Below are 72089 nucleotides of genomic sequence, written 5' to 3' on the forward strand. Positions count from 1 at the left end.
GTGGTACACGCAGAAAAAAGGTCGAATGCACCTTTGAGGATTTTTTAGTCTTAGACTGAGACATGGTGTACACTAATGCCAGATACCCAGGGTCTAGCCTAAGGAAGCGAGGGCGGCGCTGCAGGAGAGAGCTGACGGTCTCCTTACCCTGGTCCTGTGTCCCACAGAGGAAGAGGGAGGCGGCAGGACTAGGCGACAGCCGGCGTGCACAGCGCTGCACGTGGAGGACGCTGCAGCTGGGAGACCTGGAGCTGCGGTGTGCAGAGAGGATCCAAGATGGCCGCCGAGACCTGGGGGAGAGATCTCGCACACAGCGAGAAGCGCCAGGACCGGGGGGCGGCGCCGCGCGATGACACGAAAAAGGGAGCGGAGCCTATCGGGAAGCGCCAGATCCCCGGCCGGCTAGGCCGAAGCCGGGGACTAAATTTGCGGCTTCGGCCCGGCGCGCGGCCGCTGATGGCCGGGACAACAAAGGGGCCCAGGAATAAAGTGTGCCACTAGTAAGGGGGAGCCCTCCGAACCGCAGAACCGGCGACCACCCCCCCCCCATTCCACAAGACACTTACCCTGAAGGAGCAGCGCACCAGGGGCTGAGGTAGGAGTGTCTGGGGTGCAAGACAGGGACGGTGCAGGGGTTGGGAAGCCTCCATCCACCAGCCCCAGAAAGGGGGGTGGAGAGGAACGGTCCACCACCTGAATCAGCCGCATGCAGTGGTGATGCAGGGTGTGCTGCACGGACGCCTCTGTACAGCCGAGGGTGAAACCTGGTGGACAGGGCAGATGTCCGGCAATAAAAAGGCCTGGCTGCAGAAGAGGGTACTGGAGGTAAAACACCAGTGCTCGTCTGAACAAAGAGGGGAGATCGGCGCCCTTTTAGGGAAAAAAACCGTCGCCCAAAAAGAAAAAAGTCAGCTCAGGCAGTGGCTCCCACGTCGCAGGAGAGGATACGGAGAGTTAAAACTCCCGTGCTCGCCTGTTGTTGGTTCGGGGGAGATCGGACCATGAAAGAATCCGTCGCCCCCTTCGTCCAGGTAGAAATAAAAAACAGTGTGCCTCCTACGGACACTAAGCTTGAACTGGGTCTCTGGAAGCCAGCATGAGGGTGTATACTGCAGGGGAGGAGCTAACCTTTTTTTGTCTCAGCTTAGTGTCAGCCTCCTAGTGACAGCAGCATAACCCATGGTCCTGTGTCCCCCAATGAGGCGAAGGAGAAATATGAACTGCATTACTGCTCTTGAAAATAGGAAAAAACAAGAATACTTAGCGCATAAATTGGCCAATTCATGTGTACCTGGCAGCCATGATAAGGTGATTCTCGTTGCTGGGAACCTGCCTAAAGTGAATCTTCTCTTGGGCTAAAGCCTACATTTATATGGGAAGGTAGGCTCCTGCTGTAATTAAAAACACCTGAGAGAGGGGTGGAGCGCTCACTCCGAGACCCCATGTACACAAATATCAAGACTGACCGGCAATTCCAAACAGAAATCAGGTGTGTACAGGTGATTACCAAGAGTAGCCATCTACATATATAACTAACAAATAAAGTAGCACTTTGTAGCGATATAGCATGGTTCTATTTGACACTGCGCAACCTTACCTGTGGTGCGAGTTTATGAGCCGCAACATGTCAATCTTTCTTGCGGAGACATTAGTCTCCGCAACAGAAATTTTCACAATAGAATGTATTGGATGAGGTAAATCTGCATAGCTTAGTAATCACATGCAGATTTAATTGTGTGATTGAACAAAACAGGATTTTTGGTTGCTTACCGTAAAATCTGTTTCTTGGAGCCTCCATTGGGGGACACAGGAACAATGGGGGTGTATGCTGCTGCCACTGGGAGGCTGACACTATGCAAATAAAAAGGTTAGCTCCTCCTCTGCAGTGTACACCCCACCGACTGGCATTATACTCTTCAGTTAGTGAGAACGCAGTAGCAGATAATGAACAAGATTGAAAACCATAAACACAAACTTGAGAACTATAAACGTGAGAACAGTTATAGAACATAAAACAGGAAAACATTGGGAGGGTGCTGTGTCCCCCAATGGAGGCTCCAAGAAACAGATTTTACGGTAAGCAACCAAAAATCCTGTTTTCTCTATCGCCTCTCATTGGGGGACACAGGAACCATGGGACGTCCCAAAGCAGTCCCACGGGCGGGAAAAACAGACTTCCATCAGGCCAGAGGACTCACCACTGCCGCCTGCAAGATCCTTCTACCTAGGCTGGCGTCCGCCGATGCGTAGGTATGGACCTTGTAAAATTTGGCGAACGTGTGGATGGAAGACCAAGTTGCCGCTTTGCAAAGCTGTAGAGCGGAAGCCCTGTGGTGCACCGCCCAGGAGGCGCCGATTGCCCAGGTAGAGTGAGACTTAATCCCAGGAGGGGGCACTCTGTTCTTGACCCGGTAAGCCTCCAAAATTGCCATTCTGATCCAGCGAGCAATAGTCGCTTTAGAAGCCGGTTGGCCTCTGCGCGTGCCATCAGGAATGACGAAAAAAGAATCCGTCTTCCGGAAAGTGGACGTTCTATCCAGATAGATCCTCACTGCCCTGACGAGGTCCAGCTTGTTCAACGATCGCTCCAGAGGATGAGTTGGAGCTGGACAAAAGGAAGGTAGAACGATGTCCTCGTTGAGGTGGAAACCACCTTAGGAAGAAAAGAAGGTGGGGGCCGGAAGACCACCTTGACCTGGTGAATGACCAAAAACGGAGGACGGCAAGACAGGGCCGCCAACTCGGAAACGCGGCAAATAGACGTGATGGCCACAAGAAAGGTCACCTTCCAAGATAGAACTGATAGGGAGATTCCTCTAAGAGGCTCAAAGGGTGAAACCCTCAGAACGTCCAGTATCAGGTTTAAATCCCATGCATCCACAGGGGCCCTGTACGGAGGGGCAGCGTGGGCTACTCCTTGAAGGAAGGTCTTAACCTGTGGCCGAGAAGCTATAGTCTTCTGAAAGAGGATGGAAAGCGCAGAGATCTGACCCTTCAGGGAGCTAAGAGCCAGGCCCGAATCCAGTCCTGCCTGAAGGAAGGCCAAAAGAGAAGGCAGGGTAAAAACCATAGATGGAACGCGGTTGGACTTGCACCAATGGAAGTAAGCCTTCCAGGTACGGTAGTAGAGGAGCGTGGTGCGGCAGCCTGTAAGGGCCCCGCGCCGGAAAGAAAGCAGAGGGCCGCCGTTGCTAAATGGGGGGAGAAATGCGCGCCTACGAATGTCGCAGCGCAATACAACAATCCCGGCCGCGCCACTGCATGGACGCAGGCGATGACCAGGTATGAGAGGGTCGCCGTCTGGGAGCCCCTATCAAGACCCCCCCCTCCCCCTATAAAAGATCTGGGATGGGATGGGGGAAATACTCACATAAAATATCCCACGCCGATACTAACCTGAAAGGAAGGGTATGAGACGTCCAGGGAGCTGATGGATGTCCTCGTCTCCTCAACCGACAGGCTCTGGTGGGCGAGTGGGTGGGTGACGGAGCCAGGACCGAACTTCTAAGCACGCTTGTGTGCTAGGATCTTGGTCCTGGTGAGGGATCTATGAGGATACGGGGTGGCAGTACACGCCGTACTCATAGTCCGTATTGGACTACAGGTGTGACTGCTCACCCTGTATCCCTCCGGAAAACCTGAAAAGGAACGACGCACATTGAGGTAGATAAGGGTCTAATGAAAGACCCGTGTCCACCTCCTACTGACACTAAGCTAAACTGAAGAGTATAATGCCAGTCGGTGGGGTGTACACTGCAGAGGAGGAGCTAACTTTTTTATTTGCATAGTGTCAGCCTCCTAGTGGCAGCAGCATACACCCATGGTTCCTGTGTCCCCCAATGGGAGGCGATAAAGAAAGCTCTATTTCCTGATCATGGGCATGTACCTTTCCTGTTTGGATACAGCATACAGTGGGGCAAAAAAGTATTTAGTCAGTCAGCAATAGTGCAAGTTCCACCACTTAAAAAGATGAGAGGCGTCTGTAATTTACATCATAGGTAGACCTCAACTATGAGAGACAAACTGAGAAAAAAAAATCCAGAAAATCACATTGTCTGTTTTTTTATCATTTTATTTGCATATTATGGTGGAAAATAAGTATTTGGTCAGAAACAAACAATCAAGATTTCTGGCTCTCACAGACCTGTAACTTCTTCTTTAATAGTCTCCTCTTTCCTCCACTCATTACCTGTAGTAATGGCACCTGTTTAAACTTGTTATCAGTATAAAAAGACACCTGTGCACACCCTCAAACAGTCTGACTCCAAACTCCACTATGGTGAAAACCAAAGAGCTGTCAAAGGACACCAGAAACAAAATTGTAGCCCTGCACCAGGCTGGGAAGACTGAATCTGCAATAGCCAACCAGCTTGGAGTGAAGAAATCAACAGTGGAAGCAATAATTAGAAAATGGAAGACATACAAGACCACTGATAATCTCCCTCGATCTGGGGCTCCACGCAAAATCCCACCCCGTGGGGTCAGAATGATCACAAGAACGGTGAGCAAAAATCCCAGAACCACGCGGGGGGACCTACTGAATGAACTGCAGAGAGCTGGGACCAATGTAACAAGGCCTACCATAAGTAACACACTACGCCACCATGGACTCAGATCCTGCAGTGCCAGACGTGTCCCACTGCTTAAGCCAGTACATGTCCGGGCCCGTCTGAAGTTTGCTAGAGAGCATTTGAATGATCCAGAGGAGTTTTGGGAGAATGTCCTATGGTCTGATGAAACCAAACTGGAACTGTTTGGTAGAAACACAACTTGTCGTGTTTGGAGGAAAAAGAATACTGAGTTGCATCCATCAAACACCATACCTACTGTAAAGCATGGTGGTGGAAACACCATGCTTTGGGGCTGTTTCTCTGCAAAGGGGCCAGGACGACTGATCCGGGTACATGAAAGAATGAATGGGGCCATGTATCGTGAGATTTTGAGTGCAAACCTCCTTCCATCAGCAAGGGCATTGAAGATGAAACGTGGCTGGGTCTTTCAACATGACAATAATCCAAAGCACACCGCCAGGGCAATGAAGGAGTAGCTTCGTAAGAAGCATTTCAAGGTCCTGGAGTGGCCTAGCCAGTCTCCAGATCTCAACCCTATAGAAAACCTTTGGAGGGAGTTGAAAGTCCGTGTTGCCAAGCGAAAAGCCAAAAACATCACTGCTCTAGAGGAGATCTGCATGGAGGAATGGGCCAACATACCAACAACAGTGTGTGGCAACCTTGTGAAGACTTACAGTAAACGTTTGACCTCTGTCATTGCCAACAAAGGATATATTACAAAGTATTGAGATGAAATTTTGTTTCTGACCAAATACTTATTTTCCACCATAATATGCAAATAAAATGATAAAAAAACAGACAATGTGATTTTCTGGATTTTTTTTTCTCAGTTTGTCTCCCATAGTTGAGGTCTACCTATAATGTAAATTACAGACGCCTCTCATCTTTTTAAGTGGTGGAACTTGCACTATTGCTGACTGACTAAATACTTTTTTGCCCCACTGTATGTAGGTTCATTCTGTGGCTGATGACAACGTAGGACAACACTTTAACCCTTGGATTACTGTCAGACCAGGTGATGAGTATATTGGGTTAATTTGATTAAAAAATGTGTGTTTTATTTCAAATGAAGTGTTGTGTGTTTGACACTTTACTTTCCGGTTTAGTAATGAGGATGTCTTGCTGATAACTCTTCATTACTAAACCTCGGGTGGTTTGGTGTCAGCAACAGCTTCTGACAACCCCTAATCGCATTAGCTCAGAAATTAAATCACAAAACTTTTTTTTTTTTTTATGTGCTTACTTAGCTATAAAACCGCATGCAAAAACACACATTTTCCTTTGCATTTTTGCTGCCAACAAAGTCCTAGAGATGCACAAACATTGTCGTTACAGGATAACCTGCAGCAGACCATCTGTGGCTGCCTCCAGCTCTTATTCACCATCATAGAACTGTAAAAGCACCAACTGTCATCTCCTATCTAAGTAAAAACTAAAAACCATTTATAAAAAAAACCTTTATTAAATCAATATTGTCATCTACATTGCACAATCCATTGCAAAGATCTTGACAATTCAGGGTCCATACAGTTTCTACACAGTTGCAGTCAAACTACATAACAAAGACTCATTTATAGAAGCAAAATAGACAAGGGCTGCAAGACGGAAACTGAAGGGGTAGAATTCTGAGCACGAGCCTAAAAAAGTCCCATGTTGAATATCAACAGAAGTTCTGATGTATCTGATTGACTATGCGTACAAGTCTTCACGGTCAGCTGAGTAAACTTCTCCTTCCTGCAACAAGGCGAAGTTCAAGAAGTGCGATGGGCGATGAACTTCATGGTAAAATTCCTTGGGGTTAGCGAGCTGTAGTTCGTACTTCATGTTGGGATCGTGTCTGACACCTAGGGATTAAGTGACAATGTTGAAATCCATATCATGCACTTTATCCCACTTGTATAAGCTGCATCTTCACTGAATACCAAGAATGCACAAGTACAAAAACCTACCCATGAAGTTGTAGTTCCACGATCCCTGAGCTGGTACCATGAAGAACCCAAGGAATCGATCAGACAGCAGCATCTGCACTCTTTCATAGTGAGAAGGCAGGTAGCCTTTAGGATTGTTCCCTTTATCAGTGTTTTGCCTTCCCCACTCATAACCACTCGGTGTAAGTTTGTAAGCGGTCAGGGTGCAGGATCCCGGGGTGAAGCTGTGGACACACAACAGTCATGTCAGAAATGTCCTCATTTAGGAAATTTCAGGAAAAAAAAAAAAAAAAAAAAACTTTGGTTTTGGCATAAGGTGGAAAAACAGACACAAAAAAAATATATCACTACGACACACCTGCATGTTATAATAATGGTCTTCTCTCCATCCCAAGCTGGATTGTCAGCCATAACTTTAGCATGGGTGGTGACATCTTGTGGTGACAGCTGTGGAGACTCATTTGGCTGTGTGTGAACCCATCCCAGTGGCTCCATTTCCTGAAAAATTTTAAAAATTGTTCATAGGAGCAGTAATTAAAAAAATAAAATACAGAAAAAAAACATGTTCCTTAACCCCTTCCCGACCTCCGCCTTACTATTACAGCGGAGGTCGGGTCCCCTGCTTTGATGTGGGCTCCACCTGAGCCCACCTCAAAGTCGCGACATGTCAGCTGATTCACCCGCCGCTATTAACCAGTTAAATACCGCTGTCAAACGCTGACAGCGGCATTTAACCGGCGCTTCCAGCCAGGTGGCCAGAAATGATCGCATCACCGACCCCTGTCACATGATCGGGGGTCGGCGATGAGTCAGGATGGGACCTCTATGGTTACTGATGCCGGCCTGCTGTGAGCGCCTCCCTGTGGTCGGCGCTCACAGCACACCTGCATTTCAGCTACATAGCAGCAATCTCATGATCGCTGCTATGTAGCAGAACCGATCGAGTGGTGCCAGCTTCTAGCCTCCCATAGAGGCTATTAAAGCATGGCAAAAGTAAAAAAAGTTTTAAAAAATATGAAAAAAAAAAAAATATATATATAAAAGTTTAAATCACCCCCCTTTCGCCCCATCCAAAATAATTAAAAAAAAAAAAAATCAAACCTAGACATATTTGGTATCGCCGCGTTCAGAATCGCCCGATCTATCAATAATAAAAAAGCATTAACCTGATCATATACGGCGTAGCGAGAGAAAAAATTCGAAACGCCAGAATTACGTTTTTTTGGTCGCTGCGACATTGCATTAAAATGTACTAACAGGCGATCAAAAGAACGCATCTGCACCAAAATGGTATCATTAAAAACGCCAGCTCGGCACGCAAAAAATAAGCCCTCACCCAACCCCAGATCACGAAAAATGGAGACGCTACGGGTAACGGAAAATTGCGCAATTTTTTTTAAAGCAAAGTTTGGAATTTTTTTTTTACCACTTAGATAAAACGTAACCTAGTATGTTTGGTGTCTATGAACTCGTAATGACCTGGAGAATCATAATATCAGGTCAGTATTAGCATTTCGTAAACCTAGCAAAAAAGCCAAACAAAAAACCAGTGTGGGATTGCACTTTTTTTTTGCAATTTCACCGCACTTGGAATTTTTTTCCCGTTTTCTGGTACACGACATGCTAAAACCAATGATGTTGTTGAAAAGTGCAACTTGTCCCGCAAAAAACAAGCCCTCACATGGCCATATTGACGGAAAAATAAAAAAAGTTATGGCTCTGGGAAGGAGGGGAGTGAAAAACGAGAACGCAAAAACTGAAAAAGGCAAGGTCGTGAAGGGGTTAAATTTACCTTTAGATACTCATGTTGAGGCAGTTGACTTGGCAAGTGAACAGTCTGGTGAGTTCCCCACTGTGGCACCATCACAATGCATCGGATTTCCTTCACTTGAGGGTTATCAGGTGGGCTCACGCCATACAGATAGCCAGCAATCTTTAAGAATATAAATGATCATATACAAATAAAACACTTTTGCTACTAAAAGGCAGCTAATCATGTGAGCTTAAAAAATGTGAATTTATCAGAGTAGACAAGTATAGTAAATGACCATCTGTTCTACACAAATAAATCCAGTATTCTTATATTTTTGGAACTTGCCAGAACAAGGACAGTGCCAATTATAGGGCATTTAAACTAATGCATAAAATAGGTCTTTGAAATATTACTATAACAGAGTTTATTTTACACACACATATGTGTGTATGGTCTGACCCAATAGTCTCTGGCTCGCTTATCAAACCTAAGCTGCAGCGATTCAGAGAAAACCTGTACATGATGCTTTAGGATAACAAGTTTTAGAAGCAAACAGAAGCCCTATGGTTAGAACATATAAATCTATTATATACGGTTCTTTCTGTAAGTAACATTTACCTGAGCTCGCAGGTCAGAAATGCAGATGAATTTCTTCAGCACATTCTTGGGCAAGATGTAGGTGTAGCCAGTTTCCTTGATGTCATCTGATGACACATAGATGTGGTTGGTCCGAAGGTGAAGGTTAGCAGCAGAAATTGCTCTGCAAAAAAAAAAAAAAAAAAAATTGATAAGAATACCAATAGAGTGAAAACCAATACTGGTGACATTCGGATGGAAGGGAGTGCACTTTCATTTGCAAAAGATTTCATCTTTGGTATCTAACACCAAGAGGTATTTATTGCTTGTCATTTACAATTTCTATTTCAGAAACCTAACTATGTTCTAAATACTTAAAGGGAATTGGTTACCAGGTTTTTGCTACCACATGAGAGGAGCCTGATGTAGGCAAGGAGAAGCTGAATCCATTGATGTATCACTTAGATTACTGGGTGCAGCCGTTCTGGCAGGAGAGCTTTTACATTTAGAATGAAGCAGAGCTGAGGAAGCTAACCCCGCCCACACCAGGCTCTCCATGTAGAAAGTCCATAGACAGTGAGCTGTTTATCACAGGGGGGTGGCGTTGCCAGATTAATGCAATAAATACTTCACAGTTCATTAACAACAGCACACAATTTGACAAGTCACACATGAATTCTGTGTTTCAGCGTCTATCTCCTGCTGTCTTCAAATTACAAAGCAAAATCCTGCTGACAGATTCCCTTTGACTTTCAATAAGCTAGTCTATTGAAATTGTAATATAGTTATTAGCACAAACTTAAAAATGAACATCACGTCACGTGCACATATGCAAATGTGCTAACTCTATGAACAAAAGGGCTCCTATCAACCATGAAGGAAAAAAATAATCAAGATCATCCAATTATTCTTAAATTATGCATGTGACCCACAGCTAGATATGGCAAATTGCAATTATACGAGGATCCGGTCTCATGAACAAATTAGCTCAGAGAAGCCGGAAACACATGCACATCTGTTACATAAGAGCAGTAGAATTACATAAATCCTGGCAACGAGGGAAAAAGGCCTTAATGGCAAAATTATGTTGAAACCAAGAAAATGATAATCTATTACCTGACTCGCCATTCTGTCTTGGATGAAAAGGTCTGGGTCTCATAGTTGCTGGTGGTAGAGGTGATGATTTCATCTCCATGCTTGTTGACGGTGCGGGTCTGGGTAGCAGTGAGCTGAGACTGTTCTTTGGTCTGCTTCTCTATCTCCGCAATCTGCTGCCTCTGCTGGGACGGGGCAGAGATTTCCATACCCAATATGATATCTCGGATTTCAGACTGTGTTAAAGAAGCCACATTTACACTGAAAAGAAAAATGGGACACACTTTTCGTTAAAAAGTCTATAGAAAGGCTTCATTATTTGCTTCAGCCTAACAACTACACAAAATGTCAGGTCTCTTTTAGAAAGATCTGGATGCACACAACAGAGCAATAGATTGCACATGTTGAAAGCCAACATGCCTGATCATAAGATATCTGGCTAGTCTCTACAAAATAAGCAGGTTCACCAAATGTGTCATTTTAATAGAAGTAATTCTTACTTGTTCTTCTTGCCGTAGTCTGCCAAGATGAGATCCTTCAGCTGCACTTCCACCTTAATCCATTCCTCATCTGTTAGTGTGGGCCAGATATGATGAGGCTCAGTAATGGTTGTCTTGTCTGGCTTTAGGATCACCTTTGCACGGTCATTGTTCACATGCAGTGCTCTCAGGATCAAAATCAGTCGAGAGAAAGCCTGCAGGACAAGCGACAAGAATCAGATCACTGGGAAAGTATTCTGCAGCAAGACCTGATCTGTCATCAATTCGCATGGCTTCAGGACCAAACTACATTGAGCTCTTATGTGCCCACAAAAGTACTGCTAAGTACCGTGTATGAAGAGATAGTCTTCAGCCAGTCGTCGTAGAGATTGAAGAGAACCATTTGTGGCTCTGTGGCCTTCAATATCAGGTCTCCAAACTTCTCCACCTTCAGACAGGCTTGGAAAGGCAACTGCAGCTCAGATCCTTTGATTACAATATTAGGGAAATCCAGTAAATGTACCTAAGGTTCAATGGAGGAGAACACCGAAACATCACTCAAGTCCACAAGCAAATAAATGCTTAAAACCTTTCACAAAATGAGAAAGGCTAGAAAAGGAATGTATTAGATGTCGAATTGATTTTCTTACCTCAAGAGGATCCAACATGCCCTTTCTGGTGACAATAATTTGCTTGGGCTGCTCTTCCACCGGCAAGGAACGGATCAAAGCGGCAACTTCTTCTGCAGTTTTCCACTTGGCGAGCTGCAAAGGAAAAGTGTCACAGTAATTGTAGAGGGCTTACGGTAAAATTATAATATAAATATATATATCTTTATTTATTTATAGGATAGCAGGAGTAATTTTCCAACTTGACTTGAAAACATACCTGACCCAATCGTTTCTGTCCTGCCCATACGGATGTGTGAATAATTTTCAGGAACAGCTGCCCTGTCCTTGGGTTAAAGATGAAAATTGCTCCATTGATGGGTTTTGTTGTTAAGTTGCCTTCAAAGGTCTAAAGACAGAACAATATAAGAAAAATCAGAGATTTTTTGCCTGTCACACCAAGGCTAGAAAATTTCTACGAATCTTGCCGTATGCCGTACCTTGTGAATTGTTACTCTGTACACGTTGGTGTCATCCACGAACCATATGATTTGATTGGAGAAGAGCTCGCCATAATTCTGGGAGGACAAGTATGGCTCAGTCGGCTCAGAAGAATACAACTGCAACCCCTTACGGATGCGCTCACGCAGCACATACAAGGCAGGGTTAGCCTTCATGATCTTGGCCATGGCTTGCTGTATCAGTGGTTTTCCTCCCGGGAACCAATTTCCATAGGCACTAGCAAGACAAAGAACTTTTCTGTAACATCCAAATATAGCAACACTTCGGGATGGTTTGTGTGCAAAATAAATTAAAAAAAATAAAATAATGGTCAGAGATTCTTACCTATGGAGGTTATATGCCAGGTCAATGGCAATCAGGACACCGGTGGGCGATGGGTAAATACTCATGTTATCAGTAGTGTAGTCCAAGAACTTTGCACGAGCATACCGCTCAATATCGTGAGAATCATAGTCTCCCCATCTCAACTGGATATCAATCCAGTACTTCTGTGTCGTGGTGCTGTCCATTACATCCCTACAAGGAGGAACAAGTGTGTTTAATACAAAATTGCTAGAAGTAATTGTCTTATCCAGGAGTTGTGGGGGGTGTAAGGAGAAGGTAAAAAGTGGGTTGTACAGGATCAGAAAAACAAGGCTGCTTTCTTCCAGAGACAGCCCCACACCCATCCATGTGTTGTGTATTGGGTGAGAAGCAAAATCACAAAACATGGACACGTGTGGCACGGTTACTGTTAGGGGGAAAAAACAAAACGTACTTTGAATCAGCAAGCAGAGATGGTCTGGACACATTCCACTTGTAAGAGGCAAAAAGCAAGATATCCGCACAAGAGGAGTTCATCTTATAAGACTTCCTGGGGTGGATGGTTTCCTTCTGAACAGTTTCAATTTCCAGAGCATCAAGTTCCTGATCAAACACCTGAAACACAACAGTAATAGGAAACAGAAGGAATCAATGTGGTTGCCTCAGACAATGGATCACGAATGAAAACGATACAAGACATTTTCAAAATCACAGTATTTTTTTTAAAGGGAATCTGTCACTAAGATCAACACCCCATCACTCACCACATATGAATATGCAGGTCTTTGAAATGTAAATATATGGACACCTTTATATCTCCTATCTGTTGCTGCATTTTCAAGTAATTAGTGTTTTCATGAATCGTGCTAAAGCATTTGCAATGCGATTTGCTGTAAGGCCGCTTTTCTGTGTTCTTGAGATTCTGTTCTTCGCTGGCATTAAGTGCTCTGGGTGTGACAAAGCACCCAACAAGCCACTATAGATTTGTTTCCTCAGCAAGCACCAGTGTCTTTAGCTTACCTGAAAGCACATGGTGCGCCTTCAGGTGCCAGAAAAGGAAGAGACAAAGCGAGCCATCAATCAAGCTAAATAGGCTGGTGCTGGGCAGGAAAACAACCTCAGGAGGCAGAGGGCTGGGCTAATAAGGTGCTCTGTCACACCAAGAGCACTTCGCGTTTTCATTTATACAAGAATAAGGCATTAATTACTTGGTAATTCAGCAACAGATAGAAGATATGAAGGGATCAACGGATGTACATTTAAAGATTTGTTTTCCAATACTTATGGCTTGGGGAGAGGAGTGAGGAGGATGATCTTACTGACAAACTGCAATTACCATAACTGTTTTTTTTGTGAAAAGTGTTTAAACACAGCTGGAAGAGCGTATCTGACTTACTTGACACAGATCCATGACAATGCTTTCATGGATCTTCTGCCACAAGTGGGCTCTGAATATCTGAATCAATGAGATCTTCAATGTTGGAATCTTGCCATGCATGAAAATGCCAGTCAAATCCAGTTGGACCTGGAATCCAACATACACCTGGAATGTAGAAACCACATGTCACATCTTCAAATACAACAGGTACAGGCATTTTAAAAAGAACCTATCCGTTATTTCACGCTGATCAGACCACAGGCAGCATGAATCAGAGGCCGGCGACATGGCTGCAGCCAGGTAAATACTTTGAAGAGTAAGATAAACCAGCTCACCCCAACTGAGTGTCCTAGGAAGCACGGAACTGCAAAGGACCAGTAGTGGAACAGAAATGGAAAATGACGATCCAAGCTTTGTTAAAGAATGCAATGGATGTTCGAAACGTGTAGCCGTGTCTACACCCATGATGGCATCTTTTAAATCATTAAATTTTTGCCTTTGGAAGCTGGATCATCTTTCCATTTAAATAGTTTGAAGACCTTGCTGAGGCCCATAGAAATAGAGGAGACTTGTCTAGTGGCGTCCCTGGCCGGCCTCTCCTTGCATTGGCATAGTTGATTGTCAGGTGTAGCCAATGTGTTAACATTAGGAGAGACCAGTCATTGAACTGGAATGGCGCAGGACAAAGCCAGCTGGGAGCGGCGCTGAACTAGTCCTATAGTCCCCAGCAGGGAGATCTAACCATGTTTACTCTGAAAAGCCTGCAGCCAGATTGATGCTGCCTGTGGTTTTGGCAGTGTGAATTGACTGACAAGTTTCTTTAACATTTTTTGCACGTACATTGGCTCTGTTGATTGTGGGTGACCACCAAAGAGTAAATCTTCTGTTAGGAATCTGATTCAGACCAGATCTCTGAGCATTGGTCAGCTTCTTCCACTTCATAGATTCTTCAAAGCCACTGGCTTTTTCCCTGATGACAAAAGAAACAAAAAACTTTAGGTGCTGAAGAGTAGCATTTCAGAAAGTATTTAATATATAGACAGCACTGAACATAGAAAACAGTTACATGCAACGTTCAGATTCACCAATGACCATAGTAAATAAGTCAAAATCAGTGAGGTCTACAAGAGAAATTTTCTATAATGAAATGCCCGTTCCTTACCAGAAGAGACCCTCCCATGTAGGGAAGTAAGTGCCTTTAAACAACGTGTGCTCCAGGATGCCTTCCACTCCTCCGAGGGCCTGGATCATGTCTGTACGGTAGTTATTCAGATTCCAAAGTTTCCCGTCGTGTCTTTGATGTGTCCACCAGAATGGGTTTTGTTTCAACACCTAAGGAATAAGGAGTACGGATAAAATATTAAGCTCAGCACAAACAATGGCCAAAATATTGCTAACTACATTGAAACACATTACCTGGTATTGTTTGAAATCTGTACGGACTCTCCAGCCTTTGTCATAAGCCAACGTGTGCCTGTCCTTCTGGAAGAGTGTGTTGATGCGTGGGATACCTCTATCCCATGAATCCTCCAAATCTTCCAGGGTAAGACGTCTGTAACAAAAGGAACATATCTCAGCTTGCTGAACTGCAACCACAGAACGTGTCTGTACAATTATGGAAGGGTAGACGTACCTGTTCTGAGCAATGGCTTCCTGCCTCTTCAGAGCATATTCAGCCCATACTCTCTGAGAATCGATAAACTCACTCTCCCAGGGCTGGATGTAGCGATACAAGTTGGGAATGAGCTGGTCCTCTTCATGACTCATACCTGAGCGGAAATGGGTGATTCCAACATCTGTCTGTTTAGACCACCTGTATAGAAATGCAGGAAGAGAGGATCGGGAAATAATTCCACGCACTGGAGAATAATAAATCTATATAAATAAAAGATACCTAATGACTTCTTCGTACTTTACCTGAGGTCAGATTGTGGGATAAGCACGTGCCCCATAGACAACATCCCCAAACCACCAAGCTCTTTGGGAGTGTAGAAGACCACTGGTGGGAAACGACTTGGCATTTTGGAGTTCAGACCAATCTTAATTCTGGTTTGAATTTTGTTCTCACATTTCACCAACAGATCAAGCAGCTCCTGGGTATTTACCACAGCCTCACGGAAGTAAGTCATGAGCCCGATCAATGCAGTGTTCCATTTATTCACAATCTGGAGAAGAATGGGATGGCAATCATCAGCGGGAGAATTGTTAAGTTACCCACACGCAAGAAATGGCAAATTATCTTTCTGCCAATGCCCTACACAAAAACACCACCAACATTTGTCCATCTAAAACCATAAATTAATTTTGGTGCATATATATTAGCTGGAATCCAGGCAAAAGTGGACAATAAGGCAATTAAATGGAAGGGATATTCCCAAACCACAAGGTGGCCTTTAATAAATAGATCTGCACATTATCATAAGAGTTACTCCCATCTCCAAGATCCTATCTTAATATGTAGTAGGTGTAATATTAATACTGTAAGCATATACCTCCAATTAGAAATGTAGTATAGTTCTTCAGATTCGTTATGTTGCTTACCTCCATGTAGGGCAGGAGCTTAGGTATGTATGGTTACAACCTCTAAGAGCAGTCTGTCACTATATGAATGGTCGTAACCATGCATACCTAAGCTACTGCAATGCCCTACATGAGGTAAGTGAGATCGCAAATCAGAAGAACTATACTTCATTTCTAATTGGAGGTATTCGCTAACATTAATATTACATTTACTACATATTGGGATAGGATATTAGAGAGGGGGGAATACCCCTTTAAATTTGTGCCAATGTAATTCATTTTTAAATTTGCACCAATTTGTACATATCACCCCCTAATGATGCCCATCCTGTCTTTTTCCCATCCAATTGCAACTGGATCCATCCTGCTGTAGTTCTTCTGCCCCTTGTTGATCATGCACAGTGCTGGCTCCCAGCATAGCTCTGACATGGCTCCACCAGTGACACAGAATATACTCTACATTTACAATATACTTTATTCTTCGGTGCACTACTCAGCCACATACATCATAATAGCTCCATGTGGTTTTACATAATTTGATCTGTTAGTTCTGCACTCCATTCTGCTGTGTCCCCACAATAAAGCTTGAAATAACCATAGTGGAAACAGAGCTGAGCTGCTTTTACCGAGTTCTATAGACAAATCAATGAAATAAAACTGAAAAATGACACTCCGTTGATACACATGGCAGAGGATTATCGTCTGCCATGGGCATCAACAGAGCAGCATTTGTAGTATTCCCATCATTATTATATTACCTGCAGATGAATGTGCTGGTTTTCCTTTTCTACTGCCTATTACTGCTGTAAACTGTCAACTGAACATTGCACCTGCCGTGTTGGATTATGTAAAGCGGATATCCCTATTAGCAATGTTAGTGAGGTTCCCACCCTTCTTGGTTTTTTTATTCCAACATTGATCAAGTTTTACGTATACTCTAGATTTTTAAATCGAGACCAGTGGCAACATCTTGTTGCACATTTTCAGGCTAGACACTCCAATTGTATAGAAAGAGCAAATGTCTGCTCTCTCTGCCAGAAGTCACATGTAGGTGAACATTAAACTACGCATCTAAAACAAATCATTTGCACAACACACTATTCCCCAAAAACAATGCAAAGTTCATTTATAAAACGCCAACCTTGGTAAATGTCGTTGAACCTGAAGCCATGAGAATCTGCCGCACTCTGTTGTGAAACCTCTGCATGGATTCATCATCAACCCGCAAGAAACACTGGGCAGTGCGCTCTTTGGTCACCTACAAAGATAGTCAATAGCAAATTTATTCCTAGAAAAATACCTCATACCTCTCTTCATTTCTTTAAAAAAAAAAAAAAAAGAAAAAACACTATTCATACCTCATTCTGCAAATTCCAGACACCGTCCTTATGAGTGAATTCCTCATAACTTGTACGACACTTGGGGAGAATCCTGCACTCAAAGCCGCACATATTGAACAACAGATTGGGATTGTCTTTACTGTACACGGACACAAAACTGTTTTCCCACTGTACGGTTGTGACAGAACGAGGCAGGCGGTTTTTAATGTCCCAGAAAACAGCGCGACCACTAGAAGAAGAAATGTAAGGTTGAATGATTACACTGCAGGGAAAAAAAAAAGTGGGTATAATTAAAGTACATAAAAACTTACAGATTGACATCGTGCTTCATGAGCCGCATCCTGGCATCTCGTGGCCAACATTTCTTATTATTGTAGCCCACAATGTTCTCGTTGTTGGGATCTGGATGCTCTGTAAGGTATCTCTGGATGAGATCTCTGGCCTCGTCAGCAGAAAACCTACGAGGGAAATACATATTAGCATCTTAACAATGAAGATTATCTAGTTCTTGTTAAAAATATTGGCCAACCTTCACACTTACCGGAAAAATATGTGAATGCGATCAATGTATCTGCAATACAAGCGAATAGGATGAGCGGCTTCTGTGGCCACATCTTGGAAGCTTAGGAAGTCGTTTGGCATCTGAGGTGGACCGGCCATCTCGCTGGCTCTGTGCAAGCCCAGAACTAACAGGTCCATCACCAAGCCGTAGTACTGCACAATGAAGGAAGCAAACTGCAAGCCACGAATGATGCCATACGAGTTTGTGTGATTCATGTCCTGCACAAAACAAACACTTGTGGTGAGAGCCCTTCAAATCCAAGATCATTATAAGAGGATACAACATTGTGATCACAAATGTCGCAGATATCTGTTTCTGCACATGATGGAAGATCCATACTTACTTTGTAATTTATCACCACGTTATTTTTTGCAGTCATGTAATCAGCAATGTTGTGATCCACAATGAGACGCAGGAGACGATTCAGCAGAGTCAAGTCGATCTTTTCATACATCTTCTCAAACCGTGACTCAAGCATCACATTGCATTCTCCTTCAGTGGTGTCCCACACATCCTGCAGGTTGTTGATACCTAAACGAAAAAAAAACATTAACATGATTTATGGGATTAAAAAAAACTGTACAGTTTATAATTAGTGTTGAGCGAACATACTTGGATAAGGTTATTCGACCATGCTCAGGTGCTACCCGAGTGTCTTCGGCATGCTTGAATAGTATGCTTGAGTCCCCGCAGCTTCATGTTAGGCAATCCCTGCATGTATTGCGGCTGTCTAAAAGCCGTGAGACATGCAGCTGCGGTGACAAGAATATTCATCGAGCACACCCAAGACACTTGGATAGCACCCGAGCATGCTCGGAAAACCTTATCAGAGCATGTTCGCTCAACATTAATTATAAATACATAAAAACTTTAGAACTCTAACACAAACTAACATTTTTCATACCTTGACACCATTTGTACACAAGCAATGGAGGTGGCTCTGTGTCTGCAGGTTTGATCCAAGGAGGGAAAAGACGTCTTTTGTCAGCTTCGTACCAGAGGTATTGATCCAGGTAAGCGTCTGTGATCTTCTCCAGGGGCTCCACATCATAAACTGGGACCAAGTGACTGTAAAGATCCATGAATTCAATCCCCACCTATAAAAGAACACAGAAAGGGTTAGGGCAAAGCCTGTACTAGTGTGAATTGGATAAAGAATGAAAAGGGATATTTATTAGCAGATTGCGAGGTAACATCTAGAATATGGGATCCAGTTTTGGGCTCCACATTTTAAAAAGAAGATATTGGGAAGTTCGCGTCAGGTCAAAGGTGGGCAATTAGATTATTACAAGGGATGAAAGGCCTCCCATATGATCAGAGGTTGGAAAAGTTTGGCTTGTCCAGCTTAGAAAAAAAGACATCTCAAACGAGATGTGTGGTCAACACAAGGGACTGGCACATGACCTATTCCTTCCAAAGATCAGAGGGACATTCATTACATATGGAGGAAAGGAGACTGGCAGCTAAATAGGAAAGGGTTATTTACAGTTAGAGCAGTCAGACTGTGGAGTGCCACAAGCGCTAGTAATGTAATTTACTATATCGGCATTATAAAAGCGCTAGATACTTTTCTCAACAAGTGACACCATGGGTCATAAATAATCTAGCGAGAGGTTGAAAAAAAAGACATGGGTCTATGTTACTATAAAAATTAAAAAGTGCCGATGCAATATTTAACCCTTCATGCAAGTAGTCATCTAATTGCCTGGTGATACAGAACTGAACTTTACCTCCTTGAAGGCTCTTTGAGTGAGCAAGTGACGCTTTATCCTAGACAAGGCTTCATGAGGATTGTCGTAAGCTTGTTCGATTAAGCCCAGCTCTTCTCTCTGGGACTGATTTAGACGGGACTTCACACTAACATGAAAAAAAGCACAACACAAGCATAACTCAAGTAAGAGCCATTACAAACCTTAAAATTAAGCAGCTTTAAGCAATCCATATACAGCCATTTTACCTGTACGCCTCCTTCAGTCTCTCCAGAGCAAGAATGAGAAGTTTGGTGTCATGCTTGTATGAAAGCGGAGGGAATGGAATAGGAGAAAACCTCCTGCTCTCCAGCCAGTGGACTGTGGTGGTGTACACAGCTACAGCCTCTTCTGCGGTGATGTATGGCCCATCCTGCAAAACAGGGCAAAGATTAGCACAGATACAGCAAAAGTGATGAAACAGAAATATATTGGGGACAGGTGCTCACCTTCAGGTAGTTGTGCTGTCTCTCTTGCTCTGCTTTGAGATAAAGTCTTGTCAATCGGCCCAGATTCTTTTTGCAAACAGTTTTGTCCACAGTGGCACCGCGGCGAATGCGCTCTCGGTTGTAATGAGCAGTATTTGTCCACCAGTCGGCTTTAGCCTTCACGTAACGCAGAATCATATTCTCAATGGGTGTTGGAAGACCTGGCACCTACAAGAAATAACACCAAAATAATTTAATTCAGAAACTAAGCAAAAAAAGGTCATTAACACGCAAACAGATACATTTACAGGATTATTTTTTTTTTTAAATAAAAAAGGTAAAACAATGTTGCACTCACTTTCCAAGGAATGTTTGCCTTCCAGCATCTCCAGGCTTCACTCAAGTGCTGCAAGATGGTCCTAGCCTTGTTCTGCTTAATGCCTTCTGGCATCATGTCCAAGATGTCATGCATGACAGCAGCTCGGAGTTCAAGGTCAAAATGAGACTCTACTCTTTGTTTTGTCACAGTTTTTGCTACACCTTTAGAATGACGACCTGAAGAAAAAACATCACAAAACAGTCAATTAAAAAAAATAAAATAATAATAATCATCAAGACAATGGTTTCAATTCACTGATCTTTGTCACCAGTATATAAAACCCAATACTGACTGGGCACTTCAGATCATCAAGTCAAACTAACTGCAGATCCTTGGACTCAAACCCAGGGTGGGGAATCTTTTCTTTATCGCTTCATTGGGGACACAGGTAACCATGGGTGTATGCTGCTGTCGCTAGGAGGCTGACACTATGCAAAAAAGGAAAATAGCTCCTCCTTCGCAGTATACACCCTCCGACAGGCACCAAGTACCTCAGTTTGTGCTTCGTGTAGGAGGCGGACCTGGATCTGTTCCCACATCTGCAGCTAATCCCTTTTTTCCTTACAGGTATTGTTGTGTTTTATTAACATTTTCCCCTTGTCTTTCAGATACAGCTTCAGGGAAACATGGTGTAATTTCTCACCCTGCCTTCCCATATTATGCGACTGAGCGAGCAGTGTGGTGTCACCCACACAGGCTCGCAGGCAGGACACTATCCCCCGTCATCTTCACGGGTGCTCCAGGGCTGATTCTGGTGGCTGGTCCTCGCCATTTCCCTCCTGACCCCTCTCCTCGGAGAGGGCTGAGAGGAAGACGGTGGTCACCAGCGGTGACCTCCCGCCTTTTCTGAAGGGGTGGATGCCGTCTTCTACACTGTTAGGAGACTGTGTGGGAAGAAGGATTTTCGTCTACAGCGACCCCTCTCTACAAGGGCCCCTGGACGATCCTCACCTCATCTGCAAGTGGAGTCGGACATCTCTCAAGGTACCAGCAGTATGTCGCGCATTATGCGCTCCGTCCCTACAGCGGATCTGAGGCGTCCGCGCCTTTTTGTTTTCACATAGCGTGTTCCCTTCGCGGGTATGTCGCTGCCCGGCACCTTCGCCTGCTCTGCCTCACACTTTACCCGCGTCACGACGCCACACACAATATGGCATCACTGAATGACAGCGCCCATTTTTTCTTCACCCCCCCTCCTTCTGTCCTGGCCAGAGCCACGCCCCCGCACTAGGCGCGCGTATTTATCGCAGGATTTTTCCCCATCACAGGATCTCCTGTCCCTGCCCGCTGCACTATCCGGCGGCATAACCAATAGAAGGGGCCCCTATTCCCTTATGCCGTGAGACATGGCCAATTTTCATGCCGAGACTAGGACTTTTGTTGATGCCACATACAGATTATTTGTTTGCACAGGTGTACCAAGCGGCCAATTCCTGATTGTAGCCTGTGCAAACAAATAATCTGTATGTGGCATGTTCACACAGAAATGCAGAGCATATGGCTCAAAGCCATATAGCAGGCTAACCACTGCGGTCTATGATGTATCCTGTGTGAACAGAGGCCACAGTTCACCAATACCTTGCTATATGGCGTCATTAATAGGCTTTGAGCCATATGCTCTGCATTTCTGTGTGAACATGCCACATACAGATTATTTGCTTGCACAGGTGTACCAAGCGGCCAATTCCTGAATGCAGGCTGGCTGCCTTATTGGTATTATTGCACCTGTGTATTTGCCATCTTTATTTGGGTCCGCTGCACCTTGGTTAGTGCAATTGTTTGGAGGCCCTGGACAGGTAAGCATCTCTGCCTGTGTACTGGGGGATTATACGGATAGACAGATTGAATCCTTGGCTAAGTGAGCCTTTGAATCAGCTGGCATCTCTCTCTGTCCTATATTTGCCTCCACCTGGGTATCAAAATCCATGTCTGCCTGGGCAAGAATGCTTTGTTAGGGTATTCTAGGTTTCTTTGGATGAGATGCCAAATCTGGTAGATCAAGACTGCCCATGCCGGCAAATGTCTCGTGACCGCTTCCTTTTGATGTGGCTGGTTGTTCCGCCACGGCTACCCGCAATATCGCTGCTATACGCCACATTCTCTGGTCTCTCTGGTTTTGCCTTCCAAGGCCCTAAACCTTTTGGATCCAAGCTGGATCAAATAATTTTGGATGTCCCGGCGGGAAAAGCACCTCGCTTCCCCGGTCCAAGTCTAAAGTCCTTTTAATAGAAAATGGTTACCTCAATTGAGACAAATAGTGACTTCTGGCTACAAAATAGACTTTTCTCCTCCAGGAAGATGTTTCCTTCTGTCTCGCCCGCCAAGACATACGTCACAGGCCCCAGGGGTTCTTCAGGCCGTCTTTTTCCCTACACCGCACAGGAATGATCGTACCCGTCCCCAGGAATCAACGTGTTTTTTTTTGGGGGTTCTACTTTATTCTTTTCATATTTCCAAAGAAAGTCGGGCCGCCCCTTCCGTTTTTTTGACCTCAAGCGATTGAAATGTCATGTTTGGATCTGCCTTTCATGACCGAGTCCCTACGTTCAGTAATCACTTCCATGGAACCGGGACAATTTCTTCACTTTCTTGTTTGTGTTCAGCATCAGAAGTCCCTATGGTTTGCGATCCAGGAGGATCTTTATCAGTTCACGGCCCTCCCTTTCGACCTGGCCTCTGCTCTCAGACTATTCACATCATGACAGAGGTCATGGACATCCTTCATTCCAAGGGGATTCTCATATTTCCCTACTTGGACGATCTTCTGATCATGGAACAGTTCCGCCGAGACTGCGACCAGAGTCTTCAGTTTTCTCTGGACGCTATGGTCCATCTCAGCTGAATTATCAACAGAGAAAGGTTCTCCCTCACCCTTGTCCAGCAGCTGGTGTTTCTAGGTTTAAGGTTCGAGACGACCAAAGCAGTGTCTTCCTTCCAAAGGAGAGGTTTTCATCCCTCTTCCAGGGGATCCGTACTCTAAAGCGACCTTCTCTCCCCCTTGCAGGAGAGTTCTAGGGAAAAGGATTGCCGCCGTGGAAGACCTTCCTTTAGCCCATTTCCATACCCGTCCTCTTCTGCTGGCCTTCTGGTCGTCTTCAAACAAGAGATCCGGCTCCCGGAAGGTCCCGTGCTTCTACCTCTCTTGGTGAGGCAGTCCCTCACTTGATGACGCTATCTGCATCAGTCTTATGCAGAAAGTTCTTCCTTCCTCTCCGGTGGCTGGCCAGTCTCCTCAGTTGGGGAGCTGTTTTTTCTTCGTCACAGCACAGTGTCGCTGAATGGCCAAGCAGGCCGCTCTCTCCCATCAATCTCCCAGGGATCAGGGCAATTTCCTTTGCTCTTCGCCACTGGCATACCCTCCTTCCGAGCCAGCCGGTCCGCATACAGTCGGACAACACCAGCACATTCGGGGGTAGAAAATCAGGCAGCTGATTTTCTGTGCCATCAGGTCCTATCTTCAGGCGAGTGGTCCCTCAGCCCCGTCATCTTCACCCAGATATGCAGAAATGGGTCTCCCTGGATGTCGTCCTCATGGCGTCTCGGATGAACCACAAGGTTTCTTGGTTCAATGCCAGGTCCCGGAATCCGCTAGCCATCTGTTATGAGGCTCGAGTAATATTGTGGTCACAATTCCAACTGCCTTATTTTTTTCCGCCTCTCCCTTTGACCCGAGAGTCATGAAAGGCTTTAAGGCAGAAGGGTTCCCTGTCATCCTGATAGCTCAACTGGCCAAGAAGTGCCTGGTGAACATACTCATGGACACCCCTTGGAAGCTTCCAGGCCGTCCAGATCCTCTCTCTCAAAGCCCCCTCCTCCTACAGAGTTCATAGTCTGAGTTTAACAGCATGGCCGTTTAGGCCGTAGTCCTGAGGGAGACTGTTTTTTTCCATCAGGTCACTCAGACCATGTTTAGGGCCAAAAAAACAGCATCCTTGCATATCTACTACAGATACTAAAAGGCTTTCTTCTAGTGGGAGTGAGGACAAGGGTTTGGTTCCTATGTCCTGTTCACTTCCTTCCATTCTTTATCTTCTACAAGTGGGTCTGGACTCTGGTCTATCGTTCTGTCATTTCTTTTCCAACGAAATCTGGCTTCTCGTTCCCAGGTAAAGACCTTTCTTCAAGGAGTCGCCCACCTGGCACCTCCTTTTCGTCTTCTGGTAGATCCATGGGATTTTAACCTGGTCTTTGGCGTCCTCCTGCTGAGCCCATTCAAGACATCACGTTTTCTCTCCTGTTATGGAAACTTGTCTTCTTAGTTGCATTACGTCCATCAGGAGAGTTCCCGAGTGAGCGGCATTATCCTGCCGTTCCTCGTTCCTGATTCTACATCAGGACAAGGTAGTTCTCAGGCCTGTTCCTTTCTTTCTATATAAGGTGGTCTTTTCATTTCACATTAATGAAGACATTGTCCTTCTCTCTCGGTGTCTCTCTCTGGTCCATCCCCCTGGAGAAGTCCCTCCACAAGATGGATCCCGTCAGAGCTATCCGAGTCTACTTTTCAAGGACTGATCCCTTTCGTCAATCTGATGCTCTGTTCGTCATCTCTGAAGGTCGCCGTAACGGACTCCCAGCTTCTCCGTTCACTATTGCCGTTGGATTCGTTCAGCAATATTGGAGGCATACCGCGTTCAGGACGATCAGCCTCCTCTGGGGATGAAGGCTCACTTCGCTCGGCTTTGGGACCTCCTGGACTGTGTCACCAGGCCTTGGCTTTCCAGATTGTAAGGCTGTGACCTGGTCATTTTTCCACGGTTCATAGAGATGCCTCTTCTGTTGCAGGCCCGGGAATGTGCTACAGGTGGCGGTTATGCAATGGCCGACCTGAGTCTGTCTTTTGCTTTGCATCTTTCCTGTTCCCCACCCTAGGGACTGCTTTGGGACGTCCCATGGTTACCTGTGTCCACCAATGAAGCGATAAAGAAATTTTTGGTACTCACTGTAAAATCTCTTTCTTGGAGCCTTCATTGGGGGACACAGCATCCTCCCTAATTGTTTGTGCCATCATTGGGCCTGTGTGCCTTCGTTGTTGGTTGGTACATATGTTGTACCATTATTTGGTCTATATGCCTTCGTTGTTGGTTGGTACATATGTTCAGTTTTTAGTTGCTTCTCCTACTGCTTTAACACTAACTGAGGTACTTGATGCCTGTCGGTGGGTGTATCCTGTGAAGGAAGAGCTATTTTCCTTTTTTTTTTTTTTTTGCATAGTGTCAGCCTCCTAGCGACAGCAGAATACACCCATGGTTACCTATGTCCCCCAATGAAGGCTCCAAGAAAGATTTTACTTTGAGTACCAAAAATCCCTCTTTTTCCGCCAAGAGCCATTTAGATATTTATAGCATCCTTTGGGGTCCGTAAAATTCATGTGCTAACTCTGCGCACTAAGTACGCCCTGACACCGACACTGGTGTAAAGACGCAATCTTTCACTGCACGCGCCTCAACATTCAGTAGTGAGTACTGCGCGTGTGTACTCACAGGGCAAAAAGAAATAAATAGGACGGCGGCCGTCAAGATACAGCTGCCGGTATATATAATATTTTTCCCGTTACCCAACAGCGTATAACAAAATTAAAAGTCACAAATACAAAGTAGGATAATGACTTACCCTCAAATTGTCTGGCCAGTAGATTTCCAAGCCACCTTTCCAGCAAAGGAGTGATCCCGCGCATGAAGAACAGCCAGACTCTCCAGCCTGCTGCCCAGAAGCCGCAACCAGGTCCTTTTCCAACAGGGCCCTAAAAAGGACAAAGAAAAAGGTTTTTAAATGTCTCACACAAAACATTTTTAGTAGAATTATTATTAAAGTGTAAAACTCACTGTATTGAATCTGTAGTAGATCAGATGTTTCAAGTCTTTGCACATTCGGATTTGTCTCATGAGCTTGTACTTGTATCTGTACATTCCCGTCAGCTGCCCGACATGGGCAAAGATGTACTGCAAACCGTCTGCTAGCTGTTAATGGAAAGAATATATTTAGTACATTTCTATTACACACATTTATCATATGCAAGACGTTATGAGAAACCATGGCTACTCAGAGTGCACTACTAATAATTACCTGGAAAGCATCCACATTTCCCAACCTGTACTGCACATGGCTGTCTACAACCAGTTTGGTCAGACGCAGAACTTCTCGGCACAAGTGGAAAGCGTTGCCAAACCGAGATTTCTTACGTTCCTAGATGGAAAAATTTTAAAACTTAAATGTACCTTCCAGAATAAAATATCTTGGGTGAAAATGAAGAATAACATCCTTTCTAACCATTTTATGACTAGTATCCTGCATTTTCACCAGTTTTTCCCTTTGTGGACAATCTCTCTATTTGCAATCAACTCTAAGCTGGTGGGAACAGGTTAACTGTTGTGATCACTCCCATACACAGCCATGAAGGATTCCTGCTATTCATTCCTTTTTAGCACAGAGAAAAGCAGCAGTGGGACGGAGGACATAATACTGCAGTCCTGAGCTGTCTAGATGTGAATCATGGCTCTAATGGGAGTTAAAAGACTTGTCTGAAAGCTCAGTATCATTTTTCTATGTCTGCCTGTGCATGTTTCCTCCCCTCACCTTAGAGTATAGTGGGCTGTGTGCCATAGCAATCCATGAAGCTAGAAGTCCACCTTGTCAGAGCAAAATGGATTTGAGCAGTTTTTTCAGTGTGGATGACAAGATCAGGAGGCAGAAGCTAAGTGAAGAAGTAGCTCTTAAGTGGTGAATGAAGCAGATTTCTCTGGTATTAGTGTCTGTACTACGGATTTATGCAAGGTTTATTGAAAGCGCAAATGCATTTTAAAAAATTGTCTCTGAACCTGACTATAAAACCCTTTCATTCAAGCAATAAGATATCTAAAATAAGTTATTTTCTAGAAATATAGAAAGCATGGAGTTAATTAATAAGCTGTGAATAGTTGGAGGTCATCATATCTAACATTTATGGACAAACGACAGGAAACATTAGGAATAATTTGCACACACTTTATGTTATGTTGCACATAGGTTAGGCTTTCCGAACTAGTACTTTCATCAGGTGATAAGTATGGAGACCCTACCTTTGTGGTCAGTGTCTTCACAGGTTTCAGATTGAAGTTATAGTCCAAATGAAGATAATTAAGGTTCTTTCTGTGAATCAACAGGTTTAACATGTTGTAGCCCTGCCGGCACACCTGTAGCCCCACTTCAACCCAGTCAAGCTTTGTGGACTGGAAGAACTTTGTCGCTTTGAATGAGCGGAAAAGATATCTGAGAAAAAAAAATTGCAATATTGATAAATAATGCAGTTTAATTAAGCAATAAAAATCAATCAACTAAAACCTGTTTGCATACCTCTTCTTCTGTGCTTTGGGTGGTCTGTGTTTGAGAGCGTTGAGAACATAATACTTCAGAAGTTTTTGGTAAGACACTCTAACCTTGACTGGCTGACCTGCAGGGCAATGCTCACGATACCTAAGGATAAATACATTATTAAATTACATGTATAGAGCACAACCTTTTTGTTTTCTAGAAGAATTACAGCACTTACCAATTCTTTACAAGTGGTATGTCAACAGCCCGCCGAGTTCGACCAGACCGGAGATTGAATGGACGAGGAGCCCAAAGTAATGCAATGCCATTGGCGGTGTTGTCTGTATACAGAGGTGTTTCTTTGAGGAAGGGCTCCACATATTCTGGCAACTCAAACTCTTCATCATCATCTGGTAAGGGCTCTTGACTCTGAGAAGACAAAGGTAAGAAACCGCTCAGCCCATATGGCATTATAAGAAATGGTGACAGAAAGGTATAGGAAAAAAGTTATAAATAAATATATATATATATATATATATATATATATATATATATATATATATATATATATATATATATATATATATATATATATATATATATATATATATATATATATATATATATATACACACATACATATACACATACACATTTTCACTGCCTTTTTTCCTCATATAAATTGACATCTCTTCTTGCCTCTGCACCACTGAATCTGGAACAGTTTTTCATTTTCTAATGTTATGCCCTCTGTTAATAATGCAGCACATTTTCCTTGTACAGCATTAAACTTGTGGGTGTTTATTTTTCCTCCTGTTTGATGTTGGCCAATCAAAACTCAACCACGCCCACAGAGTTCTATGGTATACGCCCAGTGTGGGAGAAAAAAAAATTGCATCTACAGTATATTTCCAGGGAAGGTGCATAATTTTTAAACGAAGGGGCACAAAAGAAAAACGGTTCCAGAAACAGGGGAGCAGCAGCAATTGGGTTTAAATTAAAAGCCCAGTGAAAAGTTCTTATTAAATAAAATAAGATGATGGTGACATGGTTACTATTAGTGACAACATGAGTTCACAGAAATGACAGATTCTACAATATTTGAGGTTGCGTACCTTTACAGAGTGTCTGTGTGATATGGGATTAATGAGGGGATCGAAATAAAACGCTGGAAGGTCAGGATCCTCCGTTTTAATGAACACCACATTTGGAGTGTGGTACCTGTAAGATGCCAAAGAACACAGTCAGGAGCAAGTTTCTTGCAAATGTGGTTCAGCTTCACATAGGACGTGGCTGGTATCTTACCAAGTCAAGTGCACATGATGGGGCAGATTGTTGTACAGATAGGGGAATGCAATCTTGTACTCTGTGCGGATGGGCTGGCGAATAATGATTTTATTGATGTCATTGAATTCATTCCAGTCTTCATCCCTAAAGATAAAAAAGGGTCAATTACGTAGAAATCAGTATATTAAATAACAAAACCACAGCGGTAAACAAGCCTTCTCTTACTGTAAGTTAATGTCCCGAACCAAAGGCTCAAATTTGGGACCACCAGGAATCGCCATATTCAAAGCCTTTGATGTGAAGAAGGCTTTCAAGTCAAACAAATAAAAGTAGTTATCATCCACTAGATCCGTAAGCAGCTGATTGGCCAGCCGGTACAATGTAGACATCATCGGAAGAGTGAACTGCCAGCGCTGGTATGTTGTACCATTTACATATCTGTAAGGAAAACCCAATAATAAGATGGTTGAACATTAAGCCTCGAGTAAAAGTACATACTCTAAAAGAGGACACTTAACAATACGCTTACTTTCTGTTGTCTCTAAGTGGCTGGTGATCATAGAACCAGTCCATGACCGGAGCGTCCTCCTCATTGTCCAGCTCTAGTTGAATGGCTTCCAGGGGCTCAACATCAAGGATGTTATCAGCGTAATCCAGAGGGGGCTCCTCATCATCAAAAGGAGGGAATCTCATCCTCTTAAAGTGTCGTCGGTCTCGCTTTTCTCTTCTCATCATAATCCACATTGACCTGAGAGAAAACATCAAAGAAAAATGCAACAAGACTGCAAAGGTGTAAACTAACTTCAGTGCTTTGCGTCTAGCAATAGGTGGCGGTATAAGCTCATGGACAATGACATTCATCATCTAATGACACGTCTTCCACCTTAAATCGGGTTGTCATGCCTCAGTAGAAAAGTCTGAAGACACACATTCACTATTCATCTGGGCACATGTACATTTATTTGCACGCTTGCTATCAAGTACCGACTGAACTCCTATGCATTTCTCAATATTCTTCTATTGTGAGACTAGTCGGCATGAGAGTGACTGCAGAATTTTCTTTTGAGAACATAAAACTCCCTCTAAAAATTTTATGAACAAGCACCAAAAATTAGCTCATTGCCAGTCTGTCGGGGACTTTCAGATTGCTCAGACATCTGCCTCGATCAACAAGTGTCCCATCACCAAACTCAGAAAGAGTCCAGCAATGTATAGATGATCACAAGACTTAACACTCTTTTTGTGATGAATTATTCAGCAGTGTGGGGCGGCTATATAATTTAGCCCAGGATGTGCAATAGATTCACCTAAAAAAATCCTAGAGGTAAAAATGCGTTGGGAAACATGTAATGGAAAATATCTAGCGATTTACTTGTAGGGATAGCTGTGGACTGCTAGTTAGGCCTGAGCTATTGGGAACCCTAGGGCCATAGCAGGCATCACAGGGATTTGTACGAAGCATACATGGATGCTCAATATTAACCTGGGAGGATTGGAGTACCAGTGGCATGTACCAGAACCCTGAGCCATAAGACGGGTGAGAACATTCCATCTATTCCACACTATTGCTTTGTTTCCTTGTTATTAATGGATGTGGTTAAGGATGGTAATATGAATTGGTGAGGTTTAAGCACTATTAATACCATCATACGCAACCAAGTCCAGAGGAAATAGAAGATCCAGCGATTAAGGGAAAATAATATTAAAACTTAAAAAAAAAAAACGGAAATACGACTTGGATGTCCATTTAGCGGGATCTTAAAGAGGTCTGACAGCTGATTATCGGGAGCGCTCCAGGTTCCCGATGCAGCTATTCGATAAGCACTATAGCTATTCAGATAAGGACTTACCCGAAGCTATTCGCTCACGCATAACTATAAAGGTTACATAACCTGATGAGACGAGTTTTACATTTACACTGTTCTTTGGATATCAGCACCCTTCTTCTAAGGGATGATCACTATGGGGATTTATTCATCTGCTATTCGAACTAATTGCAGCTTTGATTTTATTTGTTAATTCAGTAAATGTTTCTCGTTATCGCACGTCTCACTAATCGCCAATCCGCAAATATCCCAACACCAAACCCAGAGAGAGTCAAACAATGCAGCGATGATCCCATAAGACTTAAGTACCAAAAAATACAGGAGCCCATGAACTGGCCTACATGTGTCTGCAAGCTATGTCTTAACAACAGGTTCTTGATCACATTTAAATGTCCATACTGATTATTATACATCATTACTCGTGATTAGCGCACATGCTCCGATAAGGTGTAATCCAAGTAACTCGGGTTTGCTCGAATAATATGTTTGCGTCCCGGCGGCTGCATGACTGCGGCTGTTAAAACAGATGCAACACATGCAGGGGGATTGCCTGTTTGTTTCTAACAGCCACAAACCATGCAGCCGCGGGGACTCGAACATATTATGAAGATACTCACATAACACATTATCTGAGCACCTTCGCTAATCATTACCAAACACACACAAACCTCCAAGCTCTTACCCCCATTGTGCTATGTAGACCGGCTCAATAACCCAGGGAATCTCATTGACAAATGAAATGGCTCCTGTGATATGGTACAGCACTGGCACATCTCTGATCTGCTCCCATGGCATGGGCATATTCTCCAGCAGTTTCAGCACGGCATGAGGCATGTACTTCAAAGCTCTGGAAACAAAGACATAGTATTTTCTTGTCATGTAATTCAAGTGATGGAATTCTATTTAATTTTGTATTTATCCACATACTCTCCATGCATTAACCCTTCTATGGCCACTTACCCAAGATAGACTCTCTTATCATGCCGGAACTTTCTGTTGGTCATGTCTCCGTGGTCGCGGATGATTTTACGGACATGTTCTGGTGGCATGTCCTCCTTCTGAGCATCCACAAAGCCAAATTTCCTTTTTTCTGCATAACGCTTGGCCTGTAACTGCTGCCATTTCCGGGCTAAAAAAATGTAGTGAAGATAACAAATGATTTTGGGGTTTCCACACCTTCTCTTTTACCCCAATAGAGCCATATGTCTGGTTCACTGCTAATGCTTTACTGCTCACCCTTCTCCTGCAACTTCTCCTCAGACATGTAATCAGGTGCTACAGGTGGGATTCCAGGAATTGGGGGTAGCCCCGGCCTATAGGGAAACACCCCAGCCATGGTGCGTCAAGCTGAAAAAAAGAAAAAAATGACATGGGTCCAATGAATAAAAACAAAAAAAACATACAAAGAGTAAATAGATGACACCCTAACGCAAAGCCATCACCTACGAAAGCAGAGAGTCTAACTTCTTGAAAACCCACCAACCTTGAGCATGGAGAGATCACAGTGCTAATTTAGCATTGCATCCTCCTCATGGTGCCACCCAGATGTGCAGAAAAATAAGCTCAATTCACTTAAATAGGGCAGTAGTAATGCAGATCAATAGCAATGCCCCTGTGCAAAACTATTAAGGTGACTAAAAGGGACGCTATCAGAAAATTCCAAATATAAAAAAGCTTTTAAACAGGAAAACTTAGACAAAAATGAGACAGAAGTTTTAAAGTGAATGTGCTCTATGGGTCAGTACACCACTCTATGAATGATAGGTGGCATCTCAGGACATAGACTGATCTGATGCACTTTGCAGCCCGATAATATTTTCAGATGATCGGTTACACTGTAAAACTTTGCATCAGTACTACACATTTATAACATACGTCGTGATAAAGTTCTTTGAAACGGAGAAGATTGTACCTTCCTTCTTCCTCCTGTCCATCTGCCCTATTAATGCTCATCACTGGCCATGTCCACCATTCCTTCTTCCTCCTGTCCCTCTGCCCCAGTAATGCTTATCGCTGGCCATGTCCGCCATTCCTTCTTCCTCCTCTGCCCCATTAATGCTCATCACTGGCCATGTCCACCATTCCTTCTTCCTCCTGTCCCTCTGCCCCAGTAATGCTTATCGCTGGCCATGTCCGCCATTCCTTCTTCCTCCTCTGCCCCATTAATGCTTATCACTGGCCATGTCCGCCATTCCTTCTTCCTCCTGTCCCGCTGCCCCAGTAATGCTTATCGCTGGCCATGTCCGCCATTCCTTCTTCCTCCTCTGCCCCATTAATGCTCATCACTGGCCATGTCCGCCATTCCTTCTTCCTCCTGTCCCTCTGCCCCAGTAATGCTTATCGCTGGCCATGTCCGCCATTCCTTCTTCCTCCTCTGCCCCATTAATGCTTATCACTGGCCATGTCCACCATTCCTTCTTCCTCCTGTCCCTCTGCCCCAGTAATGCTTATCGCTGGCCATGTCCGCCATTCCTTCTTCCTCCTCTGCCCCATTAATGCTTATCACTGGCCATGTCCGCCATTCCTTCTTCCTCCTGTCCCTCTGCCCCAGTAATGCTTATCGCTGGCCATGTCCGCCATTCCTTCTTCCTCCTCTGCCCCATTAATGCTCATCACTGGCCATGTCCACCATTCCTTCTTCCTCCTGTCCCTCTGCCCCAGTAATGCTTATTGCTGGCCATGTCCGCCATTCCTTCTTCCTCCTCTGCCCCATTAATGCTTATCGCTGGCCACTCTGCCCCATTAACGCTTATCGCTGGCCATGTCCGCCATTCATTCTTTCTTCTGTCCCTCTGCCCCATTAATGCTTATCGCTGGCCATGTCCATCATTGCTTCTTCCTCCTCTGCCCCAGTAATGCTTATCACTGGCCATGTCTGCCATTCCTTCTTTCTTCTGTCCCTCTGCCCCATTAATGCTTATCATTGGCCATGTCCGCCATTCCTTCTTCCTCCTCTGTCCCAGTAATGCTTATCGCTGGCCATGTCCGCCATTCCTTCTTCCTCCTCTGCCCCAGTAATGCTTATCGCTGGCCATGTCCGCCATTCCTTCTTCCTCCTCTGCCCCAGTAATGTTTATCACTGGCCATGTCCGCCATTCCGTCTTCCTCCTCTGCCCCATTAATGCTCATCACTGGCCATGTCCGCCATTCCTTCTTCCTCCTGTCCCTCTGCCCCAGTAATGCTTATCGCTGGCCATGTCCGCCATTCCTTCTTCCTCCTCTGCCCCATTAATGCTCATCACTGGCCATGTCCACCATTCCTTCTTCCTCCTGTCCCTCTGCCCCAGTAATGCTTATCGCTGGCCATGTCCGCCATTCCTTCTTCCTCCTCTGCCCCATTAATGCTTATCACTGGCCATGTCCGCCATTCCTTCTTCCTCCTGTCCCGCTGCCCCAGTAATGCTTATCGCTGGCCATGTCCGCCATTCCTTCTTCCTCCTCTGCCCCATTAATGCTCATCACTGGCCATGTCCGCCATTCCTTCTTCCTCCTGTCCCTCTGCCCCAGTAATGCTTATCGCTGGCCATGTCCGCCATTCCTTCTTCCTCCTCTGCCCCATTAATGCTTATCACTGGCCATGTCCACCATTCCTTCTTCCTCCTGTCCCTCTGCCCCAGTAATGCTTATCGCTGGCCATGTCCGCCATTCCTTCTTCCTCCTCTGCCCCATTAATGCTTATCACTGGCCATGTCCGCCATTCCTTCTTCCTCCTGTCCCTCTGCCCCAGTAATGCTTATCGCTGGCCATGTCCGCCATTCCTTCTTCCTCCTCTGCCCCATTAATGCTCATCACTGGCCATGTCCACCATTCCTTCTTCCTCCTGTCCCTCTGCCCCAGTAATGCTTATTGCTGGCCATGTCCGCCATTCCTTCTTCCTCCTCTGCCCCATTAATGCTTATCGCTGGCCACTCTGCCCCATTAACGCTTATCGCTGGCCATGTCCGCCATTCATTCTTTCTTCTGTCCCTCTGCCCCATTAATGCTTATCGCTGGCCATGTCCATCATTGCTTCTTCCTCCTCTGCCCCAGTAATGCTTATCACTGGCCATGTCTGCCATTCCTTCTTTCTTCTGTCCCTCTGCCCCATTAATGCTTATCATTGGCCATGTCCGCCATTCCTTCTTCCTCCTCTGTCCCAGTAATGCTTATCGCTGGCCATGTCCGCCATTCCTTCTTCCTCCTCTGCCCCAGTAATGCTTATCGCTGGCCATGTCCGCCATTCCTTCTTCCTCCTCTGCCCCAGTAATGTTTATCACTGGCCATGTCCGCCATTCCGTCTTCCTCCTCTGCCCCATTAATGCTCATCACTGGCCATGTCCGCCATTCCTTCTTCCTCCTGTCCCTCTGCCCCAGTAATGCTTATCGCTGGCCATGTCCGCCATTCCTTCTTCCTCCTCTGCCCCATTAATGCTTATCGCTGGCCATGTCCGCCATTGCTTCTTCCTCCTCTGCCCCAGTAATGCTTATCACTGGCCATGTCCGCCATTCCTTCTTTCTTCTGTCCCTCTGCCCCATTAATGCTTATCACTGGCCATGTCCGCCATTCCTTCTTCCTCCTCTGTCCCAGTAATGCTTATCGCTGGCCATGTCCGCCATTCCTTCTTCCTCCTCTGTCCCAGTAATGCTTATCGCTGGCCATGTCCGCCATTCCTTCTTCCTCCTCTGCCCCAGTAATGCTTATCACTGGCCATGTCTGCCATTCCTTCTTTCTTCTGTCCCTCTGCCCCATTAATGCTTATCATTGGCCATGTCCGCCATTCCTTCTTCCTCCTCTGCCCCAGTAATGCTTATCGCTGGCCATGTCTGCCATTCCTTCTTCCTCCTCTGCCCCAGTAATGTTTATCACTGGCCATGTCCGCCATTCCTTCTTCCTCCTCTGCCCCAGTAATGTTTATCACTGGCCATGTCCGCCATTCCTTCTTCCTCCTGTCCCTCTGCCCCATTAATGCTTATCGCTGGCCATGTCCGCCATTCCTTCTTCCTCCTCTGCCCCAGTAATGCTTATCGCTGGCCATGTCCGCCATTCCTTCTTCCTCCTCTGCCCCAGTAATGTTTATCGCTGGCCATGTCCGCCATTCCTTCTTCCTCCTCTGCCCCAGTAATGCTTATCGCTGGCCATGTCCGCCATTCCTTCTTCCTCCTCTGCCCCAGTAATGTTTATCGCTGGCCATGTCCGCCATTCCTTCTTCCTCCTCTGCCCCAGTAATGCTTATCGCTGGCCATGTCCGCCATTCCTTCTTCCTCCTCTGCCCCAGTAATGTTTATCGCTGGCCATGTCCGCCATTCCTTCTTCCTCCTCTGCCCCAGTAATGCTTATCGCTGGCCATGTCCGCCATTCCTTCTTCCTCCTCTGCCCCATTAATGCTCATCACTGGCCATGTCCACCATTCCTTCTTCCTCCTGTCCCTCTGCCCCATTAATGCTTATCGCTGGCCATGTCCGCCATTCCTTCTTCCTCCTCTGCCCCAGTAATGTTTATCACTGGCCATGTCCGCCATTCCTTCTTCCTCCTCTGCCCCAGTAATGCTTATCGCTGGCCATGTCCGCCATTCCTTCTTCCTCCTCTGCCCCATTAATGCTCATCACTGGCCATGTCCACCATTCCTTCTTCCTCCTGTCCCTCTGCCCCAGTAATGCTTATCGCTGGCCATGTCCGCCATTCCTTCTTCCTCCTCTGCCCCATTAATGCTCATCGCTGGCCATGTCCGCCATTCCTTCTTCCTCCTCTGCCCCATTAATGCTCATCACTGGCCATGTCCACCATTCCTTCTTCCTCCTGTCCCTCTGCCCCATTAATGCTTATCGCTGGCCATGTCCGCCATTCCTTCTTCCTCCTCTGCCCCAGTAATGTTTATCACTAGCCATGTCCGCCATTCCTTCTTCCTCCTCTGCCCCAGTAATGCTTATCGCTGGCCATGTCCGCCATTCCTTCTTCCTCCTCTGCCCCATTAATGCTCATCACTGGCCATGTCCGCCATTCCTTCTTCCTCCTCTGTCCCAGTAATGTTTATCACTGGCCATGTCCGCTATTCCTTCTTCCTCCTCTGCCCCAGTAATGCTTATCGCTGGCCATGTCCGCCATTCCTTCTTCCTCCTCTGCCCCATTAATGCTCATCACTGGCCATGTCCACCATTCCTTCTTCCTCCTGTCCCTCTGCCCCAGTAATGCTTATCGCTGGCCATGTCCGCCATTGCTTCTTCCTCCTCTGCCCCATTAACGCTTATCGCTGGCCATGTCCGCCATTCATTCTTTCTTCTGTCCATCTTCCCCATTAATGCTTATCACTGGCCATGTCCGCCATTCCTTCTTCCTCCTCTGTCCCAGTAATGTTTATCACTGGCCATGCTTGCCATTCCTTCTTCCTCCTCTGCCCCAGTAATGCTTATCATTGGCCATGTCCGCCATTCCTTCTTCCTCCTCTGCCCCAGTAATGCTTATCATTGGCCATGTCCGCGATTCCTTCTTCCTCCTCTGCCCCATTAATGCTTATCGCTGGCCATGTCCGCTATTCCTTCTTCCTCCTCTGCCCCATTAATGCTTATCGCTGGCCATGTCCGCCATTCCTTCTTCCTCCTCTGCCCCATTAATGCTTATCGCTGGCCATGTCTGCCATTCCTTCTTCCTCCTCTGCCCCATTAATGCTTATCGCTGGCCATGTCTGCCATTCCTTCTTCCTCCTCTGCCCCATTAATGCTTATCGCTGGCCATGTCCGCCATTCCTTCTTCCTCCTCTGCCCCAGTAATGCTCATCATTGACCATGTCCGCCATTCCTTCTTCCTCCTCTGCCCCATTAATGCTTATCACTGGCCATGTCCGCCATTCCTTCTTTCTTTTGTCCCATTAATGCTTATCGCTGGCCATGTCCGCCATTCCTTCTTCCTCCTCTGCCCCAGTAATGCTCATCATTGACCATGTCCGCCATTCCTTCTTCCTCCTCTGCCCCATTAATGCTTATCGCTGGCCATGTCTGCCATTCCTTCTTCCTCCTCTGCCCCATTAATGCTTATCGCTGGCCATGTCCGCCATTCCTTCTTCCTCCTCTGCCCCAGTAATGCTCATCATTGACCATGTCCGCCATTCCTTCTTCCTCCTCTGCCCCATTAATGCTTATCACTGGCCATGTCTGCCATTCCTTCTTCCTCCTCTGCCCCATTAATGCTTATCGCTGGCCATGTCTGCCATTCCTTCTTCCTCCTCTGCCCCATTAATGCTTATCGCTGGCCATGTCCGCCATTCCTTCTTCCTCCTCTGCCCCAGTAATGCTCATCATTGACCATGTCCGCCATTCCTTCTTCCTCCTCTGCCCCATTAATGCTTATCACTGGCCATGTCCGCCATTCCTTCTTTCTTTTGTCCCATTAATGCTTATCGCTGGCCATGTCCGCCATTCCTTCTTCCTCCTCTGCCCCAGTAATGCTCATCATTGACCATGTCCGCCATTCCTTCTTCCTCCTCTGCCCCATTAATGCTTATCGCTGGCCATGTCTGCCATTCCTTCTTCCTCCTCTGCCCCATTAATGCTTATCGCTGGCCATGTCCGCCATTCCTTCTTCCTCCTCTGCCCCAGTAATGCTCATCATTGACCATGTCCGCCATTCCTTCTTCCTCCTCTGCCCCATTAATGCTTATCGCTGGCCATGTCTGCCATTCCTTCTTCCTCCTCTGCCCCAGTAATGCTTATCACTGGCCATGTCCGCCATTCCTTCTTCCTCCTGTCCCTCTGCCCCAGTAATGCTCATCATTGACCATGTCCGCCATTTCTTCTTCCTCCTGTCCCTCTGCCCCATTCAATAGAATTAAGCTGCACTGCAATTTTCTCTGCAGGAGATCATCATTGTGCAGGAAAAAGGCAGCGAGGGGCTGCAGTCCGGGGAAGGACAGGAAACAAGCTATGGCACCTCCTGACCTGCCGTCAGCACCCGGCTATAGGAGCACAGCACGCTACTACACGGAACACCGCGCTCCTAGTGATCCAGGACACAGGTCCTCACCGCACCAGGTCCAGGAGCTTCTCCCGCACCTTAGGCCTGAAGCCTCTGCCCACACATGTCCAGGATCCAACATGGCCGCAAGTGACACATCATACAGAGCTAACCTGCAGCGCTCCCTGCGGTACGAACCTGCCCGTCCGCCTCCTCTCCTCCGTCCTTATCGGTCAGATCCGCCACCAGAACAACTCCGATGGCGGCTAATCGCAGCGCACACGATTCGGACGGTGACCCGGATGTAGAAAGATGCAACAAGCGTCAGCACGCAGAGATCTGCACCAATAGGATGACGGCGCGGCTGCGAACCCGGAAGTGATAACATCGGAAGGAGGCGGTGTCGTGTGTGCTAGCAGGGTAGAGTGCGCCTAGTTGTGCTTGTCTGGCCTGGCGGTCACAGTCGGCGGTGTTGTGCCGGTTGGCAGGGTCCGTGCTCTCCTCGTTATTAACCCTTTCACGGGCACATCGTGTTCTTTTTATCTTTTCCTCTGAAACAAATGTTAATTTCCCACCCTCACTGCCGCATGAGGGGTGTTTTTTTGGAACGACTTGTTTTTAATGACACCATTCACTTTACCATATAATGTGCTGAAAAACGGGAACAAATCCAAATACGAGGAATTGAAGAAAAAGAGAAACTATTTTGCTATTGTTCTTTGGTGTCCTTTGTAAGGAGGTGATTGTGTGGTAGAAATGATCAGTACCCCTGATTGTCCGGGCCAGAGCGATGGTGGCGATGCCAAACATATAGGGGTTTATTGGATTCGTGGCTTAAAGACATTATTATTATTATTTATTGTTATAGCGCCATTTATTTCATGGCGCTTTCCATGTGAGGAGGGGTGTACATAATGAAAACAAGTACAATAATCTTGAACAATACAAGTCACAACTGATACAGGGGAGAGAGAGGAGCCTGCCCGCGAGGGCTCACAATCTACAAGGGATGGGTGAGGATACAGTAGGTGAGGATAGAGCTGGTTGTACAGTGGTTTGGTCCATCGGTGGTTACTGCAGGTTGTAGGCTTGTCGGAAGAGGTGGGTCTTCAGGTTCTTTTTGAAGGTTTCGATGGTAGGCGAGTCTGATATGTTGGGGGTAGAGGGTTCCAGAGTAGGGGGGAGGCGCAGGAGAAATCTTGTATGCGATTGTGGGAAGAGGAGATAAGAGGGGAGTAAAGAAGGAGATCTTGTGAGGATCGGAGGTTGCGTGCAGGTAAGTACCGGGAGACGAGGTCACAGATGTAAAAAAAAAAAAAAATCCTCAGGTTTGTGTTTCCGGCCTCAGCTTGTGATTTGCTTTCTCAACGCTGCCTGAATGAGGCCTTGTTACTTGTTGGTGCGTCCAGAGCTGCGGTAACTCTGCTGCCGCCCCTACCTCATATTTACTGCTTTGTATTGTCATTACTGAGGTAAAACGACCAAAAGAAAAGCCGCAGTTCTGCTGTTTGTGGCCTTTTCTATGTGTTCACCTCATAGGTAATAATTTTGTTTATAGTTTGATCATTTGGGCTTGGATGACCTCGGAGACAGAGCTGTGCAGGCAGTAAGCCAAACCTCCGGCTACAGGACCCTGACCCCACAGCAGTGGTCATTAATGAGCATGTGCATAAAGTGCAGCACAGATTCATCTCATCTACGACCGCACAGCCCTGATCACTGCTGAGCATGTACATAAAGTAACATAGTTATTAAGGTTGAAGGAAGACTTTAAGTCCATCTAGTTCAACCCATAGCCTAACCTAACTTGCCCTAACATGTTGAACCAGAGGAAGGCAAAAAAAACCCATGTGGCAAATAGTAAGCTCCACTTTGGGGAAAAAAATTTCCCGACTCCACATACGGCAATCAGATTAGTTCTCTGGATTAACGCCTTATCAAGGAATCTAGTATATATACCCTGTAACATTATACTTTTCAAGAAAGGCATCCAATCCCCTCTTAAATTTAAGTAATGAATCACTCATTACAACATCATACGGCAGAGAGTTCCATAGTCTCACTGCTCTTACAGTAAAGAATCCGCATCGGTTATTATGCTTAAACCTTCTTTCCTCCAGACGGAGAGGATGCCCCCTTGTCCCTGTCTCAGGTCTATGATTAAAAAGATCATCAGAAAGGTCTTTGTACTGTCCCCTCATATATTTATACATTAAAATAAGATCACCCCTTAGTCTTCATTTTTCCAAACTTAATAGCCCCAAGTGTAATAACCTATCTTGGTATTGCAGACCCCCCAGTCCTCTAATAACCTTGGTCGCTCTTCTCTGCACCCGCTCTAGTTCAGCTATGTCTTTCTTAAACACCGGAGACCAGAACTGTACACAGTATTCTAAGTGTGGTCGAACTAGTGACTTGTATAGAGGTAAAATTATATTCTCCTCACGAGCATCTATGCCTCTTTTAATGCATCCCATTATTTTATTTGCCTTTGTAGCAGCTGCCTGACACTGGCCACTGAACATGAGTTTGTCATCCACCCATACACCCAGGTCTTTTTCATTGACGGTTTTGCCCAGAGTTTTAGAATTAGGCCGGGGACACACACAACGTATAAAAAAACGGACGAGAATCGCACAAATGTTACCAAAACAGTGATCTGTGTGCAGTGCGAGGATGCGATTTTCTCACATCAAATGATCCGTTTGACATCCGTATGGCGAGATTTTCTCACACACTTGTAAAATGAGCAAATAATGGCTGAGCCTTTCCTGTCACCTGCCCAATGCCTGAGAATTTCTCGCACGTCACACTGATGGTCCGTGTGCTGTGCTATTTTTTCTCGCCCCCATAGACTTTCATTGGCGATTCTCGGCCGAGATACGCTGACAATCGCAGCATGCTGCAATTTCACTCGGATCCTGAATACGGCTGTGAAAATATCGGATGATAGGAGCTGCCCCATAGATTAACATTGGGACGAGCGCTATGCGATTTTCTATCGCATTGCACTCGTCCGTATTACGGTCTAGTGTGACCCCGGCCTTAAGCGCATAGTTATACATCTTATTACTTCTACCCAAGTGCATGACAGTACATTTATCCCCATTAACCCCTTCACCCCCGGAGCTTTTTCCGCTTTTTCATTTTCGTTTTTTGCTCCCCTCCTTCCCAGAGCCATAACTTTTTTATTTTTCCGTCAATATGGCCATGTGAGGGCTTGTTTTTTGCGGGACGAGATGTACTTTTGAACGATATCATTGGTTTTACCATGCCATGTAACAGAAAACGGGAAAAAAATTCCAAGTGTGATGAAATTGCAAAAAAAGTGCAATCTCACACTTGTTTTTTGTTTGGCTTTTTTGCTAGGTTCACCAAATGCTAAAACTGACCTGCCATTATGATTCTCCAGGTCATTAAGAGTTCATAGACACCTAACATGTTTAGGTTATTTTTTTATCTAAGTGGTGAAAAAAAATTCCCAAATTTGCTTAAAAAAAAAAAAAAAAAAAAAATCGTGCGATTTTCCGATACCCATAGCATCTCCAATTTTCGTGATCTGGGGTCAGGTGAGGGCTTATTTTTTGCGTGCCGAGCTGGCGTTTTTAATTATACCGTTTTGGTGTAGATACGTTCTTTTGATCGCCCGTTATTGCATTTTAATGCAATGTCGCGGCGACCAAAAAAACGTAATTTTGGCGTTTTGATTTTTTTTCTCGCTACGCCATTTAGCGTTCAGGTTAATCCTTTGTTTTTATTGATAGATCGGGCGATTCTGAACGCGGCGATACCAAATATGTGAAGGTTTGATTTTTTTTTAATTGTTTTATTTTGATTGGGGCGAAAGGGGGGTGATTTGAACTTTTATATATTTTTTATTTTTTTACATTTTTAATCACTTCTTTTTTTTTTAATTTTGGCATGCTTCAATAGCCTCTATAGGAGGCTAGAAGCATGCACAACTCGATCGCCTCTGCTACATAGAGGTGAAGTACAGATCACCTCTATGTAGCAGAAATGCAGGGTTGCTTTGAACGCCGACCACAGGGTGGCGCTCAAAGCAATCGGCCATCAACAACCATAGAGGTCTCAAGGAGACCTCTGGCTGTTATGGCAATGCACTGCTGACCCCCGATCATGTGACGGGGGTCAGCAGTGTGAGCACCCCCGGCCGCGCGGCCGGGAGCGCTAGTTAAATGCCGCTGTCAGCACTTGACGGCGGCATTTAACTAGTTAATGGGCGCGGGCGGATCGCGATTCCGCTCGCGCTCATTGCGCGCACATGTCAGCTGTACAAAACAGCTGACATGTCGCGGCTTTGAGGTGGGCTCACCGCCGGAGCCCACCTCAAAGCAGGGGATCTGCCAGCTGACGTACTATTCCGTCAGCTGGCAGAAAGGGGTTAAAGCTCATTTGCCATTTATCAGCCCAAGCTTCTAGTTTACATAAATCATCCTGTAATATAAAATTGTCCTCCTCTGTATTGATTACCCTGCAGAGTTTAGTGTCAACTGCAAATATTGAAATTCTGCTCTGAATGCCCCCTACAAGGTCATTAATAAATATGTTAAATAGAAGAGGGCCCAATACTGACCCCTGTGGTACCCCACTGCTAACCGCGACCGAGTGTGCTCCATTAATAACCACCCTTTGTTTCCTATCCCTGAGCCAGCTCTTAACCCATTTACACATATTTTCCCCTATCCCCATTATTCTCATTTTATGTATCAACCTTTTGTGTGGCACCGTATCAAAAGCTTTTGAAAAGTCCATATACACTACATCTACTGGGTTCCCTTGGTCCAGTCCGGAACTTACCTCTTCATAGAAGCTGATCAGATTAGTCTGACAGGAACGGTCCCTAGTAAACCCGTGCTGATACTGGGTCATGAGGTTATTCCTCTTCAGATACTCCAATATAGCATCCCTTAGAATGCCCTCCAGGATTTTACCCACAGTAGAGGTTAAGCTTACTGGCCTATAATTACCGAGTTCAGTTTTTGTCCCCTTTTTGAATATTGGCACCACATTTGCTATACGCCAGTCCTGTGGTACAGACCCTGTCATTATGGAGTCTTTAAAGATTAAAAATAATGGTCTATCAATGACTGTACTTAATTCCTGCAGTACTCGAGGGTGTATCCCATCCGGGCCCGGAGATTTGTCAAGAGCAGCACAGATTCATCTCATCTACGACCCCACAGCACTGGTCACTACTGAGTATGTACAGTACAGATGAAAAGTTTGGAAACACCTCATTTAAAGATTTTTTCTGTATTTTCATGACTATGAAAATCGTACATTCACACTGAAGGCATCAAAACTATGAATTAACACATGTGGAATTATATACTTAACAAAAAAGTGGGAACAACTGAAAATATGTCTTATATTCTAGGTTCTTCAAAGTAGCCACCTTTTGCTTTGATGACTGCTTTGCACACTCTTGGCATTCTCTTGATGAGCTTCAAGAGGTAGTCACCGGGAATGGTTTTCACTTCACAGGTGTGCCCTGTCAGGTTTAATAAGTGGGATTTCTTGCCTTATAAATGGGGTTGGGACCATCAGTTGTGTTGTGCAGAAGTCTGGTGGATACACAGCTGATAGTCCTACTGAAAAGACTGTTAGAATTTGTATTATGGCAAGAAAAAAACAGCCAAGTAGAGAAAAACGAGTGGCCATCATTACTTTAAGAAATGAAGGTCAGTCAGTCCGAAAAATTGGGAAAACTTTGAAAGTGTCCCCAAGTGCAGTGGCAAAAACCATTAAAGGGAAGGTGCCGCAATTTTATTTTTGTATTAAAAATGATTGTTTATATAAACAATTATTTTTAATACAAAATTATTTTTTTTAACTTTAATATCTTTTTTATTATTATTTTTGCAGCCACTGGGCGCCGCCATTTTGTTTTGCAGGAGTGTAAGAGTCCCAGCACTACACTTACACTCTGCAAATACGGCAGCCCTGGGCATAGGAGACTGCGGTCGGGAGCCGACCCCATAGCTACTGTATCATTGTGCTGCTCCCTGCTCTGATGTGGCCACGCCCCCTGGGCTGTCTCCACATCACAGCAGAGGCAGGAGATCGGCGCCATCTTTCTTCAGCCCAGTGCCAACAGTGGAGTGTACCTGACTCTGAGCTCCACTGTGACTGAGAGCTGGGAGAGCTGTGCTGTTATAGGAGAGACAGCTCCAGCTGCCTCCCCTTTCACACTGTCGGCAGCGGCCGTTCCCTGTCATCTTCTATGCTGCCTGGTGTGTGGCTCTAATCTCTAGAATCGCTAGAGAGGGTGAAGTGCTGTGGTCTGATGTCCTCTATCAGGAGCTGCAGAGAGGTAACAGAAGGGGATGGGGGAGAATCTCTGTGCTGCTCCGACCCTGCCTCTCACTGCAGCTCCTCACAGGACATCAGACCGTGTATCTATCACTATACTGTGCTGGCCCGTGTATCTAATCCTCTCCTGCGTGATAGTGTCTGCTGGCCCGTGTATCTAATCCTCTCCTGTATGATACTGTCTACTGAGCCGGGTATCTAATCCTCTCCTGTGTGATAGTGTCTGCTGGCCCGTGTATCTAATCCTCTCCTGTGTGATACTATGCTGAGCTGTCTATCTAATCCTATACTGTGTGATACTGTCTGCTGACCTGTGTATCTAATCCTATCCTCTGTGATACTATGCTGAGCCGTGTATCTAATCCTATCCTGTATGATACTGTCTGCTGAGCCGTGTATCTAATCCTCTCCTGTATGATACTGTCTGCTGGCCCGTGTATCTAATCTTCTCCTGTATGATACGGTCTGCTGGCCCGTGTATCTAATCCTCTCCTGTATGATACTGTCTGCTGAGCCGTGTATTTAATCCTCTCCTGTGTGATACTATGCTGAGCTGTCTATCTAATCCTATACTGTGTGATACTGTTTGCTGACCTGTGTATCTAATCCTATACTGTGTGATACTATGCTGAGCCGTGTATCTAATCCTATTCTGTGTGATACTGTCTGCTGAGCCGTGTATCTAATCCTTTCCTGTGTGATACTGTGCTGAGCCGTGTATCTAATCCTATCCTGTGTGATACTGTCTGGTGAACCGTGTATCTAATCCTCTCCTATGCACTCCTCTCCCCCCTGCATATCTTTCCCCATTGCACACACAACTCAATGTGTGCGATCACAGGAGCTGCAGGGGTCATGCTGTATTATGGCATTATGTGAGATCTATATGACGGTATTATGTGATCTGTATGGTGGTATTATGCTTGATCAGTACTGTGAGAATTATATGGTGGTATTGTGTGTGATCTATATGGTGATATTATGTGAGAACACTATGGCAGTATTATGTGTGATCTATATGGCGGTATCATGTGTGATCTATATGGTGGTACTATGTGAGAACTGTATGACAGTATTGTATGATCTATTTGATAGTATTGTGTGTGATCTACATGGCGGTATTATGTGTGATCTATATGGCGGTATTATGTGAGAACACTATGGCAGTATTATCTTCAGAAAGCGGACCCATTCTATGGTGGTTCTGGCTGAGCACCTGCACGCGGGTCTGGGGTAATAGAGGGGGCAGCATGACCTCCAGTTAGGTGTAGTCAGGGTAAGGCTGGTGAGGCAGCTGTAGAGAGGGGTCTCATTTTTATCGTTACTATATGGCTACATTTCCCCCCAGCGTCACCCCGTACTTCGCCTGTCGCCTCGCTTTCACACATCGCCAGGACAGGATCTGAGGAGGGGAATGGAGTCTGCATGCAAAGTCTGGATCAGAACAAGCCATCAATCCGCAGAAATGTTTCCTGGATTTCTGTGGAGCAGACGGTCCATCCATGTGTATAAAAGACAGCGCTCTATGTACAATCCCTGGCTGCTCCGCGCACCAAACAGGGGGCCCCCATAGACCAGCACACTGCTCTCCTGAAATACTCTGTGCTGCTGTCACCCTGCTCCCTCCACCATATATCTCCCAGAATCCTTGCTACCTGCCATCCTCGGTGACCGTCTACTTGTCAGTATAAGGCTGCTTTCACACTAGCGTTGGTACGGGCCCGTCGCAGTGCGTCGGGCCGATGTACCGACGCATGCTGTGAAAGAAATGCCCGACGTGGGCAGCGGAAGCAGTCTTACGACGCTTCAGCTGCCCCATTGCAAAGTCCAGGGAGGAGGGGGCATTTTTTTGTGGCGGCGGTCCGCCAATACACGACGCAACCATTGCATGACAGTTGCGACGTGTGGCTATACGTTGCAATGCATCGGTAATGTTAGTCTATGGGGGAAAAACGCATCCTGCAGACAACTTTGCAGGATGCGTTTTTTCTCCTGAATGACTCATTGCAACGTACAGCCAACAACGCTAGTGCGAAAGTAGCCTAAGGCTGCCATCCACTAGCAGTATTTGGTTAGTATTTTACCTCAGTATTTGTAAGCCAAAACCAGGAGTGGGTGATAAATGCAGAAGTGGTGCATATGTTTCTATTATACTTTTCGTCTAATTGTTCCTCTCCTGGTTTTGGCTACAAATACTGATGTAAAATACTGACCAATTACTGATAGTGTGACGGCAGCCATACTCTGCAGTCACAAACAAAATGGCTTCTCACTGGGTTCCTGAATATCATCCTCTCTAATCCCTTAGCAAACACCCAGAAGGGGAGGAGAGGAGACATCACACACGTCAGCAGACTCCGCCCATAATTACTGCAGTGCTGTAATGTGAGCTATTTGTACACTAGGTTTTTCTGAAATTTCAGCAGCTGCTCCCCCTAGTGTTTAAAAGTGGAAATTCCAAAACATTTCAAATTATTTTTCATATTTTACTAAATTATAAACAAATGATAATATTTTTTAAGAAAATGTAAACATTAATTCTTTACATTTTTACAATTGCTGTAAAAAAAATTTTTTTTGATGGCACCTTCCCTTTAAGCGCTACAAAGAAACTTGCTCACATGAGGACCGCCCCAGGAAAGGAAGACCAAGAGTCACTTCTGCTTCTGAGGATAAGTTTATCCCAGTCACCAGCCTCAGAAATCGCAGGTTAACAGCAGCTCAGATTAGAGACCAGGTCAATGCCACACAGAGTTCTAGCAGCAGACACATCTCTACAACAACTGTTAAGAGGAGAAATAGTAAAATAGTATGGTAAAATAGCTGCTTGGAAACCACTGCTAAGGCCAGGCAACAAGCATAAGAGACTTGTTTGAGCTAAAGAACACAAGGAATGGACATTAGACCAGTGGAAATCTGTGCTTTAGTCTGATGAGTCCAAATTTGAGATCTTTGGTTCCAACCACCGTATCTTTGTGCAATGCAGAAAAGGTGAACGGATGGACTCTACAGTCATGGCCAAAAATTTTGAGAATGACACCAAAATTATATTTTCACATGATCTGCTGCCCTCTGGTTTTTATTAGTGTTTGTCTGATGTTTATATCACATACAGAAATAGAATTGCAATCATATTATGAGTACCAATAGGTTATATTGACAGTTAGAATGAGTTAATGCAGCAAGTCAATATTTGCAGTGTTGACCCTTCTTCTTCAAGACCTCTGCAATTCTCCCTGGCATGCTCTCAATCAACTTCTGGACCAAATCCTGACTGATAGCAGTCCATTCTTGCATAATCAATGCTTGCATTTTGCCAGAATTTGTTGGTTTTTGTTTGTCCACCTGTCTCTTGATGATTGACCACAAGTTCTCAATGGGATTAAGATCTGGGGAGTTTCCAGGCCATGGACCCAACATCTCTATGTTTTGTTCCTTGAGCCATTTAGTTATCACCTTTGCTTTATGGCAAGGTGCTCCATCATGCTGGAAAAGACATTGTTGGGCGCCAAATTGCTCTTGGACGGTTGGGAGAAGTTGCTCTTGGAGGACATTCTGGTACCATTGTTTATTTATGGCTGTGTTTTTAGGCAAGGCTGTGTTTTTAGGCAAGACTGTGAGTGAGCCGATTCCCTTGGTTGAGAAGCAACCCCACACATGAATGGTTTCAGGATGCTTTACAGTTGGCATGAGACAAGACTGGTGGTAGCGCTCACCTCTTCTTCTCCGAATAAGCTGTTTTCCAGATGTCCCAAACAATCGAAAAGGGGATTCATCAGAAAAAATGACTTTGCCCCAGTCCTCAGCAGTCCACTCCCTGTACCTTTTGCAGAATATCAGTCGGTCCCTGATGTTTTTTCTGGAGAGAAGTGGCTTCTTTGCTGCCCTCCTTGAAACCAGGCCTTGCTCAAAGAATCTCCGCCTCACAGTGCGTGCAGAAGCACTCACACCAGCCTGCTGCCATTCCTGAGCAAGCTCGGCACTGCTGGTAGTCCGATCCCGCAGCTGAAAGTTTTAAGACATGGTCCTGGCGCTTGCTGGTCTTTCTTGGGCGCCCTGGAGCCTTTTTGACAACAATGGAAGCTCTCTCCTTGAAGTTCTTGATGATGCGATAGATTGTTGACTGAGGTGCAATCTTTGTAGCTGCGATACTCTTCCCTGTTAGGCCATTTTTGTGCAGTGCAATGATGGCTGCACGTGTTTCTTTAGAGATAACCATGGTTAACTGAAGAGAAACAATGATACCAAGCACCAGCCTCCTTTTAAAGTGTCCAGTGATGTCATTCTTACTTAATCATGACTGATCGCCAGCCCTGTCCTCATCAACACCCACACCTGTGTTAACGGATCAATCACTAAAACGATGTTAGCTGCTCCTTTTAAGGCAGGACTGCAATGATGTTGAAATGTGTTTTGGGGGTTAAAGTTCATTTTCTGGGCAAATATTGACTTTGCATGTACAGTAATTGCTGTTAAGCTGATCACTCTGACATTCAGGAGTATATGCAAATTGCCATTAGAAAAAATGAAGCAGTAGACTTTGGAAAAATTAATATTTGTCTCATTCTCAAAATTTTTGTCCATGACTGTACATGCCTGGTTCCCACAGTGAAGCATGGAGGAGGTGTGATGGTGTGGGGGTGCTTTGCTGGTGACACTGTTGGGGATTTATTCAAAATTGAAGGCATACTGAACCAGCATGGCTACCACAGCATTTTGCAGCGGTATGCTATTCCATCCGGTTTGCATTTAGTTGGACCATCATTTATTTTTCAACAGGACAATGACCCCAAACACACCTCCGGGCTGTGTAAGGGCTATTTGACTAAGATTGAGAGTGATGGGGTGCTATGCCAGATGACCTAGCCTCCACAGTCACTAGACCTGAACCCAATCGAGATGGTTTGGGGTGAGCTGGACCGCAGAGTGAAGGTAAAAGGGCCAACAAGTGCTAAGCGTCTCTGGGGACTCCTTCCAGATTGTTGGAAGACCATTCCCGGTGACTACTTCTTGAAGCTCATCAAGAGAACGCCAAGAGTGTGTAAAGCAGTCATCAAAGCAAAAGGTGGCTACTTTGAAGAACCTAGATTATAAGACATATTTTCAATTCATAATTTACATAAAGTGCAGCACAGATTCATCTCGGCTACAACCCCACAGCACTGGTCACTACTGAGCATGTACATAAAGTGCAGCACAGATTCATCTCATCTGGGACCACACAGTACTGGTCACTATTGATGAGTGAGTGTACTCGTTGCTCGGGTGACCGAGTATTTATGACTGTTCGGAGATTTAGTTTTCATCGCAGCAGCTGAATGATTTACAGGTACTAGCCAGGCTGAGTATATGTGGGGGTTGCCTGGTTGCTAGGGAATCCCCACATGTAATCAAGCAGGCTTGCCGCTGTAATCATTTAGCTGCAACGATGAAAACTAAATCTCCGAGCAGTCATAAATACTTGGAGACCACCCTAGCAACGAGTACACTCGCTTATCTCTACTGGTTACTACTGAGCATGTACATAAAGTGCAGCACAGATTCATCTCATCTACGACCCCACAGCCCTGATCACTACTGAGCATGTACATAAAGTGCAGCACAGATTCATCTCATCTACGACCCCACAGCACTGGTCACTACTGAGCATGTACATAAAGTGCAGCACAGATTCATCTCATCTACGACCCCACAGCACTGATCACTACTGAGCATGTACATAAAGTGCAGCACAGATTCATCTCATCTACGACCCCACAGCCCTGGTCACTACGGAGCATGTACATAAAGTGCAGCACAGATTCATCTCATCTACGACCCCACAGCCCTGGTCACTACTGAGCATGTATATAAAGTGGAGCACAGATTCATCTCATCTACGACCCCACAGCCCTGGTCACTACTGAGCATGTACATAAAGTGCAGCACAGATTCATCTCATCTTTGACCCCACAGCACTGATCATTACTGAGCATGTGCATAAAGTGCAGCACAGATTCATCTCATCTACGACCCCACAGCCCTGGTCACTACTGAGCATGTACATAAAGTGCAGCACAGATTCATCTCATCTACGACCCCACAGCCCTGATCACTACTGAGCATGTACATAAAGTGCAGCACAGATTCATCTGCGCTAAAAGCCAAGGTCCTTGGATCAGGAACAGAACAGACATTTATCGAACATTTCATAACTTTTCCAAATTCTTCTAAAAACGTTTACATCATATCCTCAATTGTACTGTACCCAATTTATTATATATGTTAGGAGTCGGTGTTGGTGCATTTTATACCGACTCCACCAAAATGGACACCAACTCCACAGTGCTGCTCAGAGATGCGAAATACACATCTTGTGTCCTTATTATGGGGATGATTCAAATTTTCATGTTTTTTTTCCAGTCATATTGAATTTTTTTTTTTCACTTTCATTTTTTTTTACTCCCGAGAAGACTTGAACCTGCAATACACAACTATTGCAGTTTTTCAGCAGCTGGGGCATTCATAAGACCGTCAACTACCATGGAAACCCATAGGGAGAGTGGGACGCAAAGGGCCTTGAAAAGACCCTCTACTGAGATTGTGTCACTTAAGTGCCACTGTCAGAGATCAAATTGTTAAACACAGACGACATCTGCCCTGTACAGTACAGGCTCAGCTCCAGAGACATTTTTCTTAAAGGGGTTGAACGGTCCAAATTGATGTCTGCAGTCCCTCTGTGTGACTGCAGACTAACGAATAGCCCCAGCTCACACCCTGTGTGAAGCAGGGATTCGCCAGTTTCTAAGCCAGGACCGGAGGGTATGAATGCATTAAATGTTCTCCCGGCCAGTAGACATGGGCCTTGCTCCATACACTAGTATAGAGCGAGGTCACGGCCCAACTAATGACACAGCTGTCCACTGGACATGGCTGACTGGAGAACGTTGCTTTGCTCTATACAAGTGTATGGAAGCAAGACCCCTCCCACTGGCCAAAAGTATGTGTAAGGATATGTTCACACGTTACCCATTTGTTGCAAATTTTAAGTTGCGTTTTACAGTACCAGCAAAGCCTATGACATTTCAGAAATCTCATGCACACACATTGGTTTTATTTTCATGACTAATTTTTCTGCATATATGTAGTGTTTTTTTACCCATAGGAAACATGGGTAGTTACAAAAACCCAAGTATCAGTTTTTAGTGCAAAAACCTAAGAAAGTTAAATCTTTTTTGGGGCCACTAAACTTTATCAACATACTGTACACAAGAGACATCAAAAACTCAGCAAAACCTGCTTTTCTAAGAAGCAGCAAAAATATCTGTGAACATAGCCTTACTCATACATATCTTCGGTCCCAGCTCAGAAACCGACAGATCCCTGCAGCGCACAGTGCTTGCTCTTGGGGGATTCATAAGTCTGCAGTCACAGAGACTGACTGCATACTTATCGATTTGGACCTGAAAACCCCTGAGCCTGATTTCACCTTCCTGACCAGGCCAATTCTTTCAATTCTGACCACTGTCACTTTATGAGGTATAATAACTCTGGAACGCTTCAACGGATCCCACTGATTCTGGGACTGTTTTCTCGCGACATATCATACTTAATAATAATGGAAAATATTTGTTCCATGTTATTTGCATTAATTAGTGAAAATATTGGAAATTTGGCGAAAATTTCGAAATTTTCAAACTTTTCATTTTTATGCCCCTGAACCAAAGTTATATCACACAAAATAGTTAATAAATAACATTTCCCACATGTCTACTTCACATCAGAACAATTTTTGAAACATATATTTTTTTTAGGAAGTTACGAAGGTTTAAATTTGACCAGCGATTTCTCATTTTTAGAAACAAAATGTACAAAACCATTTATTCTTTAGGGACCACATCACATTTGAAGTGACTTTGAGGGGTCTATGTGACAGAAAATACCCAAAAGTGACACCATTCTAAAAACTGCACCCCCTATAGGTGCTCAAAACCACATTCAAGAAGTTTGTAAACCCTTCAGGTGCTTCCTTGGAACTGAAGCAATGTGGAAAGAAAAAACTAACATTTTTTCCACACAAATGTTACTTTAGACCCATTTTTTTATTTTGACAAGGGTAACAGGAGAAAATGAACCAAACTACGTCAATACCCCACATGTGAAGGAAACCCACTGTTTGGGCGTGTGGCAGAGCTTGGAAGAGAAGGAGCACCATTTGACTTTTGGAAGAGCACTCAAATGTGCAATGCAGCGTGGTGACTGAAAATGGTGACACCGTATTGATTCTTTTATTCCTTTAATAGCACAGTGAAGATTAGTTGATGTTACAATTGCCTTCTTAGGGAATACCGATGCAAAATAGGAATTTAAAAGTTTGGCCTTCTCAACATCATTTTTGGGCACTTCACCCTTTAAAATTCCTATAGCAACTTTTATTTTCCTTTTGACAAATCCCCAAAATCCTTTTTTACTTCTTTTGGTCTCCCTTGCAAGCCTCACTTCATTACTGGCTTTAGCACTTCTAACGCTTACCCTACATTCCCTGCAGAGAGTGTTATATTTTATATAACATCCAGCCATTGGACCTTTTCTACCCACTTTCTGAGTCCACTAAAATCTGCCTTTCTGAAGTCCAACCTTAAATCTAAGTCCTCGCAGGTCTTCCTCCTCTTGTAATCCAAAATTTGAGGATAGCATGATCGCTGTTTCCGAAATTCCCTGACACTTTTACTTCCTCCACCATTTCCTCCCTGTTAGTAAGAATTAGGTCCAAGATTGCAGATCCTCTTGTTTTCTCTTCTACTTTTTGAAAGATAAATTTGTCAATGAGAGAAAAGAATTCTCTGGACCTAGTACTTTTGCTTGAGATTCCCAACAAATATATGGATAGTTAAAATCTCCCATGATCACTATGTCATACTTTTTAGAGAACAAAGACATCGGATGTAAAAAGAGTTCATCCATATCTTCAGTCTGTCCAGGTGACTTATAGTGAACACTTACAAAAGTTTCTTTTTTGATCTTCTCTCCTTGTATTCTTACTCAAACATTTTCTGAAGTGCTACCATGCTCTGAAGCTTGGATCTCTGTGGAAGTATACACTTTCCTACCATAAAATGCAACACTTCCTCCCACCTCTTGTTAAGCCTGTTCCTTATAAATAAGTTGTAGCCTTCGAGGTTGGTATTCCAATTGTAAATCGTCCCATAAAGGTTCAGTGATTCCTATCACATCATATGTTTGTTTCCAATGCTCTGTGCATTTGTATAGATACAGTTTAGTTTGACGTCAATTTCGCTTGCTCCTCTATCTTCATTCAGAATTATTTTTTTTGTTTTTTATTTCCACTTCTAAGCTGGCTAATGTGTCCAGGCAGTTAATGCCGTAACTTTGAGATACAGAGTGCTTCTCTAAATGAAAATTGGAAAATTGTCAGACTTTGGTGGGCAAAAGTTTGTTCTCAGCATATACTACCATGGAGAACATTGAGGTCCATATGAATTATTTTCTAGCTTTCCATGTAAATTATTTGTTGTTTTTTTATAGAAGTGATTGCAACCTTTCTGACATTTTTTGTAAGGGCGATGAGACTGTTTGGGTTATGCAGTTTGACGACTGCAAAGTTGAGTGGAATAGTGACACCTTGTGGGAAATGTTTTATTACAGCCTTGTTCAAAACTACATGTGTGTCATAAGTCTGCTGCTACATGGCCTCAGTTAGAGCTGCAGCATCTCTGCTGCCCATCCAGTTGTACAATCATTTCTATACCTGAACTTCAGGTACTGTTTTGTATATAAGCTTTAACTTCATATTGCTTTACAGTTATACATGCAAATCATAGAGGAAACACACAGAGCAATTATTTAAACCCACCTCCATGCATTTCTATAGATCTACCGTAGTTTTGATTGCAACCGAGACTGATGAAAATTATTTTCAGAGGGTATACACTGCCCTAGTAAAGAATGACTGGTTCATCCATTTACCCCTTCACATAGGTATAAGCTTTGGATGTGTGTGACAAACCAAACCCTAAGGCTTGGTTCATATTGCGTTAATGTGACCGCGCTAACGGACAGCGTTGCACGGCGAAATTAACGCCGTGCAACGCGTCCGTTAGCGCGCCCATTAACAGCAATGGTGACGCGCATCACTAGCGTGTGCCATTTTCGGCACGCGCTAGCGATGTGCCGGTGTTTTGTGGCGCGCCGCGGACGCTGCTTGCAGCGTCCGCGGCGCGCCCGAGGTCTGTGAGAGCGGGGACGTTTAACGCGACCCCATAAAACAACATTGCGTTAGTGCAATCCGCTAGCGCTAGGCGCTAAACGGATTGCTCTAACGCAATATGAACCTAGCCTAAGGGTATATGCACCTGTTGCAGATTTGCCTGCGGATTTTTCTGCTCTAAATCTTGGCAGAAAACGCAGGTGCGTTTTTGATGCATTTTTTTTTTGCTCGGTTTTTATGCGTTTTTTGATGCGTTTTTGTATGCGTTTTTGAAAGCTAAATAAAGATGTATTATTGATCAAAAAAAAAATTGTGATGTCATTCCTTGTCCAACCTCCTCTTTTACATTTGTCCAACCCACACTCCATTACACACAGATAGATATAAACATAGATAATAATAATAATCTTTTTATATAGCGCTAACATATTCCGCAGCACTTTACAGTTTGCACACATTATCATCACTGTCCCCGATGGGGCTCACAATCTAAATTCCCTATCAGTATGTCTTTGGAATGTGGGAGGAAACCGGAGAACCCGGAGGAAACCCACACAAACACGGAGAGAACAGACAAACTCTTTGCAGATGTTGTCCTTGGTGGGGTTTGAACCCAGGACTCCAGCACTGCAAGGCTGCAGTGCTAACCAATGCGCCACCGTGCTGCCCTGTTCTATAGATAGATAGAACTATAGATATATGAATAGATAGATCTATGAATCTATCTATAGACATATCTATGGATAGATGTAGATATATATATATGGATAGTTAGGCTACTTTCACACATCACTTTTTTCCGTCAGGCAGGATCCGGTGAATTTTTGAAAAAACGGATCCATTGCAAATAGTGAAAAACTGATGCAACTGATCCGTTTTTTTGAGAGAAAGAGAAGGGAAAATGTGCATGATTTGCATGGAAAAATGCATGAAAGCCGCATTCGGAGGCCAGATTCATCATTTCACATCTCAGTTTCATACGTTTTTCGCCGGATCAGTCGCTGGGCGTTTTTTCGCCGGACAGAAAAATACCTTCCTCTGTACGTTTTCTCCGTCCGCCGGAAACAGCTTTTTTGACGGATCCAGCAAAAAACTGATGAAACGTGTGGCCATCAGGCGCAATCTGGTACTAATACAACTCTATGAGAAAAAAAACGGATCCGGCTGAAAAAAAACGGATCGTTTTTTTTCAAAACTCGCCGGATTGTGCCTGACAGCAAAAGCCTGATGTGTGAAAGTAGCCAGATAGATATATCTATGTATCTATAGATATAACTATCTGTCTATAAATATATAGATAGATATAGCCATAGTTATATCCATAGATATATCCATAGATATCCATGTATAGATATATCTATAGAGGAAAAAAAAACGGATCCGTTTTTTTCAAAACTCACCGGATTGTGCCTGACGGCAAAAGCCTGATGTGTGAAAGTAGCCAGGTAGATATATGGATAGATATATCTATGTATCTATAGATATAACTAGCTGTCTATAAATATATAGATAGATATAGCCATAGATATATCTATAGATATATCCATAGATATATAATTGCAAGGCCGATGTTGATTAATGAGCATGTTTAATTAAAAAAAAAATGGCGTGGGCTCCCGCGCACTTTTCTGCACCAGAGGGGGAAAGCCGACGGCGGGGGGCCAATATTTGTAGCCTGGGAAGGCAGTAATGCCCATGGCCCCTTCCCAGGCTATGAATATCAGCCCGCCATGGATATTTGCCTCTCCTGGCTACAAATACCAGCCCCCAGCCGCCCCAGAAATGGCACATCTGTAAGCTGCGCCAATTCCGGCACTTAGCCCCTCTTTTCCCACTCCCCTGTAGCGGTGGGATATGGGGTAATAAGGGGTTAATGTCACCTTGCTAATGTAAGGTGACATTAAGCCCGGTTAATAATGGAGAGGCGTCAATAAGACGCCTATCCATTACTAATCCTATAGTAGTGAAAGGGTAAAAAAAAAAAAAACGACACCGCCAGAAAAAAGTATTTTAATATTCTTAATTTCAACATACTTACCATACTTGATCGCCTGCAAAAAATTAAAAATAATAAACCAACCGTAAACTCACTTTCCGCCGTAGTCCAATTAATAACGAGTGTCCCATGACGATCTCCCCTATAGAACAGTGACATCGGTTGATGTGTGAAAGTAGCCAGTGCATCACTGAAGAGGTTACCTGAGTTCAGGGTCTCACTTTATGGCAAAGCTGTGTGGGAATTTTCCCACACAGCAGTGCCACAAGTGAGAATAGTGACTATTTCTCACAGCGGCGGAGGAATACATTGCGGAAGGATACCTTCCGTCATTGTATTCCTGGAGCCCCTGGAGAGCGGTCGCATCAGCTGATGTGGCAGCTCTCCATGGGAGATCGTCGTGGGACACTCGTATTAATTGGATATCTGCGGATCAGGGAGTATATTATTTGTTTATTATTTTAATATTTTTTTACAGGTGACAATGGCTTCAGGGATCAAAGTGATGGTGAGTATGTACTCTATGTTGTATGTACTGTATGTCTATATGTATATGTTGTATGTACTGTATGTAATATGTTGTATGTACTGTTGTATGTGCTGTATGTTGTATGTACTGTTGTATGTACTGTATGTCATAGGTTGTATGTACTGTTGTATGTTCTGTATGTACTGTTGTATGTTCTGTATGTCATATGTTGTATGTACTGTTGTATGTACTGTATGTCATGTTGTATGTACTGTTGTATGTGCTGTATGTTATATGTTGTGTGTGCTGTATGTCATATGTTGTATGTACTGTTGTATGTTTTTTTTTTTTACATTCAACACATTAGCCGGAAGATGGGACTACTACTGTCCCATCATTGGATAATGTGTCAATCACTGTCACTTTAGCAGGTATAGCCCGATGGGACTTATAGTCTGTTGTATGTTGTATCTACTGTATGTATGTTGTGTGTACTATTGTATGTTCTGTATGTCATATGTTGTATGTTCTGTTGTATGTACTGTATGTATGTTGTATGTGCTGTTGTATGTTCTGTATGTCATATGTTGTATGTACTGTATGTTGTATTTACTGTATGTGTCTATTTGTTGTTTTTTTTTTACATTCAACACATTAGCCCGAATGATGGGACTACTACTGTCCCATCGTTGGATAATGTGTCAATCACTGTCACCGTAGCAGGCATAGCCCGATGGCACTTATAGTCCCGTCAGACGATGCCTGCACGCGCACACGCCCCTTACAGGCCCCCGGCATCCCCGCACAGACCCCCGGCAGCCCCACACAGACCCCCGGCAGCCCCACACAGACCCCCGGCAGCCTCGGCAGACCCCCGACAGCCCCGCACAGACCCCTGGCAGACCCCGGACAGCCCGCAGACCCTGCACGCACATAGTCACTGCCCACACACTTCCCTCCTCCCGATCTGCAGCGTTTCACCCGCAGCTAAACCGCAGATCTTTTTTACATCTGCGGTTTTGCTGCGGATGTGCCCGACTCAATGCAAGTCTATGGGTGCAGAAACGCTGCAGATCCGCACAAAGGCCATGTGCACATGTTGCAGATTTTACCGCGGATCCGCAGTGTTTTTGACGCTGCGGATCCGCAGCAGTTTCTCATGCGGTTTACAGTACCATGTATACCTATGGAAAACCCAATCCACTGTGGACATGCTGCAGAAAAAAACGTGCAGAAACACAGCAGTGTTTTTTCCACAGCATGTCAATTCTTTGTGCGGATTTGCAGCGTTTCTGCATCCATAGACTTGCATTGAATCAGGCACATCCACAGCAAAACCGCAGATGTAAAAAAGTTCTGCGGTTTAGCTGCGGGTGAAACACTGCAGATCGGGAGGAGGAAAGTGTGTGGGCGGTGACTGTGTGCGTGTATGTGTTTGCGGGCGGGGTCTGCGAGCTGTCAGTGGGTCTGCGGGGGTCTGTGCGGGGTGTCGAGGGGCTGTCGGGGGTCTGCAGGCTGTCTGGTGGTCTGCGGGGCTGTGTGGGAGGGGGCTTTGGGGGTGTGTGTGTGTGCGTACGTGCAGGCATTGCCCGATGGGACTACAAGTCCCATTGGGCTATGCCTGCTACAGTGACAGTGATTTACACATTAGCCAATAATGGGTCAGTAGTAGTCCCATTATCCGGCTAATGTGTTGAATGTAAAAATCAAAACACACATACAGTACATACAACATATGACAAGTACATACAACATACAGTACATCAACACACAACATACAGAACATACAACAGTACATATAACAGTACATATAACATATTATTATTATTTATTTATATAGCACCATTAATTCCATGGTGCTGTACATGAGAAAGGGATTACATACAGAGTTATAGATATCGTTTACAGTAAACAAGTTTACAGTGACAGACTGGTACAGAGGGGAGAGGACCCTGTCTGTTGTGAATTCTGTGGTCGAGCTCCCTCCTGTGGTCATGAGTGGTACTTCGGCTGGTTCTGTCTATGAGCTTCCTCTGGTGGATGTGAGTGGGGCTGCGGCTTCTGAGTTTCCTTCCTCAGGTGACGAGGTTAAGTCGTTAGGTGCTGCTCTATTTAACTCCACCTAGTTCTTTGTTCCTTGCCTCCAGTCAATGTTCCAGTATTGGTCTTGCTCTCTCCTGGATCGTCTTGTGGCCTGTCTGCCCTGCATAAGCTAAGTTCTGCTTGTGTTACTTTTGTTTGCTATTTTTTCTGTCCAGCTTGCTATATTGGTTTGTCTTGCTTGCTGGAAGCTCTGGGACGCAGAGGGAGCACCTCCGTACCGTTAGTCGGTGCGGAGGGTCTTTTTGCCCCCTCTGCGTGGTTGTTTGTAAGTTTTTGTGCTGACCGCAAAGCTATCTTTCCTATCCTCGGTCTATTCAGTAAGTCGGGCCTCACTTTGCTAAAATCTATTTCATCTCTGTGTTTGTATTTTCATCTTTACTCACAGTCATTATATGTGGGGGGCTGCCTTTTCCTTTGGGGAGTTTCTCTGAGGCAAGGTAGGCTTATTTTTCTATCTTCAGGGCTAGCTAGTTTCTCAGGCTGTGCCCGAGGCGCCTAGGTCTGGTCAGGAGCGCTCCACGGCTACCTCTAGTGTGGTGTGATAGGATTAGGGATTGCGGTCAGCAGAGTTCCCACGTCTCAGAGCTCGTCCTATGTTATTAGTAACTATCAGGTCACTTTGTGTGCTCTTAACCACCAGGTCCATTGTGTTTCTGAACCACCAGTTCATAACAGTACTGGAGGCCCAAAGTACTAATGCTTCTCAATAGAGGGAAAAGAGAAGTTCTGAGACCATTTTTTTTTCTCTGCACTGTGTTTTGTCTTTCTTTTCCCCTAGACATTTGGGTGGTTCAGGACACAGGTGTAGTGATGGACATTAAAGGTCTGTTTTCTTGTGTGGATCATCTCGCTGCAAGAGTACAAAATATTCAAGACATTGTGGTTCAGAAATCTATGTTAGAACCTAGAATTCCTATTCCTGACTTATTTTCTGGAGATAGAGCTAAGTTTCTGAATTTCAAAAATAATTGTAAACTGTTTCTGGCTTTGAAACCCCGCTCCTCTGGTGACCCAGTTCAACAAGTTAAGATCATTATTTCTTTATTACGTGGCGACCCTCAAGACTGGGCATTTTCCCTTGCGCCAGGAGATCCTGCATTATGCGATATTGATGCGTTTTTTCTGGCGCTCGGATTGCTGTATGATGAACCTAATTCAGTGGATCAGGCAGATAAAAATTTGCTGGCTCTGTGTCAGGGTCAGGATGAGGTAGAGATATATTGTCAGAAGTTTAGGAAGTGGTCTGTGCTCACTCAATGGAATGAATGTGCGCTGGCAGCAATTTTCAGAAAGGGTCTCTCTGAAGCCCTTAAGGATGTCATGGTGGGATTTCCTATGCCTGCTGGTCTGAATGAGTCTATGTCTTTGGCCATTCAGATCGATCGACGCTTACGTGAGCGTAAAAATGTGCACCATTTGGCGGTATTATCTGAGCATAAACCTGAGCCTATGCAATGTGATAGGACTTTGACCAGAGCTGAACGGCAAGAACACAGACGTCGGAATGGGCTGTGTTTTTATTGTGGTGATTCCACTCATGCTATCTCCGATTGTCCTAAGCGCACTAAGCGGTTCGCTAGGTCTGCCACCATTGGTACGGTACAGTCGAAATTTCTTTTGTCCGTTACTTTGATCTGCTCTTTGTCATCCTATTCTGTCATGGCATTTGTGGATTCAGGCGCTGCCCTGAATTTGATGGACTTGGACTTTGCTAGGCGCTGTGGGTTTTTCTTGGAGCCCTTCCAGTATCCTATTCCATTGAGAGGAATTGATGCTACGCCTTTGGCCAAGAATAAGCCTCAGTACTGGACCCAACTGACCATGTGCATGGCTCCTGCGCATCAGGAGGATATTCGCTTTTTGGTGTTGCATAATCTGCATAATGTGGTCGAGTTGGGGTTGCCATGGCTACAAGTCCATAACCCAGTATTGGATTGGAAATCTATGTCTGTGTCCAGCTGGGGTTGTCAGGGGGTACATGGTGATGTTCCATTCCTGTCTATTTCTTCATCCACCCCTTCTGAGGTCCCAGAGTTCTTGTCGGATTACCGGCATGTATTTGATGAGTCCAAGTCCAGTGCCCTACCTCCGCATAGGGATTGCGATTGTGCTATCGATTTGATTCCTGGTAGTAAGTTTCCTAAGGGTCGACTGTTTAATTTGTCTGTGCCTGAGCACGCAGCTATGCGGAGTTACGTAAAGGAATCCTTGGAGAAGGGTCATATTCGCCCGTCGTCGTCGCCATTGGGAGCACGGTTCTTTTTTGTGGCCAAGAAGGATGGTTCGTTGAGACCTTGTATTGATTACCGCCTTCTAAATAAAATCACAGTCAAATTTCAGTACCCCTTGCCGCTGCTGTCTGATTTGTTTGCTCGGATTAAGGGGGCTAGTTGGTTCACCAAGATAGATCTTCGTGGTGCGTATAATCTTGTGCGTATTAAACAGGGCGATGAATGGAAAACAGCATTTAATACGCCCGAGGGCCATTTTGAGTACCTGTTTATGCCATTCGGGCTTTCCAATGCTCCATCAATAATTTTTCTAGTATTGCTAAACCGTTGACTGATTTGACCAAGAAGGGTGCTGATGTGGTCAATTGGTCTTCTGCTGCTGTAGAAGCTTTTCAGGAGTTGAAGCGTCGTTTTTCTTCTGCCCCTGTGTTGTGCCAGCCAGATGTTTCGCTCCTGTTCCAGGTCGAGGTTGATGCTTCTGAGATTGGAGCAGGGGCTGTTTTGTCGCAAAGAAGTTCTGATGGCTCGGTGATGAAACCATGTGCCTTCTTTTCCAGGAAATTTTCGCCTGCTGAGCGTAATTATGATGTTGGCAATCGAGAGTTGTTGGCCATGAAGTGGGCATTCGAGGAGTGGCGTCATTGGCTTGAAGGAGCTAAGCATCGCGTGGTGGTCTTGACTGATCACAAGAACTTGACTTATCTCGAGTCTGCCAAACGGTTGAATCCTAGACAGGCTCGTTGGTCGCTGTTTTTCTCCCATTTTGACTTTGTGGTTTCGTACCTTCCGGGCTCTAAGAATGTGAAGGCGGATGCCCTGTCTAGGAGTTTTGTGCCCGACTCTCCGGGTTTGCCTGAGCCGGCGGGTATTCTCAAAGAGGGGGTAATTTTGTCTGCCATCTCCCCTGATTTGCGGCGGGTGCTGCAAAAATTTCAGGCTAATAGACCTGACCGTTGCCCAGCGGAGAAACTGTTTGTCCCTGATAAATGGACGAGTAGAGTTATCTCTGAGGTTCATTGTTAGGTGTTGGCTGGTCATCCTGGAATATTTGGTACCAGAGATTTGGTGGCTAGATCCTTTTGGTGGCCGTCTCTGTCGCGGGATGTGCGTTCGTTTGTGCAGTCCTGTGGGATTTGTGCTCGGGCTAAGCCCTGCTGTTCTCGTGCCAGTGGGTTGCTTTTGCCCTTGCCAGTCCCGAAGAGGCCCTGGACACATATCTCTATGGATTTTATTTTGGATCTCCCCGTCTCTCAAAAGATGTCGGTCATTTGGGTGGTTTGTGATCGCTTCTCTAAGACGGTCCATTTGGTACCCTTGTCTAAATTGCCTTCCTCCTCCGATTTGGTGCCATTGTTTTTCCAGCATGTGGTTCGTTTACATGGCATTCCGGAGAACATCGTTTCTGACAGAGGTTCCCAGTTTGTTTCGAGGTTTTCTCTGAGGCAAGGTAGGCTTATTTTTCTATCTTCAGGGCTAGCTAGTTTCTCAGGCTGTGCCCGAGGCGCCTAGGTCTGGTCAGGAGCGCTCCACGGCTACCTCTAGTGTGGTGTGATAGGATTAGGGATTGCGGTCAGCAGAGTTCCCACGTCTCAGAGCTCGTCCTATGTTATTAGTAACTATCAGGTCACTTTGTGTGCTCTTAACCACCAGGTCCATTGTGTTTCTAAACCACCAGTTCATAACAGTACTGGAGGCCCAAAGTACTAATGCTTCTCAATAGAGGGAAAAGAGAAGTTCTGAGACCATTTTTTTTTCCAGAGACCAGTTCATAACACCTGTCCTTGGGGACTCACATTCTATGGGATAGTGGGGATGAGGCAGAAGGTAGGGGCGAGTCAGTGGCGATGGCGAGGCGGCGGCTCTGGCGATGAGGCGGCGGCTCTGGCGATGGCGAGGCAGCAGAATGGTTATTGCAGGCTGTAGGCTTTCTTGAAGAGATGGGTTTTCAGGTTCCATCTGAAGGATCCGAGGGTGGTGGATAGTCGGACGTGTTGAGGCATGGAATTCCAGAGGATGGGGGATATTCTGGAGAAATCTTGGAGGCGGTTGTGTGAGGAACGAATAAGTGTGGAGGAGAGTAGGAGGTCTTGGAAGGACCAGAGATTACGTGAGGGAAGATATTGGGAGATTAGTTCAGAGATATAGGGAGGGGACAGGTTGTGGATGGCTTTGTAGATCAGTGTTAGTAGTTTGAACTATATTCGTTGGGGAATTGGGAGCCAGTGGAGGGATTTGCAGAGGGGAGAAGCAGGGGAGTAGTGAGGAGAGAGGTGGATTAGCCGGGCAGCAGAGTTGAGGACAGACTGGAGTGGTGCAAGAAAGTTAGCAGGGAGGCCACAGAGGAGGGTGTTGCAGTAGTCGAGGCGGGAGATGATGAGGGCATGCACAAGAGTTTTGGTAGATTGAGGGCTGAGGAAGGAACGAATTCTGGCAATATTTTTGAGTTGGAGGAGACAGGAGGTGGCAAGAGTTTGGACGTGCGGTTTGAAGGACAGGTCAGAGTCGAGAGTTACCCCGAGGCAGCGGATTTCAGGTGCGGGAGAGAGCGTGATGCTGTTTACCATAATAGATAGGTCAGGTAGGGGGGATACATGAGATGGGGGAAAGATGATGAGTTCGGTTTTGTCTACATTGAGTTTTAGGAAGCGAGAGGTGAAGGAGGATATGGCTGACAGACACTTCAGGATTCTGGACAGCAGAGAGGTGACATCTGGGCCAGAGAAGTAGATCTGAGTGTCGTCCGCATACAGGTGGTACTGGAAGCCATGGGACTTTATGAGTTGTCCTAGGCCAAGGGTACAGATGGAAAAAAGTAGGGGCCCTAGGACAGAGCCTTGAGGGACTCCAACAGAGAGAGGGCGGGATGAGGAGGTGGTGTGGGAGTGAGAAACGCTAAATGTGCAGTTGGAAAGGTATGAGGCAATCCAGGACAGGGCAAGGTCTTTGATGTGAGTAAGTCATTAGTAATTTTTGTCAGCGCAGTTTCGGTGGAGTGGTGGGGGTGGAAGCCAGACTGGAGGTTTTTAAGGAGAGCGTTAGATGAGAGGTGGGAGGAAATTTGAGCATGGACATGCTGCTCAAGGAGTTTTGAAGCAAACGGGAGCAGTGATATGGGGCAGTAGCTGGGCATAGCAGTTGGGTCAAGGTTAGTTTTTGAGGATGGGTGTGATGGTGGCATGTTTGAAGTCAGAGGGGAAGGTACCAGAAGATAGTGATAGGTTGAAGAGATGGGTTAGGGCTGGAATGAGCGTGTTAGTGAGGTTGGGGAGCAGGTGGGAGGGGATGGGGTCAAGTGCACAGGTGGTGAGGTGCACTATGTGCTGAATAGTTGTTTTGGGTTGTAGGATAGTGAAGATACAAGGTTAGTGAAATAGGTCTGTTTAGCGGAGGTAAGGGCTAATTTGAAGTCAAATGTAGCTTGTTTGAAAGCAGTGAAGTCGTCTGGCAGGTGTGTTTTCTTCCAACGCCGCTCCACAACGCTGGATGCTTGTCGAAGTTTTTTTTGTGAGATTGTTATGCCAAGGTTGCCTATTGGTTTGTCGCACTGTGCCATGCATGAGAGGGGCGACTGAGTCTATGGCTGATGTGAGGGTGGAGTTATAGAAAGTGGTGGTGCTGTCCATGTCGTGGAGTGAAGATATGGAGGAGAGTCTGAGAGTCTGTGAATGTCTAGATGTGCAAGGTTTCTGCAAGGATGTGGTAATGGCTGGACATGGGGGGCAGGTGAGGAGGACAAGTATGAGAAGGTGAGTAGATGGTGGTCAGATAGGGGGAAGGGAGAGGTTGTGAGATTAGATAAGGAACAGAGGTGGGTGAAGATGAGGTCTAGTGTATGTCCGTCTGTGTGTGTGGCTGTGGAGGACCACTGAGTCCAAAGGATGAAGTAAAGGTACCATCACATTTAGCGACGCTGCAGCGATATAGACAACGATGCCGATCAGCTGCAGTGTCGCTGTTTAGGTCGTTGTGTGGTCACTGGAGAGCTGTCACATAGACAGCTCTCCAGCGACCAACAATGCCGAAGTCCCCGGGTAACCAGGGTAAACATCTGGTTACTAAGCGCAGGGCCGCGCTTAGTAACCCGATGTTTACCCTGGTTACCATTGTAAAGGTAAAAAACAAACAAACAGTACATACTTACATTCCGGTGTCTGTCCGCCGGCGTCAGCTTCCCTGCACTGTGTCAGCGTCGGCCGGCCGTAAAGCAGAGCACAGCGGTGACGTCACACACGCCGATTCAGCGATGTCAGCGGGTGATCAGCGACCAAAAAAAAGGTCCTGATCATTCCCAGCGACCAACGATCTCCCAGCAGGGGCCTGATCGTTGGTCGCTGTCACGCATAACGATTTCGTTAACGATATCGTTAACAAAATCGTTATGTGTGAAGGTACCTTTAGGGCCAGTAGCTTGGAGGCTGCTGGTTGGCGAGTGTCAGCAGGGATATTAAAGTCACCCATGATGATGGTGGGGATGTCAGCAGAGAGAAAGTGAAGAAGCCAGGTGAAGAATTGGTTGATGAAGGGAGTACATACAGTACATACAACATATAACATACAACAGTGCATACAACATACAACAGTACATACAACATATGACATACAGTACATACAACAGTACATACAACATATAACACACAACATATGACATATAGTACATACAACAGTACATACAACATACATACAGAACAACAGAACATACAACAGAACATACAACATATAACATACGACATACAACAGTGCATATAATATACAACAGAACATACAACACACAACAGTACATGCAACATATGACATACAGTACATACAACATAGAGTACATACTCACCATCACCTTGATCCCCGAAGCCATTGTCACCTGTAAAAAATATTAAAATAATAAACAAACAATATACTCCCTGATCCGCAGAAATCCAATTAATACGAGTGTCCCACGACGATCTCCCGTAGAGAGCAGCAGCATCAGCTGATGTGACCACTCACCCCCACCAAGGACAACATCTGCAAAGAGTTTATATGTTCTTTCCGTGTTTGCGTGGGTTTCCTCCGGGCACTCCGGTTTCCTCCCACATTCCAAAGACATACTGATAGGGAATTTAGATTGTGAGCCCCAACGGGGACAGTGATGATAAAGTGTGCAAACTGTAAAGCGCTGCGGAATATGTTAGTGTGACGCCCAGGAGACCGGGATACCCAGCACCGGACCAATGGGGTCTGTCTCTTGAGGGGGATGTCACGGGTGGCTTGACCCGGTGCTGTGGCCTCAGGCAATGCACAGTGTAAGGGGTATCGTGAGGGGACAGGCACTTACTTGATCAGCAGCAGGTTCTCCCAGCGGCGATGATCCCGATCCTGGATAGATGGCTATTGTCCAAATGAAAGACTGAGGCACTGAAACGTTTAACCAGTTTACTTTAACATAAAAGGATTTACAACCAGTCCTGTCACCGGAGTCTGTATGGGAACTCTGAGTTACTTTGACCCTGCCGGGGTCTTCGCCTCTTATTGTGCGCAATTTCTGTGTGGCCCTGCTGCTGTATGTGAACTGGCTGCCGGCCCAATCTGTCCCCTCCGGGTCCTGGTTCGACGGGCAACCCGAGTCCTTTTATCGGTTTACCCCCTCTGGGAGTACCGCTGAACTCTGTGTCTGTTGCTGCGTCTGGCCCTAGTGAAGCTGATATCACCTCACGTTTTTCCGGTTGTTGTATTATATATAATGAATACAGCCACGGATCCGGTATCCGTCTTTGCGCCTGTTCTGGGTAGTGATTAATGCTACCCGGTTCTCACAATGTCCTTTTTCTCTATCCCTCTTCTCCTCAGGCCGGAGATTTAGGCCTGGTAACAGTCACAGGGCTGTTAGAGATTCAACTGTATGACCTCTCACTATCAGCTCCTTGGCCCAACTGCCATTTCTTCTCTCAGACCAGAATGGATCAAGGGGAGTCTCTGGAGCTCCCCCTTCTGGCCGGAGGTGGTAGTGCAGTCTTGCTATTTTAGTATTTGTACTTACTGTCAGTAACTATTTTTGTGGCAAATACCCCTAGGGGTGCCACATTCCCCCTTAGTTAAGAACAGTACTCCGGGACTGTGGGACAATAACATTTTGAAATAACAATTAATATGTACAGAGTCTTAAAAATGAAAAGTTACAAAAACCACTCAAGGAAACAAAAATAGAGTTCTGTAAAAAGTCACTTCAAATAGCGTCCATTAATACAGTTCTATCCTTGAAGGTATTAGGAACGGCACTGTACTTAGTGTCCAGGAATTTAGTTTCATTTTTCCAACGGAGTTATCAATATAAAGTCTAAAGAAAGTTCAAAAAGAGCAAAAGCAAAGTTCAAAAAGCAGTCTTTCCGGAGCTTTGATTTAGTGCCTCCGGGCTGATAAAAAGTTCAAGAATATGCACTAAGTTCATACAGACAAGTCTCTGTAGGCACTGGGCTTAAACGTTGCAGACTGATAGCAATGACTATACTACATTTTCTGTTTAACTATATATGGCATAACATATATACAATTCACATTATGAACTTTATAGTTGGTAATCTGCATACCTGGCCGGTAATTGACCCTGGGTATTACGCTGTGATCTACGTAATAGCGGTGTCTCTTCATGTGGTGTACTACTGTCTACTGCGGATGTAGTATCTGCCCGCTCTGCTAAAGATAATTCCACGACTATGGAGTTGGCAAGTCCACCGTGAATGGGATTACTCTGACCAGGAATCTGTTCTTCCTGGCCTGGAACCTCCTGTAGTATGGGGTCAGCCTCTTCCTGTCTTGGGACTTCTGGTATTGGGTTCGGTGTTGGGTAAAAGGCCACCATGGGAACCACTACTGCACCATGGTATGTTAGTAGGGTTTTGGGAAAGTCTCCTATACAGGTGTGATACACTTCCTCTTCTTTTTCCTTTACTGGTTGAACCTGTATGGGTTGAATAACTTCTGGTTCTGGCTGGACAACGTCTGGCTCTTTCAATGCTTCCGGACATAATTTAAGATTGTCTCTTGACACTAGTACAGATGTTAAGCCTCCGTTTTTGCTAATGAGACACATTTTAGGATTATCCACTCTTGTTGGTAAAACTGTGTAGGGTACGGCTTCCCACTGATTGTCCAGTTTATTGGTTCGACGATTTCTCTTGAGCACTTGGTCACCCGGTCTTAATGGGGTCGCTAGAGCATTCTGGTTGAAAGTTCGCTCTTGTCTTTCTCTAGTTTGCTGAAGGCTTCTTTCCACACTCTCTTGCACTTGGCGATACTGCTTTTGCCGTATGATATCCCAATTGGAGTCTTGAACTTCTGCGTCTGGTTTCAGAATTCCCATTTCTAGATCGATTGGTAATTGGCCGGGTCTTGCACGCATAAGGTAAGCTGGGGTGCAGTTGGTGGAGCTCACCGGGACATGATTATACAGATCCACCAAGTCAGGCAATTTCTCTGGCCATTGATTCCTTTCTGTCTCAGGTAAAGTCTTTAGTAGGTCTATTACAATATGGTTCATCTTCTCGCATAAGCCGTTTGTTTGTGGATGATAGGCCGTCGTCCGGATCTTTTTGCAACCATACATATTACAGAATTCTCTGAAGATCTCTGATTCAAAGGCTGTACCTTGGTCGGTGAGAACCTGTTCCGGATATCCATGGGGTCTACAAAAGTACGTTTGGAACGCTTTGGCTGCTGTTTTTGCTGTCAGATCTTTTACGGGTACTACTACCAAGAAACGTGAATAATGGTCCACGATGGTCAAGGCATAGACATAGCCGGACCGGCTTGGTGTCAACTTCACGTGGTCCATGGCTACAAGTTCAAGTGGTTGTTTGGTGATTATGGGCTGCAGTGGTGCTCTTTGGTTCTTTTGATCGTTTCTTCTGAGGTTACACGGGCCACAATTTCTGCACCACTGTTCGATTGATTTTCTCATCCCGACCCAATAAAATCTTTCTCTTAGAAGTACTTCTAACTTTTTCCTACCGAAGTGACCAGCACCATTATGGTAAGCTTCGAGGACCATCTTCACATCTTGTTTAGGCACAATAATCTGCCAAACCAATTCATGTGTTTTCGGATTGGTGTATCTTCTACAGAGCTTCCCTTGATACAGGAACATTTTGCCTCTCTCTTTCCAGAGTTGATGCGTCTCTTCTGGGGCATCCTCATAGGGATATGCACTTTGCTCAGTCAACAGTTCCTTCACCAACTTCACAGCCGGATTGCTGTCTTGGGTGTCAGCCCATCTATGGTGTGCTAACGGATTAAAATTCACCTCTTGTTGTTTCTGATAGGTACTTGACTGATGATGTTTTGCCTTGGGACGATGGAAGGCTGGTAGTTCAATTTCTTCAAGCTCCCCCGTTTCCTCTTCTACATCTCTCAAGTGTGGCATCCGGGATAGGGCATCGGCATTTCCATTCTTGCGACCTGCTCGATACTTGATTATGAAGTTGTAATTAGATAACCGGGCTATCCATCGCTGTTCTAACGCACCTAATTTGGCTGTGTCCAGGTGGGTCAACGGATTGTTGTCAGTATAGACAATAAATTCTGCAGCGGCCAGATAGTGTTTGAAACGCTCCGTCACAGCCCAAACTACTGCCAGTAGTTCCAATTTGAAGGAGCTGTAATTTTCTGAATTTCTTTCAGTAGGCCGGAGCTTTCTACTTGCAAAGGCGATGACTTTCTCCCGACCTTCTTGCTTTTGTGACAGCACCGCTCCTAGTCCCACATTACTGGCATCGGTGTAGAGGATGAAAGGTTTATGGTAATCTGGGTATGCCAGAACCTCTTCTCCGGTTAGTGCCTTCTTTAGTTGTTCAAAGGAGTCTTCCCTTTCGTCGTTCCACTGAAAAGGAGGGTTTCGGTTTGAAGGTTTCTTCGTCTGCCCTACCAAGGTGTCTTGCAAGGGTGCTGCCAACTTGGTAAATCCTTTTATAAATCTGCGATAGTAACCCACCAATCCCAGGAATTGTCTCACTTCTTTTGCGCTGGTAGGTCTTGGCCAATCCCTTATGGCGCTTATTTTCTCGGGATCTGGTGCAACTCCCTCCGAACTCACGATGTGTCCCAGGTACTGTACCTTTGGCTTGAGAAGGTGACATTTGGATGGCTTGACTTTCATGCCATACCTGGATAAGGCTTCGAACACTTCTGCCAGGTCTATTAAGTGTTGTTCGTAAGTCTTTGAGTAGACGATCACATCATCTAGGTACAGGAGGACGGTCTCGAAGTTCTTGTGTCCGAGGCAGCATTCCATCAGCCGCTGGAAGGTACCGGATGCGTTGCAGAGTCCGAACGGCATGCGATTAAATTCACATAGACCCATTGGTGTGGTGAATGCCGTCTTTTCCTTATCTCTCTCAGCCACAGGGACTTGCCAATACCCGCTTGTTAAGTCTAAGGTGGAAAAATAATTAGCAGATTTCAAAGCAGTTAAGGACTCTTCTATCCTAGGCAAGGGGTAGGCGTCTTTATGGGTGATGTTATTAATCTTCCGGTAGTCTACGCACATTCTCATGGTTCCGTCCTTTTTTTTGACAATCACTAGAGGGGCCGCCCAGGGGCTACAGCTGTCTCTTATTACCCCGGCCTGTTTCATCTCCCTCAGCATATCTTTTGCACATTGATAGTGAGCGGGCGGTATGGGTCTATATCTTTCTTTTATTGGGGGATGGTCACTGGTGGGGATTGTGTGTTCTACCCCTTCTATCCGTCCGTAGTCCAATGGGTGTTTACTGAAGACTTGTTCATATTCCGTCACTAGCCTATACACCCCTTGTTTTTGATGGGTAGGTGTTGAATTTATGCCCACGTGTAGCTGTTGGCACCAATCCTCCATTTCTCCATCTGAGCCATTGCCTTCCACCTGACAGGTTGGTTCTAAGGGCTCAATGGTTGTGATGGCATTGTTGTCAACAGTATATAGCTTTGCCATTGTAGCATACCTTGGCAAAGTGACCTCTTCCTCTCCACAGTTCAAAAGTCGTACCGGCACTCGTCCCCGGTGTACCTCGACTATCCCTCGTGCTGTGAGTATAGTGGGCCTGCTGTCGGTGTACACTGGTTCTATTAAGGCTTGATAATCTCGTCCCTTAGTACCAATGGCTGCTCTACACCATACCAGCATTTCTGTTTTTGGTGGGATTACAATAGATGTTGGATCACTTACCCTCACACTGCCGATTTCTCCACCTGCAACTTCTACCTGTTGCCTTAACATCAATACTTTTATTTCCC

General features: G+C 45.2%; 1 protein-coding gene across 2 annotated transcripts; it reads right to left on the reverse strand.

Moving 5' to 3' along the window:
• Positions 1-6013: 6013 nt before the first annotated feature.
• Positions 6014-38829, reverse strand: PRPF8 (pre-mRNA processing factor 8). Of its 2 annotated transcripts, none has more exons than XM_069761345.1 (43): positions 38713-38829; positions 31827-31937; positions 31551-31719; positions 31273-31437; positions 29294-29512; positions 28990-29202; positions 28783-28908; positions 28593-28698; positions 27716-27906; positions 27520-27639; positions 27246-27435; positions 26254-26373; positions 26013-26147; positions 25801-25930; positions 20170-20366; positions 19833-20039; positions 19593-19756; positions 19366-19492; positions 18540-18732; positions 17979-18166; positions 17615-17853; positions 17385-17531; positions 17092-17302; positions 16875-16991; positions 15131-15378; positions 14847-15026; positions 14630-14765; positions 14376-14545; positions 14054-14183; positions 13232-13378; positions 12290-12450; positions 11857-12048; positions 11511-11748; positions 11291-11419; positions 11053-11166; positions 10752-10925; positions 10424-10617; positions 9945-10184; positions 8871-9012; positions 8292-8432; positions 6858-6997; positions 6521-6723; positions 6014-6415 (listed from the first exon to the last, which is right to left on the reverse strand). In XM_069761345.1, the coding sequence occupies exons 2-43, from the start codon at positions 31924-31926 to the stop codon at positions 6261-6263; spliced, it is 7008 nt and encodes a 2335-aa protein (XP_069617446.1). In that variant the 5' UTR covers positions 31927-31937; positions 38713-38829; the 3' UTR covers positions 6014-6260. The 2 variants fall into 2 exon arrangements, with proteins under 2 accessions (XP_069617446.1, XP_069617447.1); XM_069761346.1 differs by having other exon boundaries at positions 38688-38818.
• Positions 38830-72089: the final 33260 nt, after the last annotated feature.

This window comes from Ranitomeya imitator, chromosome 3 (assembly GCF_032444005.1).
Source record: "Ranitomeya imitator isolate aRanImi1 chromosome 3, aRanImi1.pri, whole genome shotgun sequence".
NCBI lineage: Eukaryota > Metazoa > Chordata > Amphibia > Anura > Dendrobatidae > Ranitomeya > Ranitomeya imitator.

What these genes read in the sequence shown, in the direction of transcription:
- PRPF8 (XM_069761345.1), bottom strand. Translation starts at nt 31,926, where the DNA reads ATGGCTGGGGTGTTTCCCTATAGGCCGGGGCTACCCCCAATTCCTGGA. An exon ending in CAGATTTCAAACAATACCAG is followed by an intron (nt 14,546 to 14,629) that starts GTAATGTGTTTC and finishes CTTATTCCTTAG; the next exon opens with GTGTTGAAACAAAACCCATT. An exon ending in TTGTCATGGATCTGTGTCAA is followed by an intron (nt 12,451 to 13,231) that starts GTAAGTCAGATA and finishes GTTGTGTTTCAG; the next exon opens with GTGTTTGATCAGGAACTTGA.